The sequence below is a fragment of the Bacillus rossius genome, chromosome 5 (genome assembly GCF_032445375.1).
Source record: "Bacillus rossius redtenbacheri isolate Brsri chromosome 5, Brsri_v3, whole genome shotgun sequence".
NCBI lineage: Eukaryota > Metazoa > Arthropoda > Insecta > Phasmatodea > Bacillidae > Bacillus > Bacillus rossius.
Genome location: NC_086333.1, coordinates 3,404,537 through 3,476,625, shown reverse-complemented (window position 1 = coordinate 3,476,625; position 72,089 = coordinate 3,404,537). Strand labels below are relative to the sequence as shown.

General features: G+C 39.4%; 1 protein-coding gene across 1 annotated transcript; it reads right to left on the bottom strand.

The window, feature by feature from the left end:
- Window positions 1-20,332: 20,332 nt before the first annotated feature.
- LOC134532201 (putative uncharacterized protein DDB_G0290521) lies at window positions 20,333-70,976 on the bottom strand. The gene is made up of 3 exons (XM_063368621.1): window positions 70,944-70,976; window positions 20,986-21,322; window positions 20,333-20,553 (listed from the first exon to the last, which is right to left on the bottom strand). The coding sequence occupies exons 1-3, from the start codon at window positions 70,974-70,976 to the stop codon at window positions 20,333-20,335; spliced, it is 591 nt and encodes a 196-aa protein (XP_063224691.1).
- Between the last annotated feature and the right edge of the window lie 1,113 nt (window positions 70,977-72,089).

Below are 72,089 nucleotides of genomic sequence, written 5' to 3'. Positions count from 1 at the left end.
GAGGCACTGCCTGCATCGTGACTCATCACTCAGGAATGTCGTCTCGCAGTGCCGAGGGGACCCAAACAATAGACTTGACCGTGCATGTCACAACAGGTACATTAGTCCGCGACTTTGTGGCGCCATGAGGCGCTCATGAATGTCTGAGCCTGCCACAAACAGCTCGTCAAAGAATCATCACGAAGCACTCGAGCTGCAGTCATGACGCGCATGCTACAACAGGCCCGTTAGTCACCGACTTCGTGGCGCCAAGCTGACACTCGTGTAGACAGGTAGCTGAATGATAATACTAGTAATGCAAGGAAATAAAAAAAATCGGGTATGTTTAATACATTTTTTAAAAGTAAGAACACATTACAAAACTAAAACATTAAAAATTTATTCTACATTTATTATGACCAACATTCGTTTAAAATTTTTTAGCATTTCATTGCGAACAATCAGTTGAACATCCACAGAATGACACATTTTGCTGATGTTCCAGGAACAAACCCTTTTCACAACCATTTAAGGAGACTTTCCTTAAGCTCTCTTTTCATTGGTCAAATAAAACATCTCCCTCTCTTCCCCTTTTACAATGATGCTGCTTCACCATCACGCTAAAATTCTGTAAGACCAAAAAAATATATACTTCCCTTAAACCTTACGGTAGAAATTTCATCCTAGGATGCTGTTACTGCATCTAGAAATTAAAAATTATATTATCTCATACAGGTTTTATTTACATGTTAGACTTAACCATCCTACCACACACACACACACACATGCACACACTTACACACACATGCGTACGCATTCGTGCACTGAGATGAAATACATACTTGCCCACATAATGTACTTTTATTTACAAAGGCAACATATTAAAACACATAATATTTAAATTTTGTGTAGATTGGATGGTACCAGAAACCATACTGCAAAACGAGCGGACAACACTTGAGTCTTTTACTATGATTGGGCTGACGGATTGCCTCTGGAACGCCCTTGTTACCTTCAACGACTCAGAATTAAAACTTTTATCCATCAAAAAACAACAACTGTTTAACTAAGCAAACATACACCCTACACCCCTAAAAAAATTGTTATTACACAAGGCATTATTTACATGGCAGGAGACCGCACACACGAAGTGCGCAGCTTCAGGTTAGAAATATTGATTAAAATAACTGCTAAAGATGCTAATTTGTTTATGAAAAAATTGCACATGAAATACAGACACTTAGTTATTTACACACACGTACATACATACATACTTACACCCTGCATGGCTTCAGAAGGAAGTACGATATTTTAAAAACCACTCAAGACTTACATCTGTTTATAAAAAGGAGCTAAATATTAAAACATTTTCAAAGTTAATTTTAGAGATGAAATATCATGTGCAAGTCCTTGCATGCGAGAACATTTTATTACGTATTTATCTTCATTTTTCCCAAACCATAGGTCTTATGTCTGGATACCAAACAAATCACATACTTAACATATGCACTACGAGATGACTGCACGCCAGTCCAAGCCCCTGCGCTTAGAGACAAAACTGCACTAGAAGCGTTAGCAAGCATTGCAATTATCTAGCTTCACTAATGCAGATTCACCTCTGACTAGGTGGACCTCCTGAAACAGTAAACATAGGACAGCGAAACACATTAAAATAATACATTTCAATACATTTCAATAATATAAAACACTGCATATTTCACGAAAATCGCCACGCAACTGACAGCCCTTTCAGTCACAATTCTGCGAATGCTATCACAGAATGCTAGATTTAGAAAGAAAGGATCATTCATTCCTTCATTATGGAACAAAGTGATACATCACATGAAGAGAAACAAAAAAGGCACACACTTCGTTCTTAGACTCGTGCCGCCTCCTTGACAGAGATAAAAGATTTAACACATAAAATAGTATATATTTCATTTCCAGCGATGAAGCTGTACCAATATCACCTTGACAAGCTTAGATGATCTAGGGAGAGACAAAGTAAATATATTAACAAAAAAACGACTAAAAATCATTTACAAACAAAATACTTAACATTCCTTCGATTACATATTTTTCTCAATTTAATAAATGAGAGAACACAAACATTTGCTTAAATCACTATTTATCAATTTTAAACTCTCGTGTACATCAGGAAAAAATATATTGTAACATTCATTATTAGTTGTAATGTAAAAAATGCAAAACAGTTTCTTTGTGGGATGTGGAATGCTCACTCACGATCGAAAAAAAGAGGGGCTTCGCTGTAACGCAAGGGGAGGGGGAAACCATCTTGAAAGTTGATGTTTCTCATATATTTGGATGTATAGTAATCAAGCAAGTAATAACATTTTGTGGTATAATCTCCGTCTGATTAAAGTTTATTTGCTAACATGAATTCACAAATTAAACGAATCTATGAGTACATTTGCTTATCTTTTATAGAAAAAAATGCACAGATTGATTGTTTTATCATGAATAACCAGGAGCACACTAAAAAAAACCAAAAACATTCTCGCCAATAATAACCAACAGCACACAAACAATAGAAAAAAACGATGTGTCAGTAATAACATGCAGCATGCGAAGAAAATCACCAAAATATTGTCAAGAATAACCATCAGTACATGTAGAATACCAATAAAGTCTTAATATGAAAAATGCTGAAGTGCACGGAGAAAATTATCAAATTCTTGTCAGGTAAAAAAAGCAGAAGCAAATGAAAAAAAAACTCAACAAAATTATAACACAGTAAAGTTGGAGCACCCGTAGAAATCTATCGAAATTTCATGTGAAAAAATAGGAGCACTCAGAGAAAACTATCAGTGAGAAGATTAAAAACATCATAAATTATCAATTTTTTTAAAAAAGTTCAAATAAAATCCTGCCAGAACTCTCATGTTGCTTAAGCGAAGAGTTCACAAGCTGACTTGTGCCAGAACTCTCATGTCGCTTAAGCAAAGAGTTCACAAGCTGACTTGTGCCAGAACTCTCATGTTGCTTAAGCAAAGAGTTTACAAGCTGACTTGTGCTAGAACTCTCATGTCGCTTAAGCAAAGAGTTCACAAGCTGACTTGTGCAAGAACTCTCATGTTGCTTAAGCAAAGAGTTCACAAGCTGACTTGTGCCAGAACTCTCATGTCGCTTAAGCAAAGAGTTCACAAGCTGACTTGTGCCAGAACTCTCATGTTGCTTAAGCAAAGAGTTCACAAGCTGACTTGTGCTAGAACCCTTATGTCGCTTAAGCAAAGAGTTCACAAGCTGACTTGTGCAAGAACTCCCATGTTGCTTAAGCAAAGAGATCTGGCAGGATTTTATTTGAACTTTTAAAAAAAATTGATAATGTATGATGATTTTAATCTTCTCACTGATAGTTTTCTCTGAGTGCTCCTATTTTTTCACATGAAATTTCGATAGATTTCTACGGGTGCTCCAACTTTACTGTGTTATAATTTTGTTGAGTTTTTTTTTCATTTGCTTCTGCTTTTTTTACCTGACAAGAATTTGATAATTTTCTCCGTGCACTTCAGCATTTTTCATATTAAGACTTTATTGGTATTCTACATGTACTGATGGTTATTCTTGACAATATTTTGGTGATTTTCTTCGCATGCTGCATGTTATTACTGACACATCGTTTTTTTCTATTGTTTGTGTGCTGTTGGTTATTATTGGCGAGAATGTTTTTGGTTTTTTTAGGTGCTCCTGGTTATTCATGATAAAACAATCAATCTGTGCATTTTTTTCTATAAAAGATAAGCAAATGTACTCATAGATTCGTTTAATTTGTGAATTCATGTTAGCAAATAAACTTTAATCAGACGGAGATTATACCACAAAATGTTATTACTTGCTTGATTACTATACATCCAAATATATGAGAAACATCAACTTTCAAGATGGTTTCCCCCTCCCCTTGCGTTACAGCGAAGCCCCTCTTTTTTTCGATCGTGAGTGAGCATTCCACATCCCACAAAGAAACTGTTTTGCATTTTTTACATTACAACTAATAATGAATGTTACAATATATTTTTTCCTGATGTACACGAGAGTTTAAAATTGATAAATAGTGATTTAAGCAAATGTTTGTGTTCTCTCATTTATTAAATTGAGAAAAATATGTAATCGAAGGAATGTTAAGTATTTTGTTTGTAAATGATTTTTAGTCGTTTTTTTGTTAATATATTTACTTTGTCTCTCCCTAGATCATCTAAGCTTGTCAAGGTGATATTGGTACAGCTTCATCGCTGGAAATGAAATATATACTATTTTATGTGTTAAATCTTTTATCTCTGTCAAGGAGGCGGCACGAGTCTAAGAACGAAGTGTGTGCCTTTTTTGTTTCTCTTCATGTGATGTATCACTTTGTTCCATAATGAAGGAATGAATGATCCTTTCTTTCTAAATCTAGCATTCTGTGATAGCATTCGCAGAATTGTGACTGAAAGGGCTGTCAGTTGCGTGGCGATTTTCGTGAAATATGCAGTGTTTTATATTATTGAAATGTATTGAAATGTATTATTTTAATGTGTTTCGCTGTCCTATGTTTACTGTTTCAGGAGGTCCACCTAGTCAGAGGTGAATCTGCATTAGTGAAGCTAGATAATTGCAATGCTTGCTAACGCTTCTAGTGCAGTTTTGTCTCTAAGCGCAGGGGCTTGGACTGGCGTGCAGTCATCTCGTAGTGCATATGTTAAGTATGTGATTTGTGTGGTATCCAGACATCAGACCTATGGTTTGGGAAAAATGAAGATAATTACGTAATAAAATGTTCTCGCATGCAAGGACTTGCACATGATATTTCATCTCTAAAATTAACTTTGAAAATGTTTTAATATTTAGCTCCTTTTCATAAACAGATGTAAGTCTTGAGTGGTTTTTAAAATATCGTACTTCCTTCTGAAGCCATGCAGGGTGTAAGTATGTATGTATGTGCGTGTGTGTAAATAACTAAGTGTCTGTATTTCATGTGCAATTTTTTCATAAACAAATTAGCATCTTTAGCAGTTATTTTAATCAATATTTCTAACCTGAAGCTGCGCACTTCGTGTGTGCGGTCTCATGCCATGTAAATAATGCCTTGTGTAATAACAATTTTTTTAGGGGTGTAGGGTGTATGTTTGCTTAGTTAAACAGTTGTTGTTTTTTGATGGATAAAAGTTTTAATTCTGAGTCGTTGAAGGTAACAAGGGCGTTCCAGAGGCAATCCGTCAGCCCAAACATAGTAAAAGACTCAAGTGTTGTCCGCTCGTTTTGCAGTATGGTTTCTGGTACCATCCAATCTACACAAAATTTAAATATTATGTGTTTTAATATGTTGCCTTTGTAAATAAAAGTACATTATGTGGGCAAGTATGTATTTCATCTCAGTGCACGAATGCGCACGCATGTGTGTGTAAGTGTGTGCATGTGTGTGTGTGTGTGTGGTAGGATGGTTAAGTCTAACATGTAAATAAAACCTGTATGAGATAATATAATTTTTAATTTCTAGATGCAGTAACAGCATCCTAGGATGAAATTTCTACCGTAAGGTTTAAGGGAAGTATATATTTTTTTGGTCTTACAGAATTTTAGCGTGATGGTGAAGCAGCATCATTGTAAAAGGGGAAGAGAGGGAGATGTTTTATTTGACCAATGAAAAGAGAGCTTAAGGAAAGTCTCCTTAAATGGTTGTGAAAAGGGTTTGTTCCTGGAACATCAGCAAAATGTGTCATTCTGTGGATGTTCAACTGATTGTTCGCAATGAAATGCTAAAAAATTTTAAACGAATGTTGGTCATAATAAATGTAGAATAAATTTTTTATGTTTTAGTTTTGTAATGTGTTCTTACTTTTAAAAAATGTATTAAACATACCCGATTTTTTTTATTTCCTTGCATTACTAGTATTATCATTTAGCTACCTGTCTACCCGAGTGTCAGCTTGGCGCCACGAAGTCGGTGACTAGCGGGCCTGTTGTAGCATGCGCGTCATGACTGCAGCTCGAGTGCTTCGTGATGATTCTTTGACGAGCTGTTTGTGGCAGGCTCAGACATTCATGAGCGCCTCATGGCGCCACAAAGTCGCGGACTAATGTACCTGTTGTGACATGCACGGTCAAGTCTATTGTTTGGGTCCCCTCGGCACTGCGAGACGACATTCCTGAGTGATGAGTCACGATGCAGGCAGTGCCTCGCGCCCTAATCTCTAATCACCTAGGTAATAAGTGGTTTTACCCGAGAGAGGTTTCCTCTGTTTGGCTGTCAGGTTACATTTCTACCCCCACCCCTCACAGACCTGCTACGACATGCACATAAGTCATGCTGGATTTTTCCGAAGACAATGGTACTTCCATGTACTACATTCCTATTGGCGGATACAACAGAAATACTCTGTTCCTAATGGTTTTTCCAAGAACAGGCAGGTCCGAGGCTATAAAAGGCCAGGATTAGCTGTCGGAGCTTCATTGTGTTATTGGAGTTTGAGTGAGCTAGTTCGTGTGTGAGTTTCGCTGCTACCATGATTCCTACCGCCAACGATACATCATCTTCTGCAGCTCCACTTCATCGTTTTCTGAGGTATGCTACATGTTTCGTTAATATTTTTATGTTTCTCAGCTTTTTCGTAGGTTATCTGCTAGCTAGTTTTTTCTCTGTACACTTATGTGTGGGTAACCAGTAATTGTTTAGCTTAAACTTTTAACAGTAAGTACTTTAAATATTCTAGCATTTTTGAGTTGTGCATTAGTGTAGTTTTGAGGTTATGTAATCAATCATTTTGAGTTAACATTGAATACTTTTTCAGCTTTAACTTTTATCAGTACTTTAAATATTCTACCATTTTTAGGATTGTACATGAAGGAGTAGCTTTGAGGTTATGTTTGCAACCTTTTTATTTAGTAACATTGCTAGCAGTTTAGGTTAGTAAGCTTGAGGGCTAGAGTTTTGAGGATATGTTTGCAACTTTTTTTATTTAGTCACATTGCTAGCAGTTTAGGTTAGTAAGCTTGAGGACTAGAGTTTTGAGGGTATGTTTGCAATTTTTTTTATTTAGTAACATTGCTAGCAGTTTAGGTTAGTAAGCTTGAGGGCTAGAGTTTTGAGGTTATGTTTGTTTTCATGTAACATCTAGCTACATTGTATTCTTAATTCTTTTGTTGCAGTTCTCCGTACGTCGAGCTTCCTTCGCGTGTTCCGTACGTTGAGACCGTACTACCGATTGTCGAGATGACATCTACCGTTCAGAAATGTCGTTTCTGCTCTGCCTCCTTCACGGCATCTAAGAATTGCTACCGACACGAGCGACAGTGTGCCGAGAACCTGCATCGTGACTACCAGCAGTGCCACCTATGTGGCAAGACTGTCACTCGCAGTGACAAGATGCAGCAGCACCTTGCATCATGTACCGGTGCTATCACCACGACATCAAGCATGCGGTGCAGTTTCTGCTATAAGGCCTTCAAGAACTCCAGCCATGCCAGACGACATGAGAAGTCTGCTTGTGGACTAAACCCAAACCGCATAGTGCATTCCTGCGAGAACTGTGCTAAGGAGTTCGCCAGGGCTGACAAATTGAAAGCCCACATTAAGGTATGCAAGAGGCCTGCTCCACCTCCGACCAAAAAGCAGAGGATGGCAGTAGTTAAGCCTGCAGTTATGTCCAAGCCAGGTCGTACAAAGGTGGTGACCGGCATGGGTCTGGCCAATACCCACGGCTTCATCACCGCCGAAGTAGGTTTCAAGGGCAACTTGAAAACATACGTGGCAGAAAACACAACAAGTACTGCCAAGGACATATGCGCATATCTCAACTCCATCAAGGCAAAAATAATAAGCCAGCTCATGGAGGAGATTGAAGAGAATGGACCGCTAAAATTTAACATAATGCTGGAGTGTGACTACGAGAAACCTGTGGATGTCAGCGAAGACAAGAGGGCCTTCAAAACCATGAATGCCCCCCTCTACGCAGTTCACGAGGTGGAGGAAGCAGTTGCCGAGTCCATCTCCAAGATCTGCAAGGAGGAGGAAGATTACATGGGTAAGGGGTCCGGATGGACTTTATCGGCCGTTAAGAGACTACAGTTGAGAATCAACAAGCTTGATCCACTCCGTGCCAGCTCCTACATCGACCTACCTACTTCCATCGAAACAAAACATGCAGTGATCAATCCACAAAACCTGGATGATCACATGTGCTTCAAGTGGGCGATCCTGGTAAAGTATGTGGAAGGGCGGAATCCTGAACGTGTCAACCAGCGGTACCATGACTTGGAAGAGAAATTCAACTTCACGAACATCGAGTTTCCTACTCCAATCAAGCAAATACCGCTGTTTGAAAAACAGAACCCCGGAGTCTCTATCAACATCTACAGTATCGACGAAAATCTGAATGTTGTTCCTGCACGAGTCGCTCCTGAAGAGAAAGAACATCATTTCGATCTACTGCTCTTGGTCAATGACGATTCGTCCCATTTCACATACATTAAAAAATTTTCTGCCCTGGTTCGGTCCCAACTCACTACACACACTGAGGCTATTCATGTTTGCAAAAGATGCTTCAAGCATTATGATGATCAGGATAGGGTTAGTGGGCTCACTGGTCTTCAGTGTTTGGAAAAACACAGTGTGCTCTGCAAACAGCATGCTGCTGTTAGGATTGAGATGCCACAGCTTGATGAAAATGGCCAGCCACCTGTTCTGAAGTTCAAAAACTTCCATCACAGTGATAAGATGCCCATCGTGGTATATTGCGACTTTGAAGCTATTCTGGAGAAAATCCATACGTGTCACCCGAATCCTGATGAGCCATACACGCTGCAGTACCAAAAGCATAAAGCATACAGCTACTGCATTTATGTGAAAGCAGATAACTCCGTCATTCCAGCACACCTCACTTCTTCACTTCCTTCACAGCCTGAAGTGTATCGTGGTTGTGACGCAGAAGACAAATTCATATCCCGCATTGTGGAGATTGGACATGACGTACAGAAAATATTTTCTACGTCTGTTCCTATGACTCCGCTCACACATTCGCAGAACACTGCTTTTCTGCAAGCAAGGTGTTGTTGCTACTGTAAAGGAAAGTTCGGAGGGGTCGCAAAGAAAGTTCGTGATCATAATCACTTCACCGGTGAATTTATTGGACCTGCATGTAATGACTGCAACCTTCTCAGGCGCAGACCGAAAAAGATGATTGTGTTCTTCCACAACCTGGCGTACGATCAGAACTTCATTATCAGGAAGTTGGGGTACGACACTAAAGACATCTTCATCATTCCTAATTCGGAAGAGAAGCTGATAACTTTTTCCAAAAAGTTACATGATAAGTTCAGCATTCAGTTTGTTGATACGTTCCGTTTCATGAGTCGGGGTCTTGCTTCGCTCGCTGAGTTCTTGCCTGCAGACAAGTTTGTCAGTACTGCTGAGTTTTTCGCTCCTGATGACTTGGAGTTGGTTACTCGCAAGGGAGTCTTCCCCTACGACTTCGTTGATTCTTTTGCTCGACTAGACGATAAGAGTCTTCCACCTATCGATGATTTCTTTAATATTCTGACTGATTCTGGGATTTCAGAGACGGAGTATGCTCATGCAGTGAAAGTCTGGGAAAAGTTTCAGTGTGCTACTTTGGGGGAGTATGCTGACTTGTACCTGAAGACGGATGTTCTGATCCTAGCAGATGTATTCGAGAATTTCCGTTCCATATGTTTGGAGACATATAGTTTAGATCCATCTCACTACATTTCTTGTCCTGGGTTCGCTTTCGACGCGATGCTTCGAACCACAGGTGTACCGCTAGAGCTACTCACAGATTATGACATGTATATGTTTGTGGAGGCTGGTATTCGTGGTGGTGTAGCGCAAAGCATCAAACGTCATTGTGTTGCGAATAATTCATATGTGCCTGAGACATATGATGCTTCCAAGCCATCCATATTCCTAGAGTATATTGATGCAAATAATTTGTACGGGTGGGCGATGTCTCTACCGCTTCCAATTCGTCATTTCAAATGGTCGGATACATCCGTTGATGTTATGTCTATTCCGGAAAATTCACCTACTGGATACATAATTGAGTGTGACGTGGAGTACCCTCCCGAGCTCCACGAAAGTCACAAAGACCTGCCATTTCTCCCCGTGAATCAATGTCCTCCCGGCTCAAAACAATCAAAGCTGATGACAACGCTGGAAAATAAAGAGCACTACATCGTCCACTATAAAAACCTCCAGCAAGCCGTATCGCATGGACTAAAAATCATAAGAATACATAAAGTTCTTCAGTTTGAGCAGTCGGCATGGTTGGAGCCCTATATTCGACTGAACACCAACAAGCGTAAAGCAGCAGCAAACGAATTCGAGAAGGAGTTCTTCAAGTTGGCTGTGAACTCCACCTTCGGAAAATTGATGGAGAACAAGAGACGAAGGCTCAAAATGGAGTTGGTGTATTCTGAGAAGAGGTTCAAGAAGTTGGTGTGCCGCCCATCCTTCAAGGATCGCACAATGTACGAGCCGAATTTGTCTCTAGTCCACCTGAACCATGAAACGATAATATTTGACAAGCCGATCTATGCCGGACTGGCCGTACTTGACCTATCAAAGATTCTAATGTATGACTTCCACTACAATACCATGAAGCCTAAATACTCTGAAAATATTCATCTGGCGTACATGGATACAGACAGTTTCGTGTATGAGATCCAGACACAGGACTTCTACCATGACCTCCAAGCCGACCCTATACTGATGGAGAAGTTCGACACCAGCTGCTACCCTTCCGGCCACCCTTGCTTCTCCCCCACCAACAAGAAAGTTGTTGGCAAATTCAAAGATGAATGTGGGGTAGAAGTGATGGAGGAGTTTGTAAGCTTACGAGCCAAACTCTACGCCTACAGGTGTGGTGGTAAGAGCGAGAAAAAGGCCAAGGGCATCCAGCGGTGCGTGGTCAAAAACCGCATCATATTCAGCGACTACCTGGTTGCCCTGCAAGAACACCGCACAAGGAGGGCGGGTGTAAGAGCCATTCGCTCCCGGCAGCACATACTATACAGCGAATATAGCAATAAGCTGGCCATCACGTGGGAGGACGACAAACGGCTGATCTGCGAAGATGGTATCCGCACGGTCCCCCACGGATATGTTGGCAATGACCTGTAAAATAATCTGTTGTATAGTTTTTCTGCTGTATTTATTTTCCGTTTTGTCGTTTTATTTTTTTGTATATATTTTCCATTTTGGTGTATAGTTACAGTTTAGCAGTATAGTTTTCTGTTTTTGCTGTTATATCTATTTTGTTGCAAATTTTCCATTTGTTGCATGGTTTCCCTTTGCTGTATAGTTCTGTTTTTCTTGTACGTTTTTCTCTTCATGAGATTTTATTTTTAATAAATACAATTTTACCCATATATTGTTTTACTATTTTAATATAAAACATGAATTCTCCTATTATTTTATTTAAAATTGGTTTCGGAAAAGTGAAATGATATTATACGCAAACATTAAAAAATATCTGCTTCCATGCAGCTTTTAAACATGTGTACGCAAACATGAGAAGAGAATATTACTTGTAAGTTAGGAGACTGAAAAATTTCTGGTCCGCTAAGATGGAGTGATAATTTTTTTTTTAATTATCATTACTTTAACTAACGCATCCACAACGATAGTATTGATAACATATATTTTAGTTAAAACCTATAAATGATAAGACTTTAAGAAAAAATTATGGTTACAACAACAAAATGACTGTGGATTTTGTAAATTTCGGTCTATAAGGTTCATAATAATGTTGGTAGAGAATTGAAACTCGACCTTATATACACTAACATACTTTAGAAACCTAAACCCGATGACGACATCCATCAGATGAAATCAAGATGGCGGTCTCCACTAAATAAGATGGCTGCCTCCAGCAGACAACGATGGTATATATATTTTTATTTTGATAATAAATTTATTTTAAAGAATGTGGTGTAACGAAAAAATGTAACAGGGGTTAGTGGGGTGTTCGATGACGATGTCATTGTAACAGAGGAGGGGGGGGGGGCTAGTTGGTGTACTCGTAATGTAGAGGAGTGGGGTGTTCGATGCGCAGGTTTTTAATTAAAATTTTATTAAGTAATATATTTTTAAATTTTATTTAATTTTTTTATAAATTTTAAAATTGATTTCATTAAAATCGTATAATAAATAAAGATTTTCAAAATGGCGGACGAAACTCAAATTGGCGGAATGTTCTAGTAAACAAAATGGCAGATAAAAACAAAATGGCCGCCGGAAGTGATGTAATCCAAGATGGCCGCCGGGGTCAAAGGTCAAGGTCGAATCCAAGATGGCCGCCGGAAGTGACGTAATCCAAGATGGTGGCCGTGGCTCCCCGGCTCCCGACCCCCAACCCCCCTGCACCAGGACATACTATATATACCTACTGTATTATCATACCAATGCACGACAACAATTTTCGTTGTCACTTTTTTTTACATGTAATCTGCAAATTTGTTGGTATAAGCCGCCACCAACGCGTATAAATGGCCAGGATATTGGTTCATTAATTAATACAATTTATTTTGTGAACAAACATTTAACTTGGTAGGCCATAATGTGTGGCATGCAATTATTTTATACACAATATAAATATTATTTGTCAATAAACTACGGAAACACCTTACTTGTTTTGTTTTTAGTGGTAAATAGTGGTTTATGATGAACGTTATGCAGACTAAGGCGCGTTCTACAATCACACGTATACGAAAACGGATCATATTCCCGGAAACGCAACAAACTCTGTTTTCTTTAAACTATACCCCAGACGGGATTGGGAAACGTTCTCGGAAAAACGGCTAACCTCGGCAATGTTGAACTATTACGTGTCGGTCAATACGTTCGTTATATTACCAGCTGCATGTTCGTGTCCGCATCCGTGAATGTGATTGTAGAACGTGCCCGAGAACAGTGGCGGTTCAGGGTGTGATGTCACGTCGGGGTGGCACAAAGACGTGGCAACGCTGCCTGTTGCGTCCAACGACTACCTGGACTGCCTCCCACCCCTCTTGACGGCGCCAACCAATCTTTACACTTCTTCGCGCGAAGTGCGTCGTCGTTGGCAGGTCTCGCAGGGAGGGGCCAAGTCCTTTCCTACAACGGCGCGACTATAGGAACTCTAGTGTAACGAAGTACACATGCTAGAATGTGTTGCGACCATATTAGTTTGATTCTTAGAACCTAGAACACATTGAATCAAAGAAAAGAACAAACTGCTCACATACAGAACACGCACTGGATACACAGTACACACACTGGACGCACAGTTCACACACAGTATACACACTCGACGCACAGTCCACACAGTACACACACTAAACGCGCGGACAGTACATACACTGGACGCACAGTACACACACTGGACACAAAGTTCACACTGTACACACAATGGGCACACAATACACATAGTACATACACTGGATGCTTAGTACACACAGTACACACAGTACACACGATACAATTACAAGAAAAAAGCTGCTGCTAGCTTGTGAACTTTTCCTTTGTTGAGCAAGGATAGAGTTCTTGTAAAAGACAGAATTTTTGTAATATTTTTATTATTTTTATTATTTTATTTTAATTTTTCTTTCATTTTCTGATATTATGGACAATTTTCATTACACTTCTCCGTGTGCTCCTGATTATTCCTGCTAATAGGTATATTTTGATTGTATTCTTTGTGTGCTCCTTAGTATTCCTGTCGAGACTTAAGCTGATTATCTCCGAGTAGTTCTGGTTATTTCTGAAAAATCGAACCCTCCACAAATAAATATTTTTACTTAATAATTCAAGCAATTTTTATTCGAAGAAACATTGAAATTGTGAATTTCTGCTACCAAATTATCACTAACAATATATTTTAGGAAATGGAATTCAAATAATATACATCCACTATCAGTCAAATAATATGCCTTGAGACATCTGAGAAGCACTAACATGCAAGACGACCTTTCTTCTCCTTGACGTCTAGCGAAGCCTTCCTTCTCTTGCGATCGTTAGTGAGCATCCCGACACCCACATAAAAGAAATAAATAATTTTTACCTCAACACAACATGTGACATCATTTGGCCATAATCGGGGCTACTTTCAACATGTTCTTTTGCATGTGATAAATTAACTCTCGTCGCTGAATGGAGACAAAGACAGTTAAGAGCCATGAAAACTCATAGATTAGTAGTCTTGTAGTTCTGTAGTCCCCTAGCTTCGTAGCCTCCTAGTCTAGTAGCCAAATAGCAGCTAGGCCTAAGACTCTTAAGAGCCAAATCATTTTGGTGCCAAAGACGTTTTGGAGCCAATAACTGCTGGAGCCAAAATACATTTTTTATAGCCAAATACCTTTGGAGCCATTTACTTTTTGAGCCAAGGACCGCAGGATTCAAAAGATTATTGGAGCCAAGGACCGCAGGATCCAAAGGACTTTTGGAGCCAATGACTCATGGAGTCAAAAGACTGATGGCGGCATTATATCTTATCGTAAATTGACGATCGCAAACTACTGAGTTGAATGTTCGTAAAAATGTACATTCTTTTCTTTAAATGTCCGTAGTCAAGTCTATATTACGTATGATACTGATGAGAACATATCAAACAGATAAAATCATTTTATATTTAGTTAATTTTCGTCCAAAAGTACTCCTTTTTGGTCAAATATGTGTCCTGTGTGTGTACATTGCATCTCCGGTGTACATTGCGTGTTCGTTACGTGTTCGGTGTTTATATATTAAGTGTTTGTTCACTGTATGTGTGTGAATTGCGTTTTGTGTGTCCAGTGTGTGTACTATGTGTACTGTGCGTCCAAGAAATGTACTGTGTGTTCATTCCGTGTCCTGTGTGTGCACTGTGTATGTACTGAGTGTCCAGAGTGTGTGTACTGTGCGTCCAGTGTGTGTGTACTGTGTGAACTGTGCGTCCAGGGTGTATACTGTGCCTCCAGTGTGTGTACTGTGTATCCAGTGCGTGTTCTGTGTGTTCAGTGTGTTCTTTTCTTTGGTTGAATGTGTGTCATTTCATTAAACATGCGTAGTAATTTCTGTAGTAGATCTGAATATTTACTGAGTAAAAATCTTTTGGTCTTGATAATACATTTTTTGGAAATTCTTGGTCTTTTTGTAAGCTTTAAAAATGTTCCATTGGTCTAAATGCTTGTAATCTTCAACATCCTTTAAGCTATTTACCTTGTCAAGACCTGGAGAGATTTTCACATAATCACTTTTAAGACTAGAAATATCAAATACATTGTAAGGCATACTGTCCCCGAGCATAGAGTCTCCATCTATGTACTTTATATCCTGCACGAGCTTAGCTTTACAAGTCTTACGTGTCTTTTTTATTTTCTCTTCGTGTCAACCGCCTACCACACTTGCCAAAACTTAGCATTTGGCGGAATGGGCTATTAACACATACGTTCATTTCATGTCTACGAGCATTATAGCTTCTATCAAAGTATTTACTACAGTATGTACAATGACGTTCAGATCGGGATTTATATTTGAGTATCATGCCTTCTCTAGACTGTACGTACCCCATAATGGTTGAATAGTGATTAATTTTTTTTATGAAGGCCTACATCGTATTTTTATGTATGAGCATTAAACAATTTTTTTCGACAAAAGTTTTATTTTTCATTTTGAAAAAAAATTTCCCGAATTAGTTTCATTATTCACCATAATATTTCCTCATATGATGTGTTTCAAAAGCAACCGATGTTTGTTGTAGGTTGCGGGATGCTCACTCACGAACTGTAGAGAAGTTGTGCATGGTCTAGCAAGAATCACAAGATAATCGATTAACATATTAGCAACCATCATGTATCAGCTGTCCGTATAAGCAGTCTCTGTTGTCTGTATAAGCAGTCGATTTTTTTGTGGGATGCGGGATGCTCCCTAACGATCGCAACAGAAGGAGGGCTCCGCTAGAACTCAAGGGGAAGGGAAAACTTCGTCTCTGATAGTGTTTCTCAGTTGTTTCAAGACTTAGTAATCTTCTGATTAATGAACTTTAGTTTTTGTCTGATTTCCACCTGATAAAAAGTTGTTTCGAGTGCTGATTTGGTAACATTAATTCGGAAATTTGTACGAAACTCTGAATAAAATTACCTGTGTTAGACATTAAGGAGAAGGAAGGTTTTTCTGCATGTTAATGCTTCTCAGCTGTCGCAAAGCATATTTTTTGTCTGATTAATGATTTTTTTTTATTCCACCTGATAAAAAATATTTATATTAAGACCATTTGATAGCAGAATATCTCAATTTAAATGTAACTCAAAAAATAAGACTGCATGTCTAATTAAGTAAATATTTTTCATGCAGAGATTTATTACACAGAAATAAACAGTAGCACGTTTTGAAACCACAGGAATGACCAGAAGCACTTTGAGAAACCACAGGAATGACCAGAAGCACTTTGAGAAACCATAGAAAACCGAGGAGCACTCGAAAAAAAAAATTGTCAGAGATAACCAGGAGCACACGGAGAAAACAATTGCTCGTTCTCTTTAATATTAGAAAATACAGAAAAAATAAACAAATAATAATAAAGTTATAATAACGAAAAAAAAATAACAGAAAATGAATGAAAAGTTTCAAAGAATTTTCCTAGCCTTTCATGACTCAAGATCTAGCGACGAGACATATGTGTAGGTACTGTGACAAAAGTTTTAAATACCGTCAACATGCAAGAAGACATAAAAATAATCATTGTAAAAGAAACGCTAATCGTGTGACATTTCCGTATGACCCACGTGGTTTACATTTCACAAACAAAAGTAATTTGATTAGGCATTGTAAAAGCAAAGTTCATTTGCAAGTTGAACAGCGGGGAAGCGATGGTATTCGCGATGAATATCTGTATCAGTGCCGCTACTGTGGTAAACGTTTTAAACGACTATGAAGTATACGCACCCGTGAAAATCATGTCTGCAGAAGAAATCTTGACCGTGTAGAATTTATGTGTGAGAAGTGCGGTGTACATGTTACACGAAAATTTACTTGAAAAAACATTATACATTTTGTAATGGTAGGTTTCTAGCATCAAAACCTGTGATCCTATATACAGTGTCAAATTTTTCTGTGTTTAAATTTTTCAATTTAAAATAAATTATAGCATTAAAGAAATTAATTTATTTTTATGAACCTACCTCATTTATCTAAATGTAATAAACTATAAGTGACAAGTAAGTTAGGTCAGGTCTATAAGGCACGTTTTGTGTTGTTTGTAGGTCTTTTTTAATGGGAGATAAAAAATGTTGAACTGATTCCATCAAGTACTTTACATGAGCGTGATTATGATTTCAACCGTGTGTTTCTTTTACGTAATGGTGTGATGGCTAGGTGAGTAGTGTTACGTGTCTCGTACGAACATCTGTCTGCCATGGCATTCTGCTAGCCCTTGAGTCTCACCGCGCACAGGAGGGTTAAATTAATGTTAATTTGCAGATGTCTGTAGGCGAGTCTCGTTCGTTAGCCTCTGTCATTAACCTTGAGAATTTTTAATATTCTTTGAGGCTAAGGGCATTAATTTGGGTGCTTTGATTAGTCCTTTTGCGAATACTTTTACAGTTACATGTATTTGTAGTTATTTTCCTACATGAGGCAAGAAAAATACATAGTTGCTTTGATGGCCGAGGAAGGTATCGAACACATGGTCCTCATCCTATGGGTGACTAGCACTTGTCGTGTGTACTATCTCCACTGACCAGGTTTTACTTTGTCCTGAAGATGGTCTGCCTTGAAGACTATTGTGCTCATAACACTATAGGTACTATATGTGGAAAGGATGATGAGGTTCCTAATATTAAATGAATGGTACTTTTATTTTTCTATATAAATAGCTGATTTCATTGTGTTTGGAATGTTTGGTTAGAGGATGAAATAATATTTTTGGAAACGCTGGCTTTTACAGAAAAGAGGGAATGAACTTGAAAACAATATAGAATAATATGAAACTCTCAAGATATTAGACTGTGGTAAATATCTGACAACAGATATATGATAACATGAATGATATTAATAGAGCTCATGTTAATATGGCTGACAGCTTTGGTGATGATGACTTTGCGACTCTGACAGTGACATGGTCTCGTAGATTTTAAGAATATTAATAACATGTAAATAAGATGGAAGTAGTAGAATATGAGAAATATTGTACATCGAGAGACAATCCGAATGATTGGTGAGTAGGCTAACATTTCTACTTCGTTCGCAATAATGTTGAAAATGTATACATCATCAATGAAAAATGAACTAAGAAATGCGGGGGTTAAAGAATAAAATCTATTTTTTATCTGATGTATATTGTTGTAAAATAAGGAACAATTTTATATGATTTTTGTTGAATAGCATCCTTACATATGTACTTTCAAGTTTTTGGTGCCTACAGAGTTCATAATGTATTTAAAACATTAGGATACCTTGTTCTTCGATCTAACATGTATATGTTACATTTTTAATTAGAATTTGTTAAAGATCAATGACTTAAATGATGCGTGTTATCAAATATTAATCTTACTTTTATTTGGACTAGGTCCTTGAGACGAAAGACTGCAGCTGATGTTACGAATGTGATGGAGAATATTTTAAAACCATAATTTTTTTGTGTAAGTAGAATTTATGTGTAATAGTATTTAAAAATTTATATGTAAATAAAATGTACGTGTAAATGCAATTTGAGGTTTTTTTTATTACTGTTAATTGTGTTCACGTGCGGAGCTATGTCCCGGGACTTTGCTTTGTGGAACGTCCAACAGAGAAATGAAGGTTGATCCCCCCCCCCCCTCTCCAACCGGCCCCGTAAGAGGCGGGGCTAGCGCATCCGTCGGTGAGCGGACATGTGCTTGCCATTTCTACTCCTTCCGCCGCGGACGCGCACGTTCGTCCTGGTGGCCATCGCCTGGGAGGCGTGATCCATCCGTGTGCCCTCACAGAGGTTCACTTGAAGCTGGAATGGCAAACTAGGATGATCTTTGTTTTTTTTTTTGTTTTATATTATTACATTGCATTTAAGGTGTTGTAAACTGACATATCACTCTGCTATGTTATTATTTCATGTTCAACATTCAAGTTTATTTTTTAGTACTTTTCTTTATGTATAAATATTTTTTTTTCAATACTTAAGAATGTTTCACCATAGGTTTATTGTTTGAAATCATAACACACAGTTAAATAGATTTTCTATTTGAAGTTTTTTTTTATTTTGTACTTTTTCACAGAGTGATTTTACAATTTTTTTACAAAACTTTTACCCTGAATAAAGTTACCTGCGTTTACTACACTAAGCGAGTTCATCACTTATACCTACAGTAGAAAAAATTACATTAGAGTTTGCAAAAATAAAAAATTAAACACTAGGAGTCTATTTTTTTTAAAATTATTTCTAAAACCAGCTTCAGAATTGAGTTGCTGTAGTGGCGAAAAGTCACACTCAGATAGACTTATATTGCGGTACACTTAGCAAAGGTCTCAGGTACACGTACACGATTCTATGTCAGCCTATTCCTCGTCGTTTCCTTGATTTCTAACGTGTGTTGTGGCACCGTCGCAATATTCTAGACATCGCGTTGAATCTTGTAGAGTAATAATTTCATGTTCTAAGGAGGAGGTATAATTTTTTAAATTTTGGTTATGATGCGCCGGTGTACAGTTTTGTTTTTCATTGCATCCAACGAACATGGAAACTTCATTTCTGGTCGGCACATATTGACTGCGCAGGCGCTGCTCACACAATCATTGACTTTAAATGAAGCTCCTTCGTCAAACAGGTTATTTTTATATATGGAAATGTATGTTGTTGGTACACCTCTCGACGTGATTCACGGTCTCTTCACCACATGGTTGCTAGTAAATGTACGTCACTGCATGTAGCATGGAAATGGTACATTGGAAAACTTGCGATGGACTGAACGTTACGGACCAAAGTCCGTTATGCTTTTCCGTTGTGGTGTACGTAATTGGCGTAAGCCTAGACTCTTTGAAGAGCGTGAATGGGGACATCATGCACTTTGTGATTTGCACCTGACTTCCGCGTATGCACGTCCGGTGACTCAAACCATTACATCACTCCGACAAGCGGAGTACACTGTTCGAATCCGGACGACGCAGTTCGTAATAAAACTTGTCGCGCCCTCGCATTTCTACAAAAGATTCTTCTCGACTTTGTGTGCACAGGTCCTCGAGGGCACATGGGAGTACACTTTTTGGGCGGAGGTGGTATACATTGCAATCCTCTGACTTACAAGGTCTATCGTGGATAAAGTTACACTCGTAAAAGGGATCGGTAAAAATTACCGTGTGAACCTTTCAATTACAAAACCAAGGCTGGACGCTGGTCGTGCGCGCCGGACTAGGCGTCTAGCCGCCGGTTGGCGCGGAAGCTGCATGAGGCTGGACGCTGGTCGTGCGCGCCGGACTAGGCGTCTGGTCGGCGGTTGGCGCGGAAGCTGCATGAGGCTGGACGCTGGTCGTGCGCGCCGGACTAGGCGTCTGGTCGGCGGTTGGCGTGGAAGCTGCATGAGGCTGGACGCTGGTCGTGCGCGCCGGACTAGGCGTCTGGTCGGCGGTTGGCGCGGAAGCTGCATGAGGCGAGACGCTGGTCGTGCGCGCCGGACTAGGCGTCTAGCCGGCGGTTGGCGCGGAAGCTGCATGAGGCTGGACGCTGGTCGTGCGCGCCGGACTAGGCGTCTGGTCGGCGGTTGGCGCGGAAGCTGCATGAGGCTGGACGCTGGTCGTGCGCGCCGGACTAGGCGTCTGGCCGGCGGTTGGCGCGGAAGCTACATGAGGCTGGACGCTGGTCGTGCGCGCCGGACTAGGCGTCTAGCCGGCGGTTGGCGCGGAAGCTGCATGAGGCTGGACGCTGGTCGTGCGCGCCGGACTAGGCGTCTAGCCGGCGGTTGGCACGGAAGCTGCATGAGGCTGGACGCTGGTCGTGCGCGCCGGACTAGGCGTCTAGCCGGCGGTTGGCGCGGAAGCTGCATGAGGCTGGACGCTGGTCGTGCGCGCCGGACTAGGCGTCTGGTCGGCGGTTGGCGCGGAAGCTGCATGAGGCTGGACGCTGGTCGTGCGCGCCGGACTAGGCGTCTGGTCGGCGGTTGGCGCGGAAGCTGCATGAGGCTGGACGCTGGTCGTGCGCGCCGGACTAGGCGTCTGGTCGGCGGTTGGCGCGGAAGCTGCATGAGGCTGGACGCTGGTCGTGCGCGCCGGACTAGGCGTCTGGTCGGCGGTTGGCGCGGAAGCTGCATGAGGCTGGACGCTGGTCGTGCGCGCCGGACTAGGCGTCTGGTCGGCGGTTGGCGCGGAAGCTGCATGAGGCTGGACGCTGGTCGTGCGCGCCGGACTAGGCGTCTAGCCGGCGGTTGGCGCGGAAGCTGCATGAGGCTGGACGCTGGTCGTGCGCGCCGGACTAGGCGTCTAGCCGGCGGTTGGCGCGGAAGCTGCATGAGGCTGGACGCTGTTCGTGCGCGCCGGACTAGGCGTCTAGCCGGCGGTTGGCGCGGAAGCTGCATGAGGCTGGACGCTGGTCGTGCGCGCCGGACTAGGCGTCTAGCCGGCGGTTGGCGCGGAAGCTGCATGAGGCTGGACGCTGGTCGTGCGCGCCGGACTAGGCGTCTAGTCGGCGGTTGGCGCGGAAGCTGCATGAGGCTGGATGCTGGTCGTGCGCGCCGGACTAGGCGTCTGGTCGGCGGTTGGCGCGGAAGCTGCATGAGGCTGGACGCTGGTCGTGCGCGCCGGACTAGGCGTCTAGCCGGCAGTTGGCGCGGAAGCTGCATGAGGCTGGACGCTGGTCGTGCGCGCCGGACTAGGCGTCTAGCCGGCGGTTGGCGCGGAAGCTGCATGAGGCTGGACGCTGGTCGTGCGCGCCGGACTAGGCATCTGGTCGGCGGTTGGCGCGGAAGCTGCATGAGGCTGGACGCTGGTCGTGCGCGCCGGACTAGGCGTCTAGCCGGCGGTGGGCGCGGAAGCTGCATGAGGCTGGACGCTGGTCGTGCGCGCCGGACTAGGCATCTGGTCGGCGGTTGGCGCGGAAGCTGCATGAGGCTGGACGCTGGTCGTGCGCGCTGGACTAGGCGTCTAGCCGGCGGTTGGCGCGGAAGCTGCATGAGGCTGGACGCTGGTCGTGCGCGCCGGACTAGGCGTCTAGTCGGCGGTTGGCGCGGAAGCTGCATGAGGCTGGACGCTGGTCCCCAACGTCCACAGTGAACTAGACGCCTGGTCGGATGTCGTCGTGGATGCTGAACTATGCCTGACGCCGTTAAGCCCTAATATTAGGAGTCGTAAAAGCTGATTCGTTGCCATGTCTTCGTCGGTATCTTGACCGGATGACATGTTGTGAGAATCGAACTAAGATCGTTTGTGCGCACCTACTGATCTGATGCAATTTAGAATTTTTTTTCATTAAAAGCGGACAATATTGAAATATTTTCAATATGGCGACCGTAACGAAAACTGTAACAGTTACGTCATAATCCAAGGTGTATTCAGAGACTTATCGGAGGCTGTAGATGTGGATTCCTAAGCCCCAATGTGGAGTTATCAAGCCGTTGCCATTTTTGAGGACTAAAACGGGAAATGTTCCCTCGAAACAGGAATTTTTTTTGGAATTTTGAGTAAATTTGATTAATTTGAGTCATCTTTTAAAGTTAATGTCATCCAAGGTGGCCGTCGTGCTGTCTCAAACCAGCGATAGCGGTCGGCATCACAGCACCACAGCCTGAAGCACATTCCCGGATATACTACTATGAATACACTGTTGAAATTTTTGTTACTCAGGTTGAAGGATTAAATAATATTACTGGAAACCATGACAATAACACCAGCTTTTCAGGAAATGAGAACAATATAGAAGAATTTAAAGCTCACAAGACAAAAAATTGTGATGATGCACTGATACTAAAACTATGGAAACGACAAGTTAAACATAATTAATTTTTCTGATCAAGCTTATGATGGTCACTAGAATGGTGACTTTGAGGCTAATTTTAATACGGAAGACTTCAGGGATCTTAAAAATAATATATATTGTTACGAACGTGAGCAAGGTTGTATCACGCGCAGGTGCAGAGCTAGCTGGGCTGATATCACATGCCGCTGTAACATGAGATGTGCCGTGCGCACCTGGGTCGCCGCTTCCCCTCCCTCCAGCCCTCGGATCCCCGCGCGGCTCTGTGAGTTTGACATCCGAAACCTGACAGCTGCGGAGTTACGCGAGCCGCTGTCACGTGTTTCGAGAGATTTCTGCCGTCGGGTCGGCGCGGAATGACGCGACTGGCCCCAGCCGCGCTCGGGAGTTCTGGAAGGTGACTGGACTGATATAAAAGCCGGGGGACGCCGGCCTCGGGAGTTCAGAGTGAAGTCGGGAGTTTTCCCGCGGAGTTTCTGGGCGATAGGGCAGCAAATTTCCTAGACGAAGGTTCCAGGGTGAAGAGTTCAGCTTCAGGCGATAGTGTCACGGGCACGGCGGAGTCCCGAGCGAAGTTCTGAGCGAGGCGTCAAGCAGATCCTCGGCTAAGGCAAGTGCGTCGGCGGCGGCGGAGTGCGGCAACGGAGTCTCACGGCGGAGACCCACGAGGGGTGCTGCGGCGAGAATTGCGCCAGAGGTGCGGCCCAGCGAGGTGTGCGGTGTGTGGAAACTGAGGGACTGGGGAAGCAACATTTTTAAGTGCAATTGATTATTTGCCATTTTAGAAGATTAACTGTAAGTACATAAGTAGTAGCCATCAATAAAACTGTGTGTGAAATAAAATCTTTAATTGGGCTATCCCTTTACGAACCCTATAAATCGTAACAATATGCATGGAAGATGGAAGCAGCAGCAGAATAAATTGATAACAAGTCATGGAAATATCCTAACATACAAGTTGATCATCTGAGACTTTTTATGGCATTGGTTCGTAGATGAAACTACTCGCACATCGATGAAGTAGCCTCCATTCTTAAAGAACTGAGGGAAACTAACTACATATAATAATAACTTGTTTTAATTGCATGATTATAATATTGAAAAGAAAAAAAAATCTATAGATTTCAAAACATATTGTTTTATTTCTTGTTATCTGATTACTATATAAGACTGAGTTCTCGTAGAATCCTATGGTAACCAACTGGTCGTATCCGCTTATCCTATCCTACTGTATCCCACCCACCGATAGTTGGTTTTTATCATCTGGTTTATTTGTAAATTGTTCGCAACCATATCATCCCTTTAAATTCTGCTACAGATTTAATTTTTGTAAGTATTTGCTTTTTAAATATATGAATTGATTCGGTTTGTTTTTCTTTACGTTGCCCAGATGGCATTCTATCATAAAAATTTAAAAACATTTTAAATGTCTGAACATTTTTATCGTTTTGTAGAGTGTTTGAAGTCGTTATTAAAAATTATTTTTTTTCTCTTTACTTTATTTTTTATTTTATTTTGAGAATAATCAAGGTTATTAGCAGTGCTTCTTGCTGTTTCTTGGCACACGAGGAGGGGTAACACAATAAGCATTGTCAGTGTAGATATTAGTTGTAAATGTGAAAACTCAAATTCAAGGAATCTTTACACGAGACGGTCAATGATTTAAAAGAATAATATGCAAGGAAATTTTTAATTTGTCTGAGTACTTAAATCATTTTAATCTAGAATTTTATTAAATATATATTATACTTTTAATCATTTCTGTGCTTCCTACAATTTCTACTAATGTTAGTTTATTATTTCGTTATCAAATTTTTTACTGTCTGTACGCTTGTGCGTAGAGTATAAAATTAGGTGTTTTTTTAACTGTACGTAACTCATCAGTGGCTCGTGTGTTTGCGGTTGCCTACATGTGTTCTTCGTAAGGAATGTTGAAAGTATCGGGAACTCGACTCTGCGCTGATCACCCACTCACTAATGCTGCTGCCGGGTTGGGTGTTCCCCCCCCCCCTCCTGCACAGTAGGCGAACGCCGACCTTAAGTCCGGATTACGAACATCAGCGGTCAGCCCTGGCCGGCTGGGCCTCTGGTCGGCTCCCGCCGGGGTAAGGTGTTCGTAGAACCGTTATTTCATAAGCCTTGGCCAGATAATCCCTCCGGCATAAGGCAGGCAACTCTAAAAGCCTCCGAAGTTGGCTTTCAACAAACAATAATAATTGAAAAAAAAAACCTTTTGTGTGATTTATAGAAAAAAGATTTTATGAAAGCACCTACCAAGAAAAAGTTTTTATGAAAACTTTATTTTAGTACAAATTGGTCCGTTTACCTATTTAATTATATATTTGTGAAGTTTTATTTTTTCGAATAATTTATTTCTACAAAGACTTAATTTTGAAACCATAATGTAACCACACACTCCGAGGATGTGTCTTTAACAACATGCTCTTCGAGTCATAATGCTAAGACGTGCAGTATCTTTGTCTATTTTGGTGGTAAAATACCGAGTTGGAATATCAGAAAATTAATATTAAAATTGCATTACATTTATCATTAGTTAGAAGTCTTTACCAAACGTGTTAAAGTGAAAGTTATAGAATATTTTTTTACAATATACCATGGAAGATTCCTTCCTAATTTTCATGATACTTTTGTTTATGAGTTATATTTTTATGTCCTTCCTGTATAAGAAACAGACTAATATAAATAAAATTTGCCTTATGCTATCACTGGATATAATAAACATGATTTAAAAAGAGGTTATGTTACGAGCTGGACAGTTCATACCATTTCTTAAGTTACACGTTTGTGTGTGCTTAAAGTTAAATTAATTCTTATTGCTTGCGAATCAGTGTTTTACTTAATTCAACAATTTTAAGCGGGATTAGGTCTCTCCATCATGCAATTTAAATATTTAGGTTTAGTTTGCAATAAAGCTTCGTGCTAATTTTTTTGGTTTGACATGACATAGAACTTAGCTTTGGTTACTTGTTGAAGCTAACAAGTGTGAACTTATCGTGATATTTGTAATAGTCGTTACAGTTTAATAGTTGCGTGAAATAATAAAATTGAGGCACTTGCAGAATAGAGCATGTTAGAAAAAGTGGTTGTAATAAGGTCTAAGAAGTCTGGGAGATATAATTTTTACCTTGACATGCCAACACCTAGGATAAATAGTTCAAAATTAGTAGTATAGGTTAGCCGGAACTGGCACAGGCTTTCGCAGGAGGTGCCAGAGGTGCCGACCGCCATCTTGGATTGTGACGTCACGGCGGCCATATTGGATGGTTGTGACCTTGACCTTTGACCTTGACCTTGAATTTGATCCTCAAAATGTGTCAAAATCCGCCAAAATTGGGCAAAATTTGCCCAAAATTCCTCAAAATTTCAATTTCTGTGAAAAAAAATTCCGCCAAAAATCTCAAAAAATTCCACAATTCAAAAATTCCCGTTTTCGAGGGAAAAATTCCCGTTTCGAGGGAAAATTTCCCGTTTTTAGTCCTTAAAAATCCCAGCGGCTAGAAATGTCCATATGTAGGCTTAAGCATCCATGTCTACAGCCTACGATAAGCCTCTGACGTCATCATGGATTATGACGTCACCGTTGTAATTTCCGTTACGGCCGCCATCTTTAACTTTTTTATTTATTATCCGATTTTAATGAATTTTTTTTTAAAATTATAAAAAAATTCACTTAATAAAATTTCAATAAATTTTTTTTAAAAATCATACATAAACGACACGGAGCTCGGAGTCCTCGGTTCAAACCCGACGAGTGCAAAAAAAATAAAAATGGCGACCGATCCTTCCCCCCGCGGTGGCTGCAGGCATACTGACTCCCACCACTTTTTTTCAAAGCATATATATCGTCAGGTAGTATGACGTCATGTCCGCCATCTTGTCCTCGTCTGCTGGAAGCCATCATCAGTGTATCGTCGGCGAGAGTGCGCTGACGCCATGTTAGTTTAATTCTTATCCGCTAGAGTGCAGTAATCATTTATTATTGCTGTGACACCCGACATCTTGTCATTTGGCCGCCATCTTGAAAATCCGTAATTATTTAGCTAGAAATTCGGGAAAAATTCCAAAATTCATTAAATAAATTTGTAATCTATATACTGATTAATTAGGTCGACTAAGGTCCTTGGTACGATCTAGGACGATGCAAAAAAAAAGGAAATATAACATCAATTTAACATAATAGTAACAGGTTCGAAAATAAAAACACTGCAAGTTCTTTTACAAACATAATATTTATTACATAATTTCTATTTTACTACAGGATCACCTGCGAAGGTTAGCAATCTTACAAACATTTAGGTCCGCATAGGCGTTAAATGACTAATTCTTAGCTCCAATCGGTTTATACAAGACAGAGTCCAGCCAGATCCTTTACAGACATAGTCCTCCTCTTCTTGACAGAGTTTCTGGATACCTTGTTTAACAGTTTGCTTGATATCGTTAGAACTGTAAATTACTGCAGCCGATGTCTTGAATGCACACTTCTTCACTTTGTCATCGAACGGCTAAGGCTTTCCATATATACAGTCCAACCACAAGTTATATTTCAAAGGTCCGTTTGTTGCTACGTCATCAGTAAGCTGATTGATTATGTCCTGTCTGATATCATCAAGAAAATTACAAATGTCCTTTGACTCACTTAACGTACTTGGATAATAGTAGTCTTTCAATGTTCCACGAAATGCAGACTGCGCCAAGTAGAAGCCATTATCGTTCACTTGTAATGCTCCGATCACAGTCTTATGTTTATTTTCATGTTCAGATGCCACAGCAATCGGTTGCTGCACATCAGTTTTTTTACTTGTACGCTCACGAGGCACCAATCTAAACTCAGGAGTCGTAATTGCTGCAGGTAGTTCAGCAGTAGGCGCACTGACTTCACCTTTACAGTTTATCGAATGTTGGCGCAAATTATCAATTCGAGTAAACCATTTATGACACTCGTCACAGCGAAACTTCATGCGAGAAGGATTCTTCGTACATTTACTCCTCTCATGTCTCCGTACATCATGTGCAAATGCAAACGTCATGTCGCAGTAGCCACAAGGATGCCTAGTTGAAGACAAACCCGAACCAGATGTCGCTGTTACTGCAACTGAATCATTTCCAGGCATACTCTTATGCACATCAATGCATCGCTGTTGTATAGAAACCTTTACTTTCTGCCGCACTGCAGGTCCTTTACATGTCTCCAAGTGATGCTTCAAATTAGCATTTCTTGTAAATTGCTTGCGACACTTAATACAACCAAACATTTTACGATAAGGGTTCTTGGCACATTCTCTCTTCTCGTGTCGACGAGCATTGCTGATGTTTGAGAAAATCTTGTCACAGTAACGACATCGATGTTCGTTAGTTGACGATTCGCCATCCATTGAAGTCTCCATCGAGGGCGAAACAGCGTTCGTCGAGGTTTCCTGTACAGTCAGCACTACCGGCATTAAAGTCTCTTCTGTTGATGGTGGAACAGCACATATCGAAGTCTCCATCAGTGTTGTCAGAGGCGTTGCCAACGGGATCTGCTCCTTCTCCGTCGTAGCTGTCGATAAGGTTCCCGTAGTCGATGGTACAACCTCCGAGTTCAACGTTAAAGTCGGTAAAGATGCCATCGAAGTCTCAAGAACAGGCAATTACACGACTTATGCACCAGAAGAAACAAACTAGGTGATCCGTACACCGTCGACGGCAGTAACAAACTGAGCGTCCTGCTGTCTAGGACACGTTTATATACATTAACCGGTTTGAATAATACGCTAGTCAAATCAAGAACAATTTAGTAAAATACTAGAGTCAAAACAACATTAAAAAAATAGAAGCACCATCAAAAAAAAAAGGAAGCACACTTGGAAGCACCGACAACGAAAAGGCAGCACATTTGGAAGCACCGACAACGAAAAGGCAACACATTTGGAAGCACCGACAACGAAAAAGGCAGCACCATCATCGAAAATTCCGCACATTTGTCATTGGCTCCAATATTCATTGGTTCCATCAGTCTATTGATTCGATCAGTCTAGTGACTCCAACAGTCATTGACACCAACGGCCTTTTTCTTCATCAGCTCCAATGATATTTGGCTAGAATGCTACGAGTCTAAGAGACCATGAGACTACAATTCTACGAGTGTACAAGACTCCTCCAACTACCTTCAAGTGTATAAAGCTCCAAATGCTCCAACAGCTCCAACACGCAATGTACGCGCAATACATGCAATTTACACGCAATAAATGTAATGATTACACAGTACACACACACACAGGAAACGGAACGTACACACAGTACACACAGGAAACGGAACGTACACACAGTACACACAGGAAATGGAACGTACACACAGTACACACACAGGGAACGGAACGTACACACAGTACACACAGGAAACGGAACGTACACACAGTACACACAGGGAACGGAACGTACACACAGTACACACAGGAAACGGAACGTACACACAGTACACACAGGAAACGGAACGTACACACAGTACACACAGGAAACGGAACGAACACGTAATATTCACGCAATTGACACACAGTACACGCAGAGTACACGCAATTTACGCAAAGTACACCCAATGTACGCAATGTACGCAATATATATGTAATGTACACACAATGACTACGCTTCGTTCGCGCAGGACAAGCATTTAATGAAAACGAAGCACGTTTGGACGGAAATTCTATAAAACGAAAGCTCATTTAACGAAAAGGAGGCGCATTCTCTCGTTCATTCAACTTGGTAGGATACGATCTTCAATGATAAGTTAGGATATAATCTCTCCAACAGTCTATGAATCCAACAGTTTATATTTCCATTAGCCATCGACTCCAACAGTCATTGACTCCAACAGTCATTGCCTCCAACAGACATTGTCTCCAACGGCCTTTTGGTTCATCAGCTCCAATGATATTTGGTTAGAATGCTACGACTCTAAGAGACTATGGGACTACAATTCTACGAGTGTACAAGACTCCTCCAACTACCTTCAAGCGTACAAAGCTCCAACTACTTCAGCAGCATTATGTTATAATAGTACAAGGCTACTTGACTACGAAGCTACAAGTCTACATGGCTCCAATTGCGGCATCTGTCTTCGTCTGAATTTTCTCTTTGACTCCAACTCCGCCCGCCAACATCTCTTCGATCTGCACCTCGATTATGTTATAATAGTACAAGGCTACTTAACTACGAAGCTACAAGTCTACATGGCTCCAATTACGGCATCTGTCTTCGGCTGAATTTTCTCTTTGGCTCCAACTGCTACAGCAGCATTATGTTATAATAGTACAAGGCTACTTGACTACGAAGCTACAAGTCTACATGGCTCCAATTGCGGCATCTGTCTTCGTCTGAATTTTCTCTTTGACTCCAACTCCGCCCGCCAGCATCTCTTCGATCTGCACCTCGATTATGTTATAATAGTACAAGGCTACTTGACTACGAAGCTACAAGTCTACATGGCTCCAATTACGGCATCTGTCTTCGGCTGAATTTTCTCTTTGGCTCCAACTGCTACAGCAGCATTATGTTATAATAGTACAAGGCTACTTGACTACGAAGCTACACATCTACAAGGCTCCAATTATCACATCTGTCTTCGTCAGCATTTTCTCTTTTGCTCCCACTGCTCAGTAGTATATAATAGCCGGTCCGAGATCTGGCGCCGGCGCGTGGAGCCGGAGCCGGTGACCATCATCTTGGATTGTGACGTCACGGCGGCCATCTTGGATGGTTTTGACCTTGACCTTTGACCTTGACCTTGACATTTGACCTTCAAAATGTGTCAAAATCGTCCAAAATTGGGCAAAATTTACCCAAAATTCCTCAAAAATCTTCAAAATTTCCATTTATGTGGAAAAAAATTCCGCCAAAAAATCTCAAAAAATTCCACAATTCAAAAATTAGGATTTCGAAAATCCTCAAAAGCCGTCTTGCCTTAGAAAGAACCCAAATTCCTGAAAGTGGCTTAAGCATCCTTAGAGCTAGCTGCTTTAAGCCGCCAAGGTCATGACCTTGAAAATTAGGATGCCATGGTAGCCATATTGGATGATGACATCACCGTTGCAATTTTCGTTACGGTCGCCATCTTTAACTTTTTTATTTATTATCCGATTTCAACGAAAAAAATTTTAAAATTTATAAAAAAATTCACTTAATAAAATTTTAATAAAAAATATTTAAAAATCGTACATTAACGACACGGAGCTCGGAGTCCGCGGTTCGAACCCGACGAGTGCAAAAAAAAATTAAAAATGGCGACAGGTCCTTTCCCCTAGGTGGCTGCTGGCAGACTGACCCCCACCACTTTTACCAATGCACATATACCATCAGGTAGTATGACGTCATGTCCGCCATCTTGTCTTCGATGCTGGAAGCCATCATCATTGTATCGTCGGATAGAGTGCGCTGACGCCATGCTAGTTTAATTCTTACCCGCTAGAGTGCAGTAATCTTCTATTACTAAGGTGTCCCTCATCTTTAAATTTGGACGCCATCTTGAAAATCCGTATTTATTTAGCTAGAAATTCGGGAAAAATTCCAACATTTATTAAATAAATTTGCAATTAATATACTGATTGGCCCGGTCAGTTCCTATTCTTGGTTCGACACTCGATCGATGCAATATATTTTTTATTTCATGTAAAAAATAATAATTTCAATAAATCATATTCAAAATTCTTAAAGAGACATTAAATCCTCTACTACCATCATCCTATCAGACATCATGTCCGCCATCTTGGAAAATTCGTAATTGACTTATTAATTCGGAAAAAGTTCAAAATTCATTAAATAAATTTGCAACCAATAAAATGATTAGTTAGATCGACTAAGGTCCTTGGTACGATTCGGAATGAAGATGAAAAAAAAAATAAACATAATATAATAGTGGCAGGTCCGAGAAGTAAAACAACACAAGTTCTTTCACAAAATAAACTTTATTACATAATTTCTACTTTACTACACGAACACTTGCGAAAGCCAGCAATCCTATAATCATTTAGGTCCGCAGCGGAGTGAAATGACTAATTCTTAGCTCCAATTGGCTTATACTAGAAAGAGTCCAGCCAGAACCTTTACAGACATAGTCCTCCTCTTCCTGACAGAGTTTCTGGATACCGTTTTTAACAGTATGCTTCACATCGTTAGAACTGTAAATTACTGCAGCCGATGTCTTGAATGCACACTTCTTCACTTCGTCTTCGAATGGATACGGCTTTCCATATATACAGTCCAACCACAAGTTGTATTTTAATGGACCGTTTGTTGCTACATCATCAGTAAGCTGATTGATTATGTTCTCTTTGATATCATCAAGAAAATTACAAATGTCTTTCGACTCACCTAACATATTTAGATAATAGTAGTCTTTCAATGTCCCACGAAATGCAGACTGCGCCAAGTAGAACCCATTATCATTCACTTGTAATGCGCCGAACACAGTCTTAGGTTTATTTTCATGTTCAGACGTCATACCAATCGGTTGCTGCACATCGGTTTTCTTGCTTGTTCTCTTACGAGTCTCCAATCTAAAGCGAGGAGTCGAAGTTTCTACAGGTAGTTCTTCAGTAGACACACGGACTTTACCGTTGCATTTTTTCACATGTCGTCGCAAACTGTCAATACGTGTAAACCATTCATGACACCCATCACAGCGAAACTTTATACGAGATGGATTCTTCTTGCATTTACTCCGCTCATGTCTTCGTGCATCATGAGAAAATGCGAACGACATATCACAGTAGCTGCAAGGATAACGTGGTGATGAAGACGATCCTTTCAGACCCGAACCAGATGATGTTGTTGCAGCAGTTACACCATCTCCAGACATACTCTTATGAACATCAATACATCGTTGTTGCACCGAAACCTTTACTTTCTGTCGCACAGCAGGACCTTTGCATGTCTTCATGTGCGTTTTCATACTATCTTGTCTTGCAAATTGCTTGTGACATTTCTCACAAACAAACATTTTACGATAAGGGTTCTTAGCACATTCTCTCCTCTCGTGTCGTCGAGTATTGCTGCTGTTTGTGAAAATCTTGTCACAGTAACAGCACCGATGTTCGTTAGTCGTTGTTGAATCACCAGTCATTGAAGTTTCCATCGAGGGTGAAACGAAGTTCGACGAGTTTTCCTGCATAGTCAGCACCACCGGAATTAAAGTCTCTCCTGCTGACGGTATCGCGACTGTTGAAATCTCCTCTTTTGATGACGTCGTCTTTGCCGACGGGATCTGCACCTTCTCCACCGTAGCTGACGTCAGGGTTCCCGTAGACGATGGTGCGTCGTCCATCAAGCTCAACGTTTTAGATGGTAAAGACGCCATCGAAGTCTCAAGAACAAGCAATTACACGACGTATGCACCTGATGAATCAAACTAGGTGATCCTTACACCAACGACGTCAGTAACAAACTGAGCGACCTGCTGTCCAGGACTCGCTTATATACACGCACCGGTTGGAATAATACTCTAGTCAAATCAAGAACCAATTACTATAATACTCGAGTCAAAACACCATTGAAAGAAGAAGCGTACCAAAATAAGGTAACGCATTTGGAAACAAATTCATCAAATGAAATGAACACGCAATGTACACACAGTACACACAGGAAAACGAAAAGTACACACAGGAAAACGAAATGTACACACAGGAAATCGGTACGTACACACAGTACACACAGGAAACGGAACGTACACACAGGAAAACGAAATGTACAAACAGGAAAACGAAATGTACAAACAGGAAAACGAAATGTACACACAGGAAAACGAAATGTACACACAGGAAAACGAAATGTACAAACAGGAAAACGAAAAGTACAAATAGGAAAACGAAATGTACAAACAGGAAAACGAAATGTACAAACAGGAAAACGAAATGTACAAACAGGAAAACGAAATGTACACACATGAAAACGAAATGTACACACAGGAAAACGAAATGAACAAACAGGAAAAAGAAATGTACACACAGGAAACGGAACGATCACACATACAGTAGCGGAAACACAGACTTATTTGGAAATCAGGATACAAGAAATAAATCATACTTTTTTAAAATATAAATAATTCATTTTATTTTTCATTAGTACACACATGACAGTTAATCAAATGATTATTGTAAGTAGCCAGCGTTCCGAAGCTCTTTAAGTATGGTCGATACTTCCACGATATGCGAGAAGTTTCCTCTACGAACAGATGCCATCATCAGCCTTAGCCGGTCAACCAATATGTTTGGATCTTTCCATGATGTGGAATCAATCTCTTCTGCCACCATCTTCCTTGCACGTTTATTATAAATATTATGATCTCTGCTGTCCTCCGTTTTAACACCAACCTCAGGGTTACTTTCATCATCGAGCCAGTGATCATCACAAGCTTGATCAGATTTATTTATTACATCACGACGTTTCCATCGCTTCGGTCTCAGGACACCACCACATTCATCGGTCTTGTCAGCTTTAGGTTCTGCATCACAGTCTTAGATCACGTCGACAGCTTCAGAGTCACTGTAGCAATCACCGTAGAAGGCATCGTCTTCACCCAGATTACCGTATAAGAACTCGTTATCGTCGATGTCGAAGTGTCTGCATCGCCTTCATGCTTCCTTTTCAGGAGTCCATTATTTTTACAAAGTATGGATTATCTGCTAAATATAGGCTTGAGTGTATTTTCACTTTTCAAGGTGTTGATACTTCCATTAGTTTCAGTCTTCCCGAAACCATCAGCATCCTTCAATATTTGTTTCTCGTCACGATCGGCGTGCTACGGCTTCCATCATTTCTATATTAATAATATTATTTGTCTTAAAATCTCCGCGTCCGTGTCACTATCACAGACGTAAAGACATCATCTTCGTAGCCGTCATCAATATTGCCATGAGCTGCATCAATATCACTCATTTTATGATATCGTTTCCACATTTCAGTTGTCAGTGATTTACCCGCAATCTATGATCTTGTGAGCTCCATTCTCTTTTTCTTTAAAAGCCTATGTGTCCAGTTTTATTATTTAATCCTTCAACCCATCATCCCAAACCCAATTAAATCATCTTAGTATATAGAAAAAAATCAACAAAGTTCCTTTCATTTAATCTTAGGAACCGCATCATCCTTTCCACCTATATTTTAGTTTCTTGAACCCAAGAGTCTTTCATTATATATACCATGCAGTGTTCTTCAAGAGATGTGGTATACAACCATTTCTACATAAAAATCCATCCTATCGATGATTTGTTTACACATAAAAAAACCTTCACGTTAGTTTTACATGTTTTATTAAATTATCTTTTCAACTAAAATAATTACCACACATAGTAATTTCTACAAAGGACACTTTGTCCAAGACATTTTAACCATCATCATCTCTCTGAAAACAACCATGTTCCATCTATATCACAAAGTAAACGAGGGTTAGAGGAGATGGGACAAACAAGTGCTAGTCACTCATAGGGTAAGAACCATGTGTTCGATACCTATCTCAGTCAATGTAGCATCTATGTATTTCTCTTAGCTCATGTAGAAAAATATGTTCCAATGCATACGAATTTAAACTTATTCACGTACGACTAGTCAAAAGTACATAAATTCAAGCACGTTAACCTAAAAAAAAATTCTCAAGGATAGAGGCAGAGACTTCTCGATCGAGACACGCCTACCATCACCTGCAAATGAACATTGACCCCTCGCGCGGGAGTTGCAAGCTTGCAGAATGCTGCGACACTCATATGTTTTGCTCGAGACATGCATACATCACGCCGCTAGCCTTCCAACTCAGTGCACGTAAAACTCCAGTGAAATCGTAATCAAGCTCATGTAAAGTACTTGACGGAACCACTTCAAAGTATACATCACCGAACCAGAGCAGAAAATCAGCCTACGAATGTATATCTTGCTACCTACAAAAATAAATGTGTAGCACATATACGAGAGGAGTCGATTCCTACATAGCATACTCCTTACGCTGATAATTATAAGCGGCAAAATACTTCAAATCATGACCCCGGCTAGTATACATTTTTTTCGTGAACCCTAAATTCATGTTAGTAATCGGTACAAATGTGTGAGTAATTCGGACGAATAATCGCTTACCAAGTATCCAGAATCTTACTGTTACAGCCCAGCCAGTGCACCAGAGTACCCCGAAGTGTGGTCATTTGATAAACATTCTTTAATTTTTTAATATCACCTCCGTAGTGTACACCGATATATGACAGGTTACGATTTAAGACCATAAATTTCCCACAAGTCTGTTAGTTTTATTTCGGGAACTAATAAATTATTTCTCAAAAATAATAAATCAAGTTCTTAGTCAGATTTGCTCTAATGCTACGGTATTACCTGTACCAGCACTTTACCAAAACATCTCCCATAAAAATCTTAAGAATGCAGATGGCATACTCAGACAAAAATAATTTTAGCAAAAAAAAAAAAACAGTCTTCATCATCATTATTGGTAAAAAAAATAATACACACAAACAAGACATAGCGCGCATTACAAATTCGACCAAAATTACGTGTCACATGTAGTTTATTGCATTTAGATAAACGATGTAGGTTAGGGAAAAATAAATAAAAAATTCTTTACTTCTATAATTTATTTAAAATTGTACATTTATACACATTAAAATCTGACACTATATATATATCGTATACATTTCTCAGTCCGTGCGACATTCATTTTTATTAAAATAAATTATTATAGTTCGTATTAAGAATGACAAAATACAAATAATTCATACAGATCTCGATAAATCAGTTCAGGAGTGTAACACCTTAGAGGACCAGAAATTATGCTAGAGACCTTCCTTTACAAAATTTATAATGTTTTTTCAAGTAAAATTTTCGTGTAACCTGTATACCGCACTTCTCACACAGAAATTTTACACGATCAAGATTTCTTCTGCAGCCATGCTTTTCATGGATACGTGTACTTCGTAGTCGTTCAAAACGTTTACCACAGTAGCGGCACTGATACAGATATTCATCGCAATTATCATCGCTTCCCCGCTGTACAACTTGCAAATGAACTTTGCTTTTACAATGCCTAATCAAATTACTTTTGTTTGTGAAATGTACACCACACGGGTCACACGGAAATGTCACACGATTAGCGTTTCTTCTACAGACATGATTTTCATGTCTTCTTGCATGTTGACGGTATTTAAAACTTTTGTCACAGTAACAGCACCGATGTTCGTTAGTCGTTCTTGAATCACCAGTCATTGAAGTTTCCATCGAGGACGAAACGAAGTTCGTAGAGTTTTCCTGTGTAGCCAGCACCACCGGCATTAAAGTCTCTCCTGCTGACGGTATCACGACTGTTGAAGTCTTCTCTTGTGATGACGTCGTCGTCGTTGCCGACGGGATCTGCACATTCTCCGCCATAGCTGACGTCAGGGTTCCCGTAGTCGATGGTACAACATCCATCAAGTTCGTCGTTTTAGATGGTAAAGATGCCATCGAGTTCACAAGAACAGGTAATTACGCGTCTTATGCACCAGAAGAATCAAACGAGGTGATCAGTACACCGTCGTCGCCGCCAGTAACAAACTGAGCGACCTGCTGTCTAGGACTCGCTTATATACATGCACCGGTTTGAATAATACGCGAGTCAAATCAAGAACCAATTACTATAATACTCGAGTCAATACATCATCCATTGTTATTACTAAAAAAAATAGGAATTTCAAGGAATAAAAGTTTAAATTATATATTGAAACAACTAATCTCTCATCCTACATACACGGTTTATTTAGACTTACTAGAAGGATTAAGAGTCTCTGAACAATGGAACTTTCAGAAACCAAACATAGTTTCAACTACTCAAATTTAAATTTTATTATGTACAGCTACACATAACCTCCAACTGACTCCAAATGTCTACAACACATTTCTAAAATAATTTATACGATACCGGGCTAGGTCCAAAGTCAATTATTTTTGTACCTCTCATCTACAGTTCAGAGGACCTTCAGTGTTGATATAGCTACAGACAAGACATGTCCAGTACCATACATCTTCAAAGCCTTCAGAGTCGATCCTTGTTAAGCCTTATGACAAAAGTCTCCGAAACAAGAGACCTACTCTATAAGTTTACTATACACTTTTATGCTTTATATAGCACACATCGATAAATATCTTCGTAAATAACCCAAAATTTTATCAGACCACTAGCATTCGATTTATGCACATACAGTAGGACACCAACATATCCATCAACACAAGTCCATTCTACATTAAGCTCCTCACTTATTTTCATCAGTCTACACTCAGCACACAAAAACTAAATGAAGTCAATTAACAACCTAGTATTTATATACATCCAGTCATTTAACACCATACCGATGGCTAGTTAAATAAGATTGACAGTGAACATGTTAGCAAAGTTTAAATTTATATAGGACCAGGGACCCATTGAACCTTCAGAACCGAGCTACACATACTCAGTGCTGGATGCAAGTTAATTCTACACTCATTTGCCATCACTCATATTACATCATCGTCACTCAATTTGACACTCATTTCCCATCAACTACACTCAATTCGACACTCATTTTCCATCATAGACACTCAATTCGACACTAGTTTTCCATAAGACACTCAATTTCCATAATCGACACTCAATTCGACACTCAATTTCCGTCATCGACACTCAATTCAACACTCATTTTCCGTCATCGACACTCAATTCTACATACGTACTCTTTCCTTCTTCAACACTCATTTTCCTTCATCTACATAAAATAAAATGTAAACTCACCAACACCCACCCACACACACACACACACACTCATACACACACACACACATAGATATATATTAAAATAGTCATCCGCAACTCAATTCTTTAAAGTAGCAAACACATGAACTTTATTAGGGCATGAATAACGACACATTTTAATATCAATTTTTAAAATTAAATTTATATCACAAAATACAAAAGTATAAAAATCCGTCAGTCAATACACATTACTAACTTATTATATATACCCTGAAATTCTAAGTTCATTATGAATAGTCCACGTTTCTTTGATAACTGATACAATTTCGTCATCTTGCGAAACAAGTAAAAGTCGCAACCTGTTCGTTAACACGTTCGAGTCTTTCCACGATACATAATCAATTTCACTTGATGACACCATCTTCTTCGATTGTTTGCTGAACATATTCTGAAAATCGTTGTAATAATGATTATGATAATTTGTATCATCATCATCGCTGCTGTCCACATCTTTAACAAACACACTGACATCTTCATCTTGCATATCCCAGTATTTCGAATTTTTTGACATTGGAGTGCCGTCATTGGTATCAAGCTTACTTGCTAATTTTCCAAAAAAAATATTCCAAAGTCCGTATAAGTCTACTATAAGACGACTTGTCACTTTTTCTGGAGATGTTACTTTCATTATCTTCTACCTTACTTATATCTTCAACACCGGTTAAGCTATTTCCTTCCTCAAGACCTGGAGAGATTTTAACACAATCGCTTTTAAGACTAGGTCGATCAATTTCATTGTAAGACATACTGTCCCCGAGCATAGCGTCTCCATCTACGTACTTTATCTCCTGAACGAGCTTGGCTTTACAAGTTTTATAGTGTATTTTTAAATTCTCTCTTCGTGTCAACCGTCTTCCACACTTGCCACAAATTAGTATTTGACGGTATGGGCTTTTAACACATTCGTTCTTTTCATGTCTACGAGCATTATAGATGTTATCAAAGTATTTGCTACAGTATGTACAATGTCCTCCAGATCGAGATCGATATTTGTGTATCGATCCTTCACTAGTCTGTACGTACTCCATAATGGTTGAATAGCAACTAAAGGTATTTTTTAGGTACTTCGTATTTTCATGTATGAACATTCATCAATTATTTACGAAAAAAAGATTTTTTTTCTCATTTTGAAGAAAAAATCATGTTCCACGTAGTTTTACTACCCACCTTCATATTTCCTCATATGTTATGTTGTAAAAGCAACCAAAGTTGGTTGTAGGTTATGGAATGCTCACTCACGATCTCTTGAAAAAGGTGTACCTCCCTAGATCTCAAGAGGAAGAACATTGACCTTATTTAAAAATTAGTGAATAATATCATGGTCTAGCAAGAATCACAAGATAATCTATTCTCATATTAGCAACCATCATGTACCAGTTGTCTGTATATGCAGTCTCTGTTGTCTGTATAAGTAGACAATGTTTTGTGTGGGATGCGGGATGCTCCCTAACGATCGCAACAGAAGGAGGGCTTCGCTAGAACTCAAGGGGAAGGGAAATCTTCGTGTGTGATAGCTTTTCCCATTTGTTTCAAGACAGTGTAATCGTCTGATTAATGAACTTTTGTTTTTGTGTGATTTCCACCTGTTAAAATTATTTTTTAAGTGTTGATTTGATAATATGAATTCGGAAATTTATACGAAACTCTGAATAAAATTACCTGTCTTAGACACCAAGGACAATACAGTTTGTCCTTCATGTTAATGCTTATCAGCTGTCTCAAAGCATATTATTTGTCTGAGTAAAGTTATTATTTTTTAAATCCGCCTGATAAAAATATTTTAAGTGGTGATTTATTGACAGAATTTCACTAATTAAATGTAACTCTGAATAGAAATGACATGACTCATTAAGTAAAAAATTCTTCATGCAGAGATAGATTTCTCACAAATAATCAGGAGCACTCGGAGAAAACCATCAGATGTCTAGCCAGGAATAATCATAAACACTTGGAGAAAGCCATCAATAAATAATATCAAGAATAGTCAGAAGCACTCTGAGAAAACCATAAGATGTCTAGTCAGGTATAATCAGGAGCACACGGAGAAAACCACCACAATATTGTCAAGAATAATCGGAAGCACACGGAGAAAACCACCATAATATTGTCAAGAATAATCGGAAGCACACGGAGAAAACCACCATAATATTGTCAAGAATAATCGGAAGCACACGGAGAAAAACACCATATATTGACAAGAATAATCGGGAGCACACGGAGAAAACCGTCACAAGTTTTCTTTGATATCATAAAATTTCAGGAAAAAATAATAATAAAAATAAAAATAAATTAATAAAAAATTAAAAATAAAATACAAAAAATACATAAAATTCTTGCTTGTACTAGAACTATATCTTTGCTCAACAATGAGAAGTTCACAAGCTAGCAGAATCTGTTTATGTATTTTTTGTATTTTATTTTTAATTTTTTATTAATTTATTTTTATTTTTATTATTATTTTTTCCTGAAATTTTATGATATCAAAGAAAACTTGTGACGGTTTTCTCCGTGTGCTCCCGATTATTCTTGTCAATATATGGTGTTTTTCTCCGTGTGCTTCCGATTATTCTTGACAATATTATGGTGGTTTTCTCCGTGTGCTTCCGATTATTCTTGACAATATTATGGTGGTTTTCTCCGTGTGCTTCCGATTATTCTTGACAATATTGTGGTGGTTTTCTCCGTGTGCTCCTGATTATACCTGACTAGACATCTTATGGTTTTCTCAGAGTGCTTCTGACTATTCTTGATATTATTTATTGATGGCTTTCTCCAAGTGTTTCTGATTATTCCTGGCTAGACATCTGATGGTTTTCTCCGAGTGCTCCTGATTATTTGTGAGAAATCTATCTCTGCATGAAGAATTTTTTTACTTAATGAGTCATGTCATTTCTATTCAGAGTTACATTTAATTAGTGAAATTCTGTCAATAAATCACCACTTAAAATATTTTTATCAGGCGGATTTAAAAAATAATAACTTTACTCAGACAAATAATATGCTTTGAGACAGCTGATAAGCATTAACATGAAGGACAAACTGTATTGTCCTTGGTGTCTAAGACAGGTAATTTTATTCAGAGTTTCGTATAAATTTCCGAAGTCATATTATCAAATTAACACTTAAAAAATAATTTTAACAGGTGGAAATCACACAAAAACAAAAGTTCATTAATCAGACGATTACACTGTCTTGAAACAAATGGGAAAAGCTATCACACACGAAGATTTCCCTTCCCCTTGAGTTCTAGCGAAGCCCTCCTTCTGTTGCGATCGTTAGGGAGCATCCCGCATCCCACACAAAACATTGTCTACTTATACAGACAACAGAGACTGCATATACAGACAACTGGTACATGATGGTTGCTAATATGAGAATAGATTATCTTGTGATTCTTGCTAGACCATGATATTATTCACTAATTTTTAAATAAGGTCAATGTTCTTCCTCTTGAGATCTAGGGAGGTACACCTTTTTCAAGAGATCGTGAGTGAGCATTCCATAACCTACAACCAACTTTGGTTGCTTTTACAACATAACATATGAGGAAATATGAAGATGGGTAGTAAAACTACGTGGAACATGATTTTTTCTTCAAAATGAGAAAAAAAATCTTTTTTTCGTAAATAATTGATGAATGTTCATACATGAAAATACGAAGTACCTAAAAAATACCTTTAGTTGCTATTCAACCATTATGGAGTACGTACAGACTAGTGAAGGATCGATACACAAATATCGATCTCGATCTGGAGGACATTGTACATACTGTAGCAAATACTTTGATAACATCTATAATGCTCGTAGACATGAAAAGAACGAATGTGTTAAAAGCCCATACCGTCAAATACTAATTTGTGGCAAGTGTGGAAGACGGTTGACACGAAGAGAGAATTAAAAAATACACTATAAAACTTGTAAAGCCAAGCTCGTTCAGGAGATAAAGTACGTAGATGGAGACGCTATGCTCGGGGACAGTATGTCTTACAATGAAATTGATCGACCTAGTCTTAAAAGCGATTGTGTTAAAATCTCTCCAGGTCTTGAGGAAGGAAATAGCTTAACTGGTGTTGAAGATATAAGTAAGGTAGAAGATAATGAAAGTAACATCTCCAGAAAAAGTGACAAGTCGTCTTATAGTAGACTTATACGGACTTTGGAATATTTTTTTTGGAAAATTAGCAAGTAAGCTTGATACCAATGACGGCACTCCAATGTCAAAAAATTCGAAATACTGGGATATGCAAGATGAAGATGTCAGTGTGTTTGTTAAAGATGTGGACAGCAGCGATGATGATGATACAAATTATCATAATCATTATTACAACGATTTTCAGAATATGTTCAGCAAACAATCGAAGAAGATGGTGTCATCAAGTGAAATTGATTATGTATCGTGGAAAGACTCGAACGTGTTAACGAACAGGTTGCGACTTTTACTTGTTTCGCAAGATGACGAAATTGTATCAGTTATCAAAGAAACGTGGACTATTCATAATGAACTTAGAATTTCAGGGTATATATAATAAGTTAGTAATGTGTATTGACTGACGGATTTTTATACTTTTGTATTTTGTGATATAAATATAATTTTAAAAATTGATATTAAAATGTGTCGTTATTCATGCCCTAATAAAGTTCATGTGTTTGCTACTTTAAAGAATTGAGTTGCGGATGACTATTTTAATATATATCTATGTGTGTGTGTGTGTGTGTGAGTGTGTGTGTGTGTGTGTGTGTGTGTGGGTGTTGGTGAGTTTACATTTTATTTTATGTAGATGAAGGAAAATGAGTGTTGAAGAAGGAAAGAGTACGTATGTAGAATTGAGTGTCGATGACGGAAAATGAGTGTTGAATTGAGTGTCGATGACGGAAATTGAGTGTCGAATTGAGTGTCGATTATGGAAATTGAGTGTCTTATGGAAAACTAGTGTCGAATTGAGTGTCTATGATGGAAAATGAGTGTCGAATTGAGTGTAGTTGATGGGAAATGAGTGTCAAATTGAGTGACGATGATGTAATATGAGTGATGGCAAATGAGTGTAGAATTAACTTGCATCCAGCACTGAGTATGTGTAGCTCGGTTCTGAAGGTTCAATGGGTCCCTGGTCCTATATAAATTTAAACTTTGCTAACATGTTCACTGTCAATCTTATTTAACTAGCCATCGGTATGGTGTTAAATGACTGGATGTATATAAATACTAGGTTGTTAATTGACTTCATTTAGTTTTTGTGTGCTGAGTGTAGACTGATGAAAATAAGTGAGGAGCTTAATGTAGAATGGACTTGTGTTGATGGATATGTTGGTGTCCTACTGTATGTGCATAAATCGAATGCTAGTGGTCTGATAAAATTTTGGGTTATTTACGAAGATATTTATCGATGTGTGCTATATAAAGCATAAAAGTGTATAGTAAACTTATAGAGTAGGTCTCTTGTTTCGGAGACTTTTGTCATAAGGCTTAACAAGGATCGACTCTGAAGGCTTTGAAGATGTATGGTACTGGACATGTCTTGTCTGTAGCTATATCAACACTGAAGGTCCTCTGAACTGTAGATGAGAGGTACAAAAATAATTGACTTTGGACCTAGCCCGGTATCGTATAAATTATTTTAGAAATGTGTTGTAGACATTTGGAGTCAGTTGGAGGTTATGTGTAGCTGTACATAATAAAATTTAAATTTGAGTAGTTGAAACTATGTTTGGTTTCTGAAAGTTCCATTGTTCAGAGACTCTTAATCCTTCTAGTAAGTCTAAATAAACCGTGTATGTAGGATGAGAGATTAGTTGTTTCAATATATAATTTAAACTTTTATTCCTTGAAATTCCTATTTTTTTTAGTAATAACAATGGATGATGTATTGACTCGAGTATTATAGTAATTGGTTCTTGATTTGACTCGCGTATTATTCAAACCGGTGCATGTATATAAGCGAGTCCTAGACAGCAGGTCGCTCAGTTTGTTACTGGCGACGACGACGGTGTACTGATCACCTAGTTTGATTCTTCTGGTGCATAAGACGCGTAATTACCTGTTCTTGTGAACTCGATGGCATCTTTACCATCTAAAACGACGAACTTGATGGATGTTGTACCATTGACTACGGGAACCCTGACGTCAGCTATGGCGGAGAATGTGCAGATCCCGTCGGCAACGACGACGACGTCATCACAAGAGGAGACTTCAACAGTCGTGATACCGTCAGCAGGAGAGACTTTAATGCCGGTGGTGCTGGCTACACAGGAAAACTCTACGAACTTCGTTTCGTCCTCGATGGAAACTTCAATGACTGGTGATTCAAGAACGACTAACGAACATCGGTGCTGTTACTGTGACAAAAGTTTTAAATACCGTCAACATGCAAGAAGACATGAAAATCATGTCTGTAGAAGAAACGCTAATCGTGTGACATTTCCGTGTGACCCGTGTGGTGTACATTTCACAAACAAAAGTAATTTGATTAGGCATTGTAAAAGCAAAGTTCATTTGCAAGTTGTACAGCGGGGAAGCGATGATAATTGCGATGAATATCTGTATCAGTGCCGCTACTGTGGTAAACGTTTTGAACGACTACGAAGTACACGTATCCATGAAAAGCATGGCTGCAGAAGAAATCTTGATCGTGTAAAATTTCTGTGTGAGAAGTGCGGTATACAGGTTACACGAAAATTTTACTTGAAAAAACATTATAAATTTTGTAAAGGAAGGTCTCTAGCATAATTTCTGGTCCTCTAAGGTGTTACACTCCTGAACTGATTTATCGAGATCTGTATGAATTATTTGTATTTTGTCATTCTTAATACGAACTATAATAATTTATTTTAATAAAAATGAATGTCGCACGGACTGAGAAATGTATACGATATATATATAGTGTCAGATTTTAATGTGTATAAATGTACAATTTTAAATAAATTATAGAAGTAAAGAATTTTTTATTTATTTTTCCCTAACCTACATCGTTTATCTAAATGCAATAAACTACATGTGACACGTAATTTTGGTCGAATTTGTAATGCGCGCTATGTCTTGTTTGTGTGTATTATTTTTTTTACCAATAATGATGATGAAGACTGTTTTTTTTTTTTTTGCTAAAATTATTTTTGTCTGAGTATGCCATCTGCATTCTTAAGATTTTTATGGGAGATGTTTTGGTAAAGTGCTGGTACAGGTAATACCGTAGCATTAGAGCAAATCTGACTAAGAACTTGATTTATTATTTTTGAGAAATAATTTATTAGTTCCCGAAATAAAACTAACAGACTTGTGGGAAATTTATGGTCTTAAATCGTAACCTGTCATATATCGGTGTACACTACGGAGGTGATATTAAAAAATTAAAGAATGTTTATCAAATGACCACACTTCGGGGTACTCTGGTGCACTGGCTGGGCTGTAACAGTAAGATTCTGGATACTTGGTAAGCGATTATTCGTCCGAATTACTCACACATTTGTACCGATTACTAACATGAATTTAGGGTTCACGAAAAAAATGTATACTAGCCGGGGTCATGATTTGAAGTATTTTGCCGCTTATAATTATCAGCGTAAGGAGTATGCTATGTAGGAATCGACTCCTCTCGTATATGTGCTACACATTTATTTTTGTAGGTAGCAAGATATACATTCGTAGGCTGATTTTCTGCTCTGGTTCGGTGATGTATACTTTGAAGTGGTTCCGTCAAGTACTTTACATGAGCTTGATTACGATTTCACTGGAGTTTTACGTGCACTGAGTTGGAAGGCTAGCGGCGTGATGTATGCATGTCTCGAGCAAAACATATGAGTGTCGCAGCATTCTGCAAGCTTGCAACTCCCGCGCGAGGGGTCAATGTTCATTTGCAGGTGATGGTAGTCGTGTCTCGATCGAGAAGTCTCTGCCTCTATCCTTGAGAATTTTTTTTTAGGTTAACGTGCTTGAATTTATGTACTTTTGACTAGTCGTACGTGAATAAGTTTAAATTCGTATGCATTGGAACATATTTTTCTACATGAGCTAAGAGAAATACATAGATGCTACATTGACTGAGATAGGTATCGAACACATGGTTCTTACCCTATGAGTGACTAGCACTTGTTTGTCCCATCTCCTCTAACCCTCGTTTACATTGTGATATAGATGGAACATGGTTGTTTTCAGAGAGATGATGATGGTTAAAATGTCTTGGACAAAGTGTCCTTTGTAGAAATTACTATGTGTGGTAATTATTTTAGTTGAAAAGATAATTTAATAAAACATGTAAAACTAACGTGAAGGTTTTTTTATGTGTAAACAAATCATCGATAGGATGGATTTTTATGTAGAAATGGTTGTATACCACATCTCTTGAAGAACACTGCATGGTATATATAATGAAAGACTCTTGGGTTCAAGAAACTAAAATATAGGTGGAAAGGATGATGCGGTTCCTAAGATTAAATGAAAGGAACTTTGTTGATTTTTTTCTATATACTAAGATGATTTAATTGGGTTTGGGATGATGGGTTGAAGGATTAAATAATAAAACTGGACACATAGGCTTTTAAAGAAAAAGAGAATGGAGCTCACAAGATCATAGATTGCGGGTAAATCACTGACAACTGAAATGTGGAAACGATATCATAAAATGAGTGATATTGATGCAGCTCATGGCAATATTGATGACGGCTACGAAGATGATGTCTTTACGTCTGTGATAGTGACACGGACGCGGAGATTTTAAGACAAATAATATTATTAATATAGAAATGATGGAAGCCGTAGCACGCCGATCGTGACGAGAAACAAATATTGAAGGATGCTGATGGTTTCGGGAAGACTGAAACTAATGGAAGTATCAACACCTTGAAAAGTGAAAATACACTCAAGCCTATATTTAGCAGATACTCCATACTTTGTAAAAATAATGGACTCCTGAAAAGGAAGCATGAAGGCGATGCAGACACTTCGACATCGACGATAACGAGTTCTTATACGGTAATCTGGGTGAAGACGATGCCTTCTACGGTGATTGCTACAGTGACTCTGAAGCTGTCGACGTGATCTAAGACTGTGATGCAGAACCTAAAGCTGACAAGACCGATGAATGTGGTGGTGTCCTGAGACCGAAGCGATGGAAACGTCGTGATGTAATAAATAAATCTGATCAAGCTTGTGATGATCACTGGCTCGATGATGAAAGTAACCCTGAGGTTGGTGTTAAAACGGAGGACAGCAGAGATCATAATATTTATAATAAACGTGCAAGGAAGATGGTGGCAGAAGAGATTGATTCCACATCATGGAAAGATCCAAACATTATGGTTGACCGGCTAAGGCTGATGGTGGCATCTGTTCGTAGAGGAAACTACTCGCATATCGTGGAAGTATCGACCATACTTAAAGAGCTTCGGAACGCTGGCTACTTACAATAATCATTTGATTAACTGTCATGTGTGTACTAATGAAAAATAAAATGAATTATTTATATTTTAAAAAAGTATGATTTATTTCTTGTATCCTGATTTCCAAATAAGTCTGTGTTTCCGCTACTGTATGTGTGATCGTTCCGTTTCCTCTGTGTACATTTCTTTTTCCTGTTTGTTCATTTCGTTTTCCTGTGTGTACATTTCGTTTTCATGTGTGTACATTTCGTTTTCCTGTTTGTACATTTCGTTTTCCTGTTTGTACATTTCGTTTTCCTGTTTGTACATTTCGTTTTCCTGTTTGTACATTTCGTTTTCCTATTTGTACATTTCGTTTTCCTGTTTGTACATTTCGTTTTCCTGTTTGTACATTTCGTTTTCCTGTGTGTACGTTCCGTTTCCTGTGTGTACTGTGTGTACGTACCGATTTCCTGTGTGTACATTTCGTTTTCCTGTGTGTACTTTTCGTTTTCCTGTGTGTACTGTGTGTACATTGCGTGTTCAATTCATTTGATGAATTTGTTTCCAAATGCGTTACCTTATTTTGGTACGCTTCTTCTTTCAATGGTGTTTTGACTCGAGTATTATAGTAATTGGTTCTTGATTTGACTAGAGTATTATTCCAACCGGTGCGTGTATATAAGCGAGTCCTGGACAGCAGGTCGCTCAGTTTGTTACTGACGTCTTCGGTGTAAGGATCACCTAGTTTGATTCATCAGGTGCATACGTCGTGTAATTGCTTGTTCTTGAGACTTCGATGGCGTCTTTACCATCTAAAACGTTGAGCTTGATGGACGACGCACCATCGTCTACAAGAACCCTGACGTCAGCTACGGTGGAGAAGGTGCAGATCCCGTCGGCAAAGACGACGTCATCAAAAGAGGAGATTTCAACAGTCGCGATACCGTCAGCAGGAGAGACTTTAATTCCGGTGGTGCTGACTATGCAGGAAAACTCGTCGAACTTCGTTTCACCCTCGATGGAAACTTCAATGACTGGTGATTCAACAACGACTAACGAACATCGGTGCTGTTACTGTGACAAGATTTTCACAAACAGCAGCAATACTCGACGACACGAGAGGAGAGAATGTGCTAAGAACCCTTATCGTAAAATGTTTGTTTGTGAGAAATGTCACAAGCAATTTGCAAGACAAGATAGTATGAAAACGCACATGAAGACATGCAAAGGTCCTGCTGTGCGACAGAAAGTAAAGGTTTCGGTGCAACAACGATGTATTGATGTTCATAAGAGTATGTCTGGAGATGGTGTAACTGCTGCAACAACATCATCTGGTTCGGGTCTGAAAGGATCGTCTTCATCACCACGGTATCCTTGCAGCTACTGTGATATGTCGTTCGCATTTTCTCATGATGCACGAAGACATGAGCGGAGTAAATGCAAGAAGAATATATCTTGTATAAAGTTTCGCTGTGATGGGTGTCATGAATGGTTTACACGTATTGACATTTTGCGACGACATGTGAAAAAATGCAACGGTAAAGTCCGTGTGTCTACTGAAGAACTACCTGTAGAAACTTCGACTCCTCGCTTTAGATTGGAGACTCGTAAGAGAACAAGCAAGAAAACCGATGTGCAGCAACCGATTGGTATGACGTCTGAACATGAAAATAAACCTAAGACTGTGTTCGGCGCATTACAAGTGAATGATAATGGGTTCTACTTGGCGCAGTCTGCATTTCGTGGGACATTGAAAGACTACTATTATCTAAATATGTTAGGTGAGTCGAAAGACATTTGTAATTTTCTTGATGATATCAAAGAGAACATAATCAATCAGCTTACTGATGATGTAGCAACAAACGGTCCATTAAAATACAACTTGTGGTTGGACTGTATATATGGAAAGCCGTATCCATTCGAAGACGAAGTGAAGAAGTGTGCATTCAAGACATCGGCTGCAGTAATTTACAGTTCTAACGATGTGAAGCATACTGTTAAAAACGGTATCCAGAAACTCTGTCAGGAAGAGGAGGACTATGTCTGTAAAGGTTCTGGCTGGACTCTTTCTAGTATAAGCCGATTGGAGCTAAGAATTAGTCATTTCACTCCGCTGCGGACCTAAATGATTATAAGATTGCTGGCTTTCGCAAGTGTTCGTGTAGTAAAGTAGAAATTATGTAATAAAGTTTATTTTGTGAAAGAACTTGTGTTGTTTTACTTCTCGGACCTGCCACTATTATATTATGTTTATTTTTTTTTTCATCTTCATTCCGAATCGTACCAAGGACCTTAGTCGATCTAACTAATCATTTTATTGGTTGCAAATTTATTTAATGAATTTTGAACTTTTTCCGAATTAATAAGTCAATTACGAATTTTCCATGATGGCGGACATGATGTCTGATAGGATGATGGTAGTAGAGGATTTAAAGTCTCTTTAAGAATTTTGAATATGATTTATTGAAATTATTATTTTTTACATGAAATAAAAAATATATTGCATCGATCGAGTGTCGAACCAAGAATAGGAACTGACTGGGCCAATCAGTATATTAATTGCAAATTTATTTAATAAATTTTGGAATTTTTCCCGAATTTCTAGCTAAATAAATACGGATTTTCAAGATGGCGCCCAAATTTAAAGATGGCGGACACCTTAGTAATAGATGATTACTGCACTCTAGCGGGTAAGAATTAAACTAGCATGGCGTCAGCGCACTCTAGCCGACGATACAATGATGATGGCTTCCAGCATCGAAGACAAGATGGCGGACATGACGTCATACTACCTGATGGTATATGTGCATTGGTAAAAGTGGTGGGGGTCAGTCTGCCAGCAGCCACCTAGGGGGAAGGACCTGTCGCCATTTTTAATTATTTTTGCACTCGTCGGGTTCGAACCGCGGACTCCGAGCTCCGTGTCGTTAATGTATGATTTTGAAATATTTTTTATTAAAATTTTATTAAGTGAATTTTTTTATAAATTTTAAAATTTTTTTCGTTGAAATCGGATAATAAATAAAAAAGTTAAAGATGGCGACCGTAACGAAAATTGCAACGGTGACGTCATCATACAATATGGCTACCATGGCATCCTAATTTTCAAGGTCATGACCTTAGGGGGTTAAAGCGGCTAGCTCTAAGGATGCTTAAGCCACTTTCAGGAATTTGGGTTCTTTCTAAGGCAAGACGGCTTTTGAGGATTTTCGAAATCCTAATTTTTGAATTGTGGAATTTTTTGAGATTTTTTGGTGGAATTTTTTTCCGCATAAATGGAAATTTTGAAGATTTTTGAGGAATTTTGGGTAAATTTTGCCCAATTTTGGACGATTTTGACACATTTTGAAGGTCAAATGTCAAGGTCAAGGTCAAAGGTCAAGGTCAAAACCATCCAAGATGGCCGCCGTGACGTCACAATCCAAGATGGCGGACACCGGCTCCGGCTCCACGCGCCGGCGCCAGATCTCGGACCGGCTATTATATACTACTCTGCTCCAACAGCATTATGTTATATGATTCCATGGATACTTTGTTACATAGCTACAGGTCTACGAGGTTCCAATGCATCATGTTTACGAAGCTTCCAGAACACAGGGTTACGAGACTGCGAGGCTACAGGACTACGAAGCTTCCAGGACACGAGGCTACATGGCTACGAGACTACATGACTCTAACTGATTACAATAGCACCACTCAGTGGTGAGAGTTAGGTTATCTCATGCAAAAGTACTTTATGCATGTAGTTCTGCTTTTCAACAACAGATGTCACCACATGTTGCTTGCAGGTAAATAATATTTAGTTCTTTTATGCGGGATGCGGGATGCTCACTAACGATCGCAAAAGAAGGATGGCTTCGCTAGACTCCAAGGAAAAGGAAGTTCGTCTTACATGTTGGTGCTCCACAGATGACTCATGGCGTAATATTAATTTGACTGAGTAATGATATTTGTCAATTCCACCTGATAAAAATATTGCAAGTTTTGATTTAGTAGCAGAAATTATCGAATTAAATGTAACTCCAATTAAAATGACATGTCTCAATAGACAAAAAAAATCCATGCAGAGAGTGGTTCCTCAGAATAGTCAGAAACACTTGAAGAAACCACAGGAATGATTGCAAGAACACGGGAAAAACCATCAAATTATTGACATTAATAATCAGGAGCACACGGAGAAAACCATCATAATATTGGCAAGAATAATCAGGAGCACACGGAGAAAACCATCATAATATTGACCAGATTAATCAGAAGTACTCGGAGAAAACCACCACATGTTTTCCTTGCTATCATAAAATTACAGGAAAAAAATATTTAAAAAAAATAAAAATTAATAAAAAAATAAAAAAAATAAAAAAATGCATAAATTTCTGGCATGTACAAGAACTCTATCTTTGCTCAACAATGATAAGTTTACAAGCTAGCAGAAACTGTTTATGCATTTTTTTATTTTTTTTATTTTTTTATTAATTGTTATTTTTTTTTAAATATTTTTTTCCTGTAATTTTATGATATCAAGGAAAACATGTGGTGGTTTTCTCCGAGTACTTCTGATTAATCTGGTCAATATTATGATGGTTTTCTCCGTGTGCTCCTGATTATTCTTGCCAATATTATGATGGTTTTCTCCGTGTGCTCCTGATTATTAATGTCAATAATTTGATGGTTTTTCCCGTGTTCTTGCAATCATTCCTGTGGTTTCTTCAAGTGTTTCTGACTATTCTGAGGAACCACTCTCTGCATGGATTTTTTTTGTCTATTGAGACATGTCATTTTAATTGGAGTTACATTTAATTCGATAATTTCTGCTACTAAATCAAAACTTGCAATATTTTTATCAGGTGGAACTGACAAATATCATTACTCAGTCAAATTAATATTACGCCATGAGACATCTGTGGAGCACCAACATGTAAGACGAACTTCCTTTTCCTTGGAGTCTAGCGAAGCCATCCTTCTTTTGCGATCGTTAGTGAGCATCCCGCATCCCGCATAAAAGAACTAAATATTATTTACCTGCAAGCAACATGTGGTGACATCTGTTGTTGAAAAGCAGAACTACATGCATAAAGTACTTTTGCATGAGATAACCTAACTCTCACCACTGAGTGGTGCTATTGTAATCAGTTAGAGTCATGTAGTCTCGTAGCCATGTAGCCTCGTGTCCTGGAAGCTTCGTAGTCCTGTAGCCTCGCAGTCTCGTAACCCTGTGTTCTGGAAGCTTCGTAAACATGATGCATTGGAACCTCGTAGACCTGTAGCTATGTAACAAAGTATCCATGGAATCATATAACATAATGCTGTTGGAGCAGTGGGAGCAAAAGAGAAAATGCTGACGAAGACAGATGTGATAATTGGAGCCTTGTAGATGTGTAGCTTCGTAGTCAAGTAGCCTTGTACTATTATAACATAATGCTGCTGTAGCAGTTGGAGCCAAAGAGAAAATTCAGCCGAAGACAGATGCCGTAATTGGAGCCATGTAGACTTGTAGCTTCGTAGTCAAGTAGCCTTGTACTATTATAACATAATCGAGGTGCAGATCGAAGAGATGCTGGCGGGCGGAGTTGGAGTCTAAGAGAAAATTCAGACGAAGACAGATGCCGCAATTGGAGCCATGTAGACTTGTAGCTTCGTAGTCAAGTAGCCTTGTACTATTATAACATAATGCTGCTGTAGCAGTTGGAGCCAAAGAGAAAATTCAGCCGAAGACAGATGCCGTAATTGGAGCCATGTAGACTTGTAGCTTCGTAGTTATAACATAATCGAGGTGCAGATCGAAGAGATGTTGGCGGGCGGAGTTGGAGTCAAAGAGAAAATTCAGACGAAGACAGATGCCGCAATTGGAGCCATGTAGACTTGTAGCTTCGTAGTCAAGTAGCCTTGTACTATTATAACATAATGCTGCTGAAGTAGTTGGAGCTTTGTACGCTTGAAGGTAGTTGGAGGAGTCTTGTACACTCGTAGAATTGTAGTCCCATAGTCTCTTAGAGTCGTAGCATTCTAACCAAATATCATTGGAGCTGATGAACCAAAAGGCCGTTGGAGACAATGTCTGTTGGAGGCAATGACTGTTGGAGCCAATGACTGTTGGAGTCAATGACTGTTGGAGTCGATGGCTAATGGAAATATAAACTGTTGGATTCATAGACTGTTGGAGAGATTATATCCTAACTTATCATTGAAGATCGTATCCTACCAAGTTGAATGAACGAGAGAATGCGCCTCCTTTTCGTTAAATGAGCTTTCGTTTTATAGAATTTCCGTCCAAACGTGCTTCGTTTTCATTAAATGCTTGTCCTGCGCGAACGAAGCGTAGTCATTGTGTGTACATTACATATATATTGCGTACATTGCGTACATTGGGTGTACTTTGCGTAAATTGCGTGTACTCTGCGTGTACTGTGTGTCAATTGCGTGAATATTACGTGTTCGTTCCGTTTCCTGTGTGTACTGTGTGTACGTTCCGTTTCCTGTGTGTACTGTGTGTACGTTCCGTTCCCTGTGTGTACTGTGTGTACGTTCCGTTTCCTGTGTGTACTGTGTGTACGTTCCGTTCCCTGTGTGTGTACTGTGTGTACGTTCCATTTCCTGTGTGTACTGTGTGTACGTTCCGTTTCCTGTGTGTACTGTGTGTACGTTCCGTTTCCTGTGTGTGTGTGTACTGTGTAATCATTACATTTATTGCGTGTAAATTGCATGTATTGCGCGTACATTGCGTGTTGGAGCTGTTGGAGCATTTGGAGCTTTATACACTTGAAGGTAGTTGGAGGAGTCTTGTACACTCGTAGAATTGTAGTCTCATGGTCTCTTAGACTCGTAGCATTCTAGCCAAATATCATTGGAGCTGATGAAGAAAAAGGCCGTTGGTGTCAATGACTGTTGGAGTCACTAGACTGATAGAATCAATAGACTGATGGAACCAATGAATATTGGAGCCAATGACAAATGTGCGGCCTTTTCGATGATGGTGCTGCCTTTTTCGTTGTCGGTGCTTCCAAATGTGTTGCCTTTTCGTTGTCGGTGCTTCCAAATGTGCTGCCTTTTCGTTGTCGGTGCTTCCAAGTGTGCTTCCTTTTTTTTTGATGGTGCTTCTATTTTTTTAATGTTGTTTTGACTCTAGTATTTTACTGAATTGTTCTTGATTTGACTAGCGTATTATTCAAACCGGTTAATGTATATAAACGTGTCCTAGACAGCAGGACGCTCAGTTTGTTACTGCCGTCGACGGTGTACGGATCACCTAGTTTGTTTCTTCTGGTGCATAAGTCGTGTAATTGCCTGTTCTTGAGACTTCGATGGCATCTTTACCGACTTTAACGTTGAACTCGGAGGTTGTACCATCGACTACGGGAACCTTATCGACAGCTACGACGGAGAAGGAGCAGATCCTGTTGGCAACGCCTCTGACAACACTGATGGAGACTTCGATATGTGCTGTTCCACCATTAGCAGAAGAGACTTTAATGCCGGTAGTGCTGACTGTACAGGAAACCTCGACGAACGCTGTTTCGCCCTCGATGGAGACTTCAATGGATGGCGAATCGTCAACTAACGAACATCGATGTCGTTACTGTGACAAGATTTTCTCAAACATCAGCAATGCTCGTCGACACGAGAAGAGAGAATGTGCCAAGAACCCTTATCGTAAAATGTTTGGTTGTATTAAGTGTCGCAAGCAATTTACAAGAAATGCTAATTTGAAGCATCACTTGGAGACATGTAAAGGACCTGCAGTGCGGCAGAAAGTAAAGGTTTCTATACAACAGCGATGCATTGATGTGCATAAGAGTATGCCTGGAAATGATTCAGTTGCAGTAACAGCGACATCTGGTTCGGGTTTGTCTTCAACTAGGCATCCTTGTGGCTACTGCGACATGACGTTTGCATTTGCACATGATGTACGGAGACATGAGAGGAGTAAATGTACGAAGAATCCTTCTCGCATGAAGTTTCGCTGTGACGAGTGTCATAAATGGTTTACTCGAATTGATAATTTGCGCCAACATTCGATAAACTGTAAAGGTGAAGTCAGTGCGCCTACTGCTGAACTACCTGCAGCAATTACGACTCCTGAGTTTAGATTGGTGCCTCGTGAGCGTACAAGTAAAAAAACTGATGTGCAGCAACCGATTGCTGTGGCATCTGAACATGAAAATAAACATAAGACTGTGATCGGAGCATTACAAGTGAACGATAATGGCTTCTACTTGGCGCAGTCTGCATTTCGTGGAACATTGAAAGACTACTATTATCCAAGTACGTTAAGTGAGTCAAAGGACATTTGTAATTTTCTTGATGATATCAGACAGGATATAATCAATCAGCTTACTGATGACGTAGCAACAAACGGACCTTTGAAATATAACTTGTGGTTGGACTGTATATATGGAAAGCCTTATCCGTTCGATGACAAAGTGAAGAAGTGTGCATTCAAGACATCGGCTGCAGTAATTTACAGTTCTAACGATATCAAGCAAACTGTTAAACAAGGTATCCAGAAACTCTGTCAAGAAGAGGAGGACTATGTCTGTAAAGGATCTGGCTGGACTCTGTCTTGTATAAACCGATTGGAGCTAAGAATTAGTCATTTCACGCCTATGCGGACCTAAATGTTTGTAAGATTGCTAACCTTCGCAGGTGATCCTGTAGTAAAATAGAAATTATGTAATAAATATTATGTTTGTAAAAGAACTTGCAGTGTTTTTATTTTCGAACCTGTTACTATTATGTTAAATTGATGTTATATTTCCTTTTTTTTTGCATCGTCCTAGATCGTACCAAGGACCTTAGTCGACCTAATCAATCAGTATATAGATTACAAATTTATTTAATGAATTTTGGAATTTTTCCCGAATTTCTAGCTAAATAATTACGGATTTTCAAGATGGCGGCAAAATGATAAGATGTCGGGTGTCACAGCAATAATAAATGATTACTGCACTCTAGCGGATAAGAATTAAACTAACATGGCGTCAGCGCACTCTCGCCGACGATACACTGATGATGGCTTCCAGCAGACGAGGACAAGATGGCGGACATGACGTCATACTACCTGACGATATATATGCTTTGAAAAAAAGTGGTGGGAGTCAGTATGCCTGCAGCCACCGCGGGGGGAAGGATCGGTCGCCATTTTTATTTTTTTTGCACTCGTCGGGTTTGAACCGAGGACTCCGAGCTCCGTGTCGTTAATGTATGATTTTTAAAAAATTTTTATTGAAATTTTATTAAATGAATATTTTTATAATTTAAAAAAAAAATTCATTAAAATCGGATAATAAATAAAAAAGTTAAAGATGGCGGCCGTAACGGAAATTACAACGGTGACGTCATAATCCATGATGACGTCAGAGGCTTATCGTAGGCTGTAGACATGGATGCTTAAGCCTACATATGGACATTTCTAGCCGCTGGGATTTTTAAGGACTAAAAACGGGAAATTTTCCCTCGAAACGGGAATTTTTCCCTCGAAAACGGGAATTTTTGAATTGTGGAATTTTTTGAGATTTTTGGCGGAATTTTTTTCCACAGAAATTGAAATTTTGAGGAATTTTGGGCAAATTTTGCCCAATTTTGGCGGATTTTGACACATTTTGAGGATCAAATTCAAGGTCAAGGTCAAAGGTCAAGGTCACAACCATCCAATATGGCCGCCGTGACGTCACAATCCAAGATGGCGGTCGGCACCTCTGGCCCCTCCTGCGAAAGCCTGTGCCAGTTCCGGCTAACCTATACTACTAAAATTATAATTATAGCAAAAATAATGGGGGAGGGGAACCATGATAGCGGATCCTAACCACATGTAAATGTACAAATTAATGTTTAATTTTTAATGGAGGAAATCAATCACTTTACTGTAACTAATCATTTCTGGCAAGGATTAAATAGGGATTTAAAAATTAAACAACAGCTTAGGTGGCATTGTGAAACCCATTACACCAACTTCAGAAAAAAGCACGAACGGGAAGTGGAATGGCCGGCTTCAAAAAGCCGAAGACGTAAAAGAGCTCGCAAACCTCGAGCTACGTCAAAACCCAGCTCCATTAAATGGGCCTTTTCTCTGTTTGCACCCCAGTTCGTGTTTAAAATCGCTTCTGAAGGGAGTTTCTCTGCCCGAGCGTTAAAAAACTATGCTCCATTTCAGTCAACTTCTACTTTTTTAGAATTGAGGCCATTCTTTCACCGCGGCATAACGTCAGGGATGAATGCACCGCTGAAATGTTTCACGCAGATTGCAAATGGACTTGAAGTACTTAGATTCAAGTCAGCATTGGTGCGATAAGAGTTCCAGTCTCGTCTTTATATTATGAACCACTTTGTTATAGTTCGTAACTCGTATGGAATATTTACATTTTACTCTAAATTTATATATAAACTAGCTGTACCTGAACACGCGTTGCTGTTTGAAGTAGGTACACACTGTGCCATTGCACATTTGTAGTAATGCGCATGCTCACTTTATCTATTTTATAGTTCTTGTTTTTATTTTATTTTGTATAGCAAACTGGGAGCCATAATTTTTTTTTATTCTTGAATTTGTAAATCATCTTGTAACCAACAATTTCAGCATAATTTATATTTATAAAAGCACAAGTTTCTGTGTTAAAATTCTTATATTAGTTTTACAACAAAATAATTTTACTTTTGTCCATAATGAATGCTGATTTGGGAAATCGCACTATAGTGTAACTATTTGTTTTACATGTGCAGTCTTTCATGTCTCAACTCTATGGTCTTCTTCAGTTGCACAAAATAAAACGTCTTTCTTTTTGAAGCATGTCGGCCATGATGTAACTGTTCCTAGCTTCGGCCGTTTCTTAATCTTTTGGCATCAATGTCTTAATTAATTCACCGTACACCGCAAGTGTGTGTGCGGAAAGCGTGGGTGGCAATGGGCGCGATTACTTCGTGACACACAACTTCTTCGTCACCTGAGTCATGGTGCTTCTCAGTGCCTGATGCAGCTCGTCTAATCAGGAAAGATCTTCTTTGTTACTTTCTGCATGCAGAAGAGCAACCATGAGCCACCCCATATCAAAAGAGAAAATTTAACCTAGCATTTTCGGCATTGTTTTGGACTAATAATTAATTTTTTTTGACTTAACCTATGTAATTTTTCACCTATGTAATTCTTAACATCAAAATCAATGTGTTTAACTTAAGTATCTAAAGGGGCCCCTTATCTTAACATTTACTTTTACTATCAGTATGACTGTATACTCATCAATTGATATTAAACTTGTTATTGTTATTATTTAAAGTAAAAGAATTTAAAGAAAAGAAAATATAAGGAACAGAGAAACGATATTGCTGTATTCATTTAACTAAGACCACTGTTTGTATTAATTTTGACTAGTATATATATTTATCTATTTTATCCTGTAATATGGCCTCCCCAGTCGGCTCAAGGTTCTCATGATTTTCTACACGCCTAACAAGGCACCATTGAGCCCGTTCCCCATGCTTTCACTGTTGGCCTCTGTACCTCCTTGGTATTTGGCCAGGTTGAGGTAGAGAGGGCGGCAGAACACAGACAAGGATATCTCTCTATATATACCTATAAATGTCCTTCTATAAATCTATTAGATTTCTTTGAATATAAGAATTTCTCCATATCTCTTCATCTATCTATGTCTCTCTACATCTATATCACTCTATATATGCATTTATCTATATATCTCTACCCATATATCGCCACATAATTTTATTTCTCTATATATCTCTCTACAAATATCTCTATTCATCTATCTACATTTTCCATCGTTACATTAATCTAACCCTATATATATATACATATATCCGTATCTCTATCTCTCTATATCTTTATACATCTGTATTTATATATAGCTTTCTCTCTCAATCTTTAAATCTCTCTATATTTATATATCGGTTTATCTCCATATATATATATCAATATATATTTTTTTTATCTTTCTTTATATTGGCTTTATCTTATCTTTTCTTATCTATATATTTTCTTTACAAAACAGTAGACGAACACACACACATTCAATTTTATATATTTTTCCTAACTAAATTTTAATATATCGCTTACCTGTCAAAGGTTATATAAAAACACGTGCGTATTCAAATGCAACTGTGTCAAAATTTCAAAGCTGTCGGTGAAAAACTTTCGGAGATTTAAAAATTTCACGAACAAATATTAACATTTTTATTTACATAAATAAAACAACAATACGGTTATACAGCCATGCAAGTGCCCTTAGTTACTGGGTTCACCTCATAACTCAAATCGTTTGTTTACATTTTGAAGAGTTTGTGAATAAATTTGTTATCATAAGGGGAGAAAAAAGTTTTAATTTTTAATAGTTACCTACCCTTCTGGAGAACAACGGACACGCGTTGTCATGAGTAAAACACGTACAAGCTGAAATAAATTTGCACCAAAAGCACACAAATAAATGTAGATCCGGTATTCGCAACCAGCATACATAACTTTGAATCGTCACTTTGATTTGTGAACGATGGAACACAAATCAATAAACTGTCTTTGTTGTAGCTTGCCGATTGTTCCAAGAGAACAAAGAGTCTAGTAACTGGTCGGCTTAGAGATATCATACAAATACCACCACTTGTGATGTCTGCACATGATGAATTGAAATTCTTCAACGCTTATTTGCATGAAGCCCGAAGTGATTCGTTTGAAAAATCTTCTGTTCGCTGCTACAATGAAGATGTGATATAATAATGACTATTTTGGTTATATACTTGAGATACCTAACTTATTTGGCTATCTGGGACTTTCTAGCTCATAGCTCGCTTAAAAAATGTGGACTTATAGACCAATGCTTTCTAATGGAGCGTAGATACAGCCGGCTATTTCAGAATTATTTTCGTGGTATCCGATTTTGTGGCGCGAGGACGTTACTGACCTTGAGTTTAGTCGCAGGCAAAACCATTGGATACGAGGTAACAAAAAAAACTCACAGCAAGAGACGGTTGGGAAGAAATCATTTGACATACTGTAAATAAACAAAAATACATTTCAGCATTTACTTCAGAGTTATATCAGAAAATCATTAAAAAAAACTGGTTGTCAGTAAAGTCGGTTTACGGGCGATAGTTTAACGTGACAACATCATAAAAAAACATTGATGAAATTATTGCATATTTTTATAAATAAAATTGAATCATTTATATTTTAATAATAAAATAATAAATACATGAAATTATACTACTAATCTGATTTTTAAAATGCAAGAATAGTTAGCCTTTATTGCCTAAATTAATGTTGTAATAAGCAATGAAAACCACATTAACTTTTCACTTCACTTTATAAACAGTAGACGAAACAGTCCACTTGCAATTAATTTAAAAAATTGGCGTTTAGCTTTAAAGTTTAAATATAATTATGAACAAGTTTTCATATAAAAAACTGTAATCTAATATCTATCATCAATTATATTAATCACCATAATTGTTTAGTCAATTGTAACATAACCTGTTATTACTGCACTCGCCGACCGATGATACTTTTTTGATAACTAAAGAATAAAAACTCGAAATTACACTAGTAATCAGATTTTTAAAATGCAAGCATAATTAGCCTTTATTGCCGAAATTGTTGTTGTAATAAGCAATGAAAACCATATTAACTTTTCATTTAAATATAATTATGAACAAGTTTTCATATAAATAAACTGAAATCAAATATCTTATATTACCTATTATTACTGCACTCCCCGACAGATACTACTTTTTGAAATAATAAAAGAATAAATACTTGAAATTATACTAGTAATTAGATTTTTAAAATGCAAAAATAATTTACCTTTAGTGCCAAAATTGTTGTTGTAATAAGCAATGAAAACCAGAGATTAAAATACGTCGAGAATATTTTTGTTTTTATGTCTTCCAGTGCTCAAAAAGATATGCAATTGTGGCCCCGGCCACGAAATTTTATTTATAATTCATTAATAATAACGCCCCTCGCGATAAACAAAGGAAAATATATATTAAGTAGTGCCTGGTTCCCGCGATAGCAGATAGATATCGCTATTCATTCGGTTCACGTCCGTCACCGTAGATGACAGCACGGTAGGGGAAAAATTTTATTTCGTTTTTATAACACGATTTTATAACAAATACGCATCCCAAATGCACCAAATTTATTTATAATGGGTTACAATATTTTTTAAAACATTTTGCAAAAGATCCCGGGTGTAATTAGAATTATAATATGTAACTGTAAAACACCATATTTGAATATTCAACATTACTTTTAAACAACTATACCGGTTGTGCTGAAAATCGGTGGACTATCGTTAAATTACATAATATTAATAATTCAAACGAGGAAAATATGATTGAAAAGTCAAATCGATGGTTGTTCCAATCGAGTGGAAGAGAGATGCCACGCATGCGTACAATGAGCATAACAGGACACATCCGTAGGGGGACAACCATAGTGGGACAATGTTCGTTACGGGACACTTTTTCGTGCGTGCAGCCAGTGTTCATAGATTTATTAGACGTTGTCACGTCAAAAATGGTGATCAGGATTTTAAAAGCTACGCCGTACAAAAAAAACTGAATTTAGATTTTTTCAAAGAACCGTGTCACTATAAGTTGCTATGCCTTTCTGATACAACCTTTATTGGTATAATAAGGTAAAATGTTTTTGTATATCTTGTTACGCAGGTTGGTACTGCGTAACGAGGAAACTCGCCCCTGCGGGCTAGTGGGATACCACCCGCCATACACTGCACGGACTCGGCGCGCGAATTTCAATTGATGCGCGTTGGATAGCAGATCCTCGGGTCCACTCGTGCCGAATCGCCTTTGATCGGAGCACGTGGACGTGGTCGGAAGTTTCCGAGCCGCGTTTCCGATTCAGGATGTCCAGAATATTCCTCGCTGTTTTAGTATGGAGCGCAGCGAGTATATAAGCAGGCTGCTAGCACGAGTTCCACAGAGTCTTCTCTCAACCGGCTGCGTGAATAATGCGGTGACCACGACCCGCACCTGCGATCATCGACGCCGAAAGGCTGCCCGCTGAGGTCTTCAAGCTGCGCATGGATGCCGAAAAAGGCGGTAAGAGAGGCCGCAAATTATACAAGTCAGTTACGGACTTGGTAATAATTCCGTGGTAGCCCAGAAACAATTTGCAAGTTGGCACGGGACTTCGGAAGTAAAAAGTATGTGTTGGACTTTGCAGTAAAATGACCAAGGGGAACATAGAAAATTCCGGCGAGGGTCATGAAGTGGTTTGCGACTAGGAGCATAACAGAGTTCTGCTCAGCAATACTTTAAAAACAAAATATATTTTCTCGTTCTATTAATACAGTGAAAATAAAAGGTGCTACTACTTGATTAAAACATTAAGGGCGTAGTGCAGTGGCATTAGCGGGGCTACCAGTCGTGGCGTTTAAGACTACTAATGAACATAAACAAGGAGGTAAATTTTTAATGAAAAACTGTTTTAAAATAATTTCAAGCAACAGCATGTTAGGTGATTTGTCTCCAATTTTCTGCACTAGTATAGTGTTCGTTTTATTACCAAATAGTGTGAATTAAGAGCCGGCGAAAATGTGCAAGTATCAGGGAATCAGCACGGCGGCAGAGGTAGAATAAAGAAATTCGCTCCGTCGATGTTTCCGGTCCTACTGGGGTGATCAGGTCAAGGATCAACGGAAATAAAAAAACACTCGCCGCTATCACTTAAACGACACTGAAGATTTTAGCCAATTTTATTTGGGGAGAAGTGTTGAAATTTAAATTGTGTTAGAAATATCTCGTTCCTAAGTCTCTGGTACTGTTAAAACAATGTCTAATTTTGATCTGTAATTGAAGGTTTAAGTATTTTGTATTAAAAAGAATTTGTAATTATAACAAAAAAAGTAGTTATGAGAAAATGTTTAAAAGGTAGTGAATGATACGTAAATTTGTATAAGTTTATTTCAGGTGTTTTGTTGGTAATCGCTGGAACATGGATTGTAGCAGTAAGGTGTAACAGCCAACATAATAAGAAAATTTATATTAATGTATGAGGATTATATGTGTTTGTATAATGTGTGAATAAATCTCTGTACATGCCGTACTAAATATGTGTTATACATTGCTCTGTGTTTCCTTAAGCTCTTGTTGCCATTCTAATTTCCAACGACTAAGTAACAATCTGACAGTATAAATAATTGTTATCTCATATGCTACTATGTAAATGTTTTTAATTGTAATTTGTTACACATTAAAAATAATTTAGATAAAAGGTTTCTTCTCTGGACCATTTTTGTGATCCCGTGGCTACATCTTTGATGTGGTGGCTTTTCGTTCTTCAACGAGAGAAGGGACTTGCCCCTGAAGTGACTGTCACCAGTGCTACGTACTTGTGGGGCGGGTGTACAACCCCATAAGCGCACCTCTTAAAGAATCGCGCACGCAGCCATCCAGAGCCGTGCAGTGGAGGGGGTAGCCACGTGACTGGGGAGTGGTCACGTGACTCGTCACATAACTTTCCTCCCCTACAGCCATCCAAACTGAAGTATGAGTAACCACGAGGTTTCTAAATAGTCAGCGAATAGAGGGAAAGGCAGCGCGACGGATATTTAAATCACCGACCACGGCTTGAGAGGTTGGACTGGATGATTTCTCTAACCAACCTAAGTTAAACTGAAGCTCTATCCACTCCTGAGTGTAGGCCCGATGCACCAGCTCGCGAAAATAGTATTAAATTAATAAAATTTACCGAATAAAACATACATTAATGTTTATTTTAATGTTTATATATATATTTAAATTCACAGGCGAACATCTAACTTTCCCTTCTTAATTAAGTTTAGGCTGGCAGCCCGGTGGGAAACGACGAAAGTCACCCCCAAAACCACAAATTACACCCGAAGCAATGCGGACAGCAATGTCCAAGTGCCCAACCCCCGCATGGTAGACTCTTTTCTACTCGGTCCAACTCTTCATCCAGATACATCCTTCTGTTTACCAACACCAACCTGCACGCATAATGCACGACTTTTTCACCCCACATAAACGAGCCCAGGGTTTTCCTTGGGTCCAACATATCTAGTTTCAGTCTAGGATAGTCAGTGAGGGGAGTTGGTCATGGCACAATCGCAGCCATGGCTGGCCATTCCCCTCCTAGCACATGATGCACGCTACCTCTCCTGCATGGTTAATAACCTGCATGATTAGAGCGTATAGACTTCGGCCTGAGACGCACTTAGTCTTCCCTACGCAGACCTCTCCCGCACACTCATAGCATTAAGTTAGGTTAGGAAAAAAGAAATCGCTTAAGAGGCAGAACAACATCGGCGAGCAGCGGAAGCGCTGCTCTACCGCAACGAAGACCTGCCGCCACCCTGCCTGACCACCGAGAAGAATACCGCCACTATGCCCGAATGAACTACGAGCACCGGTATTGGACTAAGGCTCTGCGAAGGGTAAGATGGACTTAGTTATTTTTCGTCGTCAGTCGGACTTAACCCAATTCGCGAGGAGTAACGAGATCGTCAGCGACCAAGTGCTAAAGGTAGCCAACAACGAGAAGAGTGCCGACTGAGAGGCGACCGAGAGCCTCGTTGGAGAAGTTGTGAAGGAGGGCACTAGGTAATAGCTAGTCCGAGACATAGTTGGACAAGAGTAGACGTGTATAAACACTCGTATTTTAAAGGATATGGTTGTTCGTGGAAATGCACAGTAATTACGAGTGGACAAAAGTACGGGAAAGTGCATGTATGTAACATCATTTAAACAGTGTGGTCAGAAAGAAGCAGGCATATCAAGGCAGTGTGTGACAATTGCAGAGTTAGACTTTGTACACCATATTTGACACATCGAGAAGGGGTGTTCACTTGATACAATGCCAATCCTGCAGGAAGTTGTTGGTTGAAAGTTACGATGCACTGAAGTGAGTGTGAAAGCGGACATCGCACAGTCCGGCCAAGGGGGTTCGCACCTCTCTTCGTGGTCGGGACAGCAGTGCACTATGGCGTGGTGAGGGAGCAGGGCGCTGATTGGCCTGCGTGCAACCTCCAGCGGCGACTCGGCGAGCGACGGCCGGGACAGGACGACCACCGAATGTTGAGGCGAGTGTCCGGCCTTATTGTACCCAGTAGCACGAGGGGTCTGTTGAATATTGCTTGTAATTATTCTTGTAAACCACAAGGCAGGCCTGGGCTTAAGATTTTTAATGAATAATATTTGTAAGATAACTTGTGCAATAAATCTTGTAATTTTTCTTTTTTTTAAAAGTTGTGTATTATATATATTGTTTATAATCTATTTGTTCCTAATAAACATATATACATTGGGACTCACTCTTTTTTCTTTGTTTCATAGAGTGAAGAAAGCCAAGGAACTTTAAAGTATTTACAAGTATATTTTGTAGAGTAATTGATTATTTATGTTGTCATTTTATGTATCATTGTAATTGCTAACATATGGCTTATTTTTATGTTGGCAACCAGCTGGTGTATTCAAGCGGAGCAAGTTCAAGACAAAAAATTAATGTTCCAAGACTACTTAAGTGTGTCGTATTAACATGTTTATTGTTTTCTTCGATTATTTCATTTTACAAATCGTGTTACTGTAGCAAGGTTCAAACCATGCTAACTGCTATTATTTTTGTAGCAGTAAACCACGGTCTGATTACCATATTTGCCTTGCTGGGTGGATCTTTAGGTTTCACTAGTTTATTAGAAATGAACATAAACAAGGTGTGATTCCGTCTAAAATATAATTACTCCATACTGAGTAAACTCATAACAGATACAAGAAAATTTAACGTACAATATTAATTACATTCTTAAACAGCTCTCAGGTATATTTAAAAAAATATTGGCCGGCCGTACACGGAATTATCAAAAGTTTCATTTACTAAAAAATACATAAACCAATAAAAAACACACATGTTTAAACGTTCCCAGTATATATACTTAAAGTCCAGAAATTATGTTTATCTAATTAACTGCATCTGACGACGTAATTGAAAGAAAGTTCAGAAAAGGGTCAAAAGACACAGAAGCACCGGAGGTCGGGGCTTCGTTTCCCGGAGATCACGCGGGAACATGATGCCAGGGCGCTTGTGTCCTGTTGTGGAAGGGAGATGAAAGTGCCAATTCGGCGTCCGGCTCTCGGACCCTGTCAGACAGGAAAGTTGACTTCTATTTACAGATGCGTCGCCCGCCAGGAATTGGATCCCGCGAATACGCGGCTGGCGCGGTCGTTTTCATCATTTCAAAAGAAATAATTTAAAAGAAAAATAACTATTATACTTTGTACTACGCAGACGGACTAAACTACTTAAAAAAGATTATAGGGATAGCATCCCTTATTTAAGCGACTACATTGTCGGTTGCGGCTGGATGGATGTCTTGCAGTGTCTCGTCGACTCGCCGATAATCAAACGGTCCGTCTGCAGTCGCGGCGCGAAGTGTCCCGCGGAGAACCGCGTCTCGTAATTAAAAGTAACTGTTCTATTAAAAGTGGAGGGGGTGACTGGGAGTCCGGACCGAAAGGTTCCGAAGTTCCCTGAGTGGGCGTCATAAAAAAACTCTGACTGATGTCTCGAAGTTGGTAGCATTGGCCGACTTTAGCGCTACCTATTGAAAGGTGTCTGAAAAAAAAAGAATCGACTTGCCCAAGGCGTCTGCTTTACCAAGGGAATAAAGGGCGCAGTCTAGTGCTGCGCTCTGGCGGTCTACAGGGTAAGTTGGATGGGCGGTTAGCGAGTTTGCCGCTAGGTATCGTGTGCGGTCCATCTTGGCACACACATTTTTTTATGCAAGGCGTCCTTGGAGACGGTCGCTGTCTGCTGGGGTTTCTGACCGGTCATTGGCCTTAGGGAAATTCTTAGAACCAAGAGAGGAGGGGGTGAACAAAAGTGCAATGACGCTGAGAATGAGCGTCCATGACGTGCTTTTCGAGGAGAGAACCTTATACGTATTCGTGACGGTAAAGGCTTGTCTCTGAGAAATGGTAACAGCTCGTCCAGAGCTGCTGTATGCAGTTTTAGTCATAAAGTGAAGTAACGTTACAGGCCTGGGACGTGCCTGTAAACCAGGGAAATGTCAAACTGGCTGCCAGCAAAGTATTAGATCTGCAAAATATCAGATACGTCTCTGGGAAAGGTGCTTCAGACTACTGGCACAAAGTTTAACTAAGGGGAGTACACCAGCCTAACAAAGTGTAAATCGCCCTTTAGTAACCAAATTATAGAGCAAATAAAATTTCCAAAAATAATTTAAAATTATAGTAAAATTTAAAAAAAACGTGTCGAAATACCAAATTTCCTGCACATTACTCTCACAACACAGTTTTCTTGTGTCGCTCTTACTAACTACCTTGTTTCCCCTATCCGGGGGCAGCGTCTTCATTGTTCCCGTTATTTGTCGAGTGCAATGGAAACTATGTAATGTTTACATTCCACACAACTTGGGCCCAAATACATTGTGCATTAAGTTACATAATTTTTATGGCATCGACTCAAGTGTAACACCGTAGTATGCGTAGCATTGATAATTGGGTACCAGAAATCGTTCGACAACTTATATATATTAGTAATTCATATTGGCCGGTCAAAGCCCAGTAGTTAGAGTGTGAAGCTGGAGCCAATGTCAGCCATCTAAGATTATGACATCACGGTGGCCATATTGTATAACCTCCACCTTTGACATTTAACACAGTGCCAATATTGTATCCGCCATATTGGTTCCACCATTTATTTTCTACCTTTTTGTTTTCTAGAACTTTCTGCCATTTTGAATATGATGTCACATTCACCATTTTATTTCCAATCGTTTACGATTAGGACGTCATCGTGGCAATATTCGTTACGGCCATAATCTTGAAAAAAATAATTATTATCAGGAAATATGAGCAAAACTGTTAAATTTATAAAAAAATTAATTATTTAAATTTTAAAACAATTTTATTTTCAAAGCGAACTTAAGTCATGGAACTCGGAGTACTCTGTTCAAACCCAGTAAGGGAAAAATTAAAATGGCGACCGTTCCTTCCTCCATGGTGGCTGCTGGTAGACTTACCTCCACCACCAATACCAATGCATATATGAACTAACCTGCCACTTCCCCTCCTCACCCCCTACCCTCTCTTGCCACCTACCCCCTCCTTACCGCCTTTTCCTAAATATTATATTTTCTTGGAATTTACCCCTATACCTCTTACCCAACCCTATTTTTTTCCCTTGCAATATACCTCCGCCACTTCCCCACTCACTTCTGCCACTTTTTTTTTTAATTGTCACCCCTCACCCTCCCTCTCTCCTTTCCAATATTCCCACCCAATTTTCTGACCCCTTACCCTCTTCACTATCCTTTTAGGCTATAAATACAGTCCCTAATGACCCAGGAGCCTTTAGTTTACAGCAGTTCCTCGACCATGCCAGTCGTCTACCGAGGAGTCAATGTTTGCTTGTTGTGCGAGCTGGGCGAAGTTCATATCGGCGATCGTGACATACGGTGAAGTGTTTGCACGTTACCTGCTCTGGACAAGGAGAAGGAGTTAGCATACCTGCCGAAAGAGTTTCTTCTTATTTAAGAGCCAAACGAAATTAGAAATGTCTACATATCCCTGCCAAAGTACCTACAGGAGGATGAGGACATTCAAGACTGCTGCCATGTACTGAGTGTGACCGACACACCACACATGAGGTCGTGGTGCAGGAAGTACCGAGAAGCTTGCAGGTCCTGAGCGTTGTACCACCTCCGTCACGAGCATCTAGACGCCCCTTCCTGGTAAAGGCCAAAAGGCCAGCCTCGCAGCCTTGCAGAGTCAACACCGTAGCCTTGTCACTCCAGCATATCTGTGTGTGTGTGACCTAGTTTCTGTGCAACGTCCAGTGTCTTACATCCCAAGAGGGCCTTGTAGAGAAGCAACGTTCCGTTATCGGTGATGACGAAACCAAATCTTACGAATAAATTTTTAAAACACAGTGCGAGTGGTGTGTTTTAGACAAGCAATCACAAAGTGATAATCGAAGACTGACTTACGAAATGCACTCATTGTCATGGAATGATGGTGATTTATAATATGACCAAGTGAAAACGGTGCCGTCGGACCTTGTAGATCCTGAAGACGACTTAGTCTACGTCCTCGGAGGCCAACAGAAACTTATTGTGTGTGAACTGTGCAGTGCCAAAACATTGATTAACATAAACAATGAAATTCTCCTTCCTTCAACAGACTTATCAAGGTTTATGGAAACCAATTGAAAAGTGTGATAAATTTTATAAAGGTTTCCATTGTGAACATTGTAATAGTCAGTTACTGAAGCTGTGGCTCTATGACAAACCTTTCTAATATGGTAACTAAACATGTGTAAAAAATATATTGTTTCCTACGAAAATGACTGGTGTAAAATGATGAATTGTTGTAAGTAAAAAAAATATATCAATATTTTTTGTTTAAATCCATTTTATTCGAACTTTCACATCAAATGTAAAGTGTATTAATATTTGCTCATTTCAAGTATACATAATAAAAATCTTAGTTTTTGTTACTATTTTAAGCATCCAGAAAAAATCCACTAATACAAAGTTTATTATTGACTCTTTCAAAGTGTATTTAAAAATAATTTTGAAAATAATTTTAAGTAACAAGGGTATTATTCTAAAAATAAGTCTCATGGTTCAAAAATTGTATAAATATATATTCTTAACATACATTTTTCAAGTATTTGAATTCACATGGAGAAGTGTGGGGATCTCTCTTCCTCTTACGAGCATGCTCGCCTCCCTCCTTCTGGCTCTACATCACCAACCGGCTCTACATCACACACAAGCTCTCCATCTCCCTCACACCGGCTCTCCATCTCACACCGGCTCTCCATCTACCTCACACCGGCTCTCCATAACACACCGGTTCTCCATCTCCCTCACACCGGCTCTCCATCTCCCTCACACCAGCTCTCCATCACACACCTGCTCTCCATATCCCTCACACTGGTTCTCCATCTCACACCGGCTCTCTATCTCCCTCACACCGGCTATCCATCACACATCGGCTCTCCATCTCCCTCACACCGGCTCTCCATCTCCCTCACACCAGCTCTCCATCACACACCTGCTCTCCATCTCCCTCACACTGGTTCTCCATCTCACACCGGCTCTCTATCTCCCTCACACCGGCTCTCCATCTCACACCGGCTCTCCATCTCCCTCACACCGGCTCTCCATCACACACCGGTTCTCCATCTCCCTCACACCGGCTCTCCATCTCCCTCACACCAGCGCTCCATCTCCCTCACACCGGCTCTCCATCACACACCGGCTCTCCATCTCCCTCACACCAGCTCTCCATCTCACACCGGCGCTCCATCTCCCTCACACCAGCTCTCCATCTCCCTCACACCGGCTCTCCATCTCACACCGGCTCTCCATCTCCCTCACACCGGCTCTCCATCACACACCGGCTCTCCATCTCCCTTACACCAGCTCTCCATCTCACCGACTCTCTCCTGTCAGTAACTTAAAACAGCATTACACAATCTACACAAAAATTTTAAATCGAAAACCTTTGAGTTTTCACGGGTTTTGGACCATTATTAATACTTTAGTAAGCCATACTCTAGTATTAAAGATTGCATTACCACGATGCAAGCTTACCAGAAAAAAATAGCATATCATACATAGCAAAGTGCTTACATTAACATATGATACATGATCTAATCACAATGCTGAAATTTCCCAACAATGATGAAACAATTAAATCATGCATGTCAAAGAAGAAAGAACGCCGACATCTTGTGTAACATCGACTGGAAAATTCATTGATGTTAAAAAAAACATCGCAGTAAAAAACCTCATCAAAGTAAAAAACCATCGATTACACCTGGAAAAAAACAATAGGCAGAACCCGTCGCTTCAAAAACCCATCGATGAAAGCCCATCGGTGTAAAAACTTATCGTAAAAAACATTCGGTGCAAATACCCATCGTTGAAAACCCAACGATGAAAAATAAAGCACCATAAACAACGAGGGTTCAGAAACAATACCACTCAACCACCACCAACCAACCAATAACATAGCACCATAAACAACGAGGATGCAGAAACAAACCACCTTAC

What these genes read in the sequence shown, in the direction of transcription:
- LOC134532201 (XM_063368621.1), bottom strand. Translation starts at nt 70,976, where the DNA reads ATGGAGAACCAGTGTGAGGGATATGGAGAGCAG. An exon ending in GTGAGGGATATGGAGAGCAG is followed by an intron (nt 21,323 to 70,943) that starts GTGTGTGATGGA and finishes ACCGCCGGCTAG; the next exon opens with ACGCCTAGTCCGGCGCGCAC. An exon ending in AACCGCCGACCAGACGCCTA is followed by an intron (nt 20,554 to 20,985) that starts GTCCGGCGCGCA and finishes CGCCTCATGCAG; the next exon opens with CTTCCGCGCCAACCGCCGAC.